This window comes from Phycodurus eques, chromosome 5, assembly GCF_024500275.1.
Source record: "Phycodurus eques isolate BA_2022a chromosome 5, UOR_Pequ_1.1, whole genome shotgun sequence".
Taxonomy (NCBI): domain Eukaryota; kingdom Metazoa; phylum Chordata; class Actinopteri; order Syngnathiformes; family Syngnathidae; genus Phycodurus; species Phycodurus eques.
The window spans coordinates 11,859,498-11,931,586 of NC_084529.1; the positions used below are offsets into that span (position 1 = coordinate 11,859,498).

Genomic DNA, 72,089 nt, shown 5'->3' on the forward strand with positions numbered 1-72,089 from the left:
AGAACAAGATTCCGGATACAAGCGGCCGAAATGAGTTTCCTCCTCAGGGTGTCCGGGCTCTCCCTTAGAGATAGGGTGAGAAGCTCGGTCATCCGGGAGGATCTCAGAGTAGAGCCGTTGCTCCTTCACATCGAGAGGAGCCAGATGAGGTGGCTGGGGCATCTGATTCGGATGCTTCCCAGACGCCTCCCTGGTGAGGTGTTCCGGGGACGTCCCACCGGGAGGAGACCCCGGGGACGACCCAGGACACGCTGGAGAGACTACATCGTTTGGCTGGCCTGGGAACGCCTCGGGATCCCCCCGGAAGAGATGGATGAAGTGGCTGGGGAAAGGGAAGTCTGGGCTCCCCTGCTAAAGCTACTGCCCCCGCGACCCGACCTCGGAAAAGCGGTAGAAGATGAGATGAAAAGTTAAAGTTAAGTCTTATATGATGTACTGACTGAAATGTTTCACATTTCATATCCCTGTTGAGTTCCATATGATTCCTAGACTGTGTCATAAATGGCTTTATGCTGTGTGCCTCGGAATTGGGAAGGTGGCAGCAACATCTGGGACTCTGAGACCACTTTGACATTCAAATACTGCATCATTAAAAGCAAAAAGTCAAAAGGACAAATACGACGCATCAGATGGTTTTGAGAAAATTACCAAAGAATAACTTTGGACCCTTGAATGAAAACACAAGAGCCAAGAGACGAAAGTGGGGATAAATAGGATACATGCTTGGGAAACAACAAATAGCATGTCTGACATTAATCCAAGGAAAGAGAGCCAGAGGACCAAAGACAAGTCAGAGGACAACCCAACAAGTTTGGCAACTGAGTCTTTCCTGGAGCCAGGAGGTGATGGCCTAGAACCAAATTAAATTAATATACCTCATTCCAGACCGATTCAAAGACCCCTTATGATGACGACAAACGATGGACTTGGTTTTCCCTTGCCCGGACGCAGATCACCGGGGCCCCCCACTGGAGCCAGGCCTGATGGTGGGGCTCGAAGGCGAGCACTTGGTGGCCGGGCCTGCACCCAGGGGGCCCGGCCGGGCACAGCCCGAAAGGGTAACGTGGGTCCCCCTTCCCATGGGCTCACGACCTGTGGGAGGGGCCTTAGGGGTCGGATGCAGTGTGAGCTGTGGGGCGGGGACCTTGGCGATCCGATCCCCAGCTACAGAAGCTGGCTCTAGGGACGTGGAATGTCACCTCTCTGGCAGGGAAGGAGCCCGAGCTGGTGTGTGAGGTCGAGAAGTTCCGGCTAGACTCGTCGAGGTCGAGAAGTCGAGGTCGAGAAGTTCCGGCTAGAATCGCCTCCACGCACAGCTTGGGCTCTGGTACCAGTCCTCTCGAGAGGGGTTGGACTCTCTTCCACTGTGGAGTTGCCCACGGTGAGAGGCGCCGAGCAGGTGTGGGTATACTTATTGCCCCCCGGCTTGGCGCCTGTACGTTGGGGTTCACCCCGGTGGACAAGACGGTAGCCTCCCTCCGCCTTCGGGTAGGAGCACGGGTCCTGGCTGTTGTTTGTGCCTATGCACCAAACAGCAGTTCAGAGTACCCACCCTTTTTGGAGTCCTTGGAGGGGGTGCTGGAGAGCGCTCCCGCTGGGGACTACATCATTCTGCTGGGGGACTTCAATGCTCACACGTGATTGGGAGGAACGGCCCCCTCCCGATCAGAACCCGAGCGGTGTTCTGTTATTATCTCATCACGGATTGTCCATAACGAACACCATGTTCAAGCATGAGGGTGTCCACACGTGCACCAGGACACCCTAAGTCGCAGTTTGATGATTGACTTTGTGGTCGTGTCATCGGACTTGTGGCTGCATGTCTTGGACACACGGGTGAAGAGAGGGGCGGAGCTGTCAACTGATCACCACCTGGTGGTGAGTTGGGTCCGATGGTGGGGGAAGATGCCGGTCCGACGTGGCAGGCCCAAACGTATTGTGATGTTCTGCTGGGAACATCTGGCAGAATTCCCGGTCAGAAGGAGTTTCAACTCCCACCTCCGACAGAACTTTGCTCATGTTCCGGGGGAGGCGGGCGACATCGAGTCCGAGTGGACCATGCCTCCATTGCTGAGGTGGCCGACCGGAGCTGTGGCCATAAGGTGGTCTGTGCCTGCCTGTCGTGGCGGCAATCCCCGAACCCGTTGGTGGACACCAACGGTGAGGGATGCCGTCAAGCTGAAGAAGGAGTCCTATCGGGCTTTTTTGGCCGGTTGGACTCCTGAGGCAGCTGATGAGTACCGGTTGGCCAAGCAGAATACAGCTTTGGTGGACGCTGAAGCAAAAACTCGGGTATGGAAGGAGTTCAGTGATGCCATGGAGAAAGACTTCCGGATGGCTTCGAGGAAATTCTGGTCAAACATCCGGCGTCTCAGGAGAGGAAAGCAGTGCACCACCAAAAAAAAAAAAAAAAAAAAGGTGAAAATTAACAAAGATGAAGGCAAAAATACACTTGTGGAGTTACTGTCATGCTTCACATTCTAAGAGGAAGTTTTACAAGGTGTCTTGAATGATGACAGTGCGACCAAAGTTTGGGTGACTTTTAGGGCATATTTTTTCTCAAAAATAAATAAATTAAAAAATGTACTAAAAATGTCTAAATCGCACAACTTCAACTGTAGACGTTCAAATGTGTACAGGTGGAAGGGTGTTCAAATTATTGTGTGAACTATCCTCATTGCTGCCAATTAGTGGGACATAGGAGTTTACCACCTACATGTGTATAATGGATTCTGCAGAACCCGCCATCAGCACTATTCCAGTCCGGCACGCAGAGGAGGCGGAGGAGTGTGAGGAGAGCATGTGAAACACAATAAGGCTGAATGCACAGGAGGGAGACACAAAGATCAATTGAGAACAGACAAATATGAATGGACTTCACAGCAAGCCACATTCATGTATATTGAAATGGATGTAGGGTTTTCTTTTTTATGAGAGAGGAGTACACTTTTAATTTCAAGGAAAAATGTAATTTTTTCCACAACTGAAAAAAAAAAAAAAAAAAACTTTGCATGTGTCTTAACCGGTCTAGACATTTTTTAATCGAAATACATAAGGGATGAAGAATTCTAGCGCACTTCATATACACTGAAATCACAGTTTTGTGTTTGTATCAATTTTGTGTGTGTGTGTGTGGCTTCCATTGCCATGACATGAGATGTGGAATTAGGCCACGTAACAAAGGGGGTGGCTTCTCATTGGTGCCAACTTTGTCGCTATGGTTAGCAGCTTTTCCAACCCCTTTAGAGACTATTTTCCCCCGAAAAGACTACAGTAAGCACAACGGATCGAGTGACTTATTGTTGTGTTATTGAAGGCTTCAATAAGAGAGAGACCCTCTCTAGAGTAGATGTTCACTCCTCTGCATCAAGACTGCAAATGACCTAATTTAACCCTAAATATTTACTTTTTTTCTGAGACCAATTATTTGTATACAGTTAAAAGGGCGGCACGGTGAGCAATTGGTTAGCACTCACAGTTTTGAGTACCTGGGTTCAAATCCGGCCTCCCCTGTGTGGAGTTGGCATGTTCTCCCTGTGCCTGCATGGGTTTTCTCCTGGTACTCCGGTTTCCTCCCACATCCCAAAAACATACATGGTAGGTTAATTGAAGACTCTAAATTCCCCGTAAGTATGAATAGTTGTTTATCTGTGCATGTGTATGAATAGTTGTTTATCTGTGCCCTGCAATTGGCTGGCAACCAGTTCAGGGTGTACCCCACCTCTCACAACCAGAATCAGCTGAGGTAGGCACCAACACACCCGAGACCCCAGTGAGGATAAGCGGTATGGAAAATGGATGAAAATGGAATCCACTCTAAATTCTTTACTCTTCACTCTAGATTATTTGTTCAGTGTGCACTATGCTTCTCATAGACGTTTGCACCTTTACATTGTAGCATATGCACTATTTCATTTCAATTCAATTTTATTTACATAGCGCCAAATACAAAAGTTGTCTCAAGGGCACTTCACGCATTGAGCAGGTGAAAAACAACACTCTTCATCGATTAAAAGACCAACTGAACTCCACATGAAGAAGCACTAGGTAACAAAGGCAATTTAACCTCACACTCACTATTGCAGTGATATACTGTCTAACCACTGCAATAAACATCCGTGCTGGAGCCTATCCCAGCTGTCATTGGGCAGGAGGCGGGGTACACCTTGAACTGGTTTGCCAGCCAATCGCAGGGCACACAAACAACCATTCGCACACACATTCACACCTACGGGCAAATACGCTCTAACAAGTCGTCCACCGTGCCGCCCTGCAATAAACAGTGTAAATATAATGTGAAAAACCAAACAAGTAATCTTAAGCTTTTATCTGATTTGGTACCACTTTTACTGTATTCTTTACTGTGACTTCAGTCCCACCTCATATTTAAGAAATTCTATGAAGACAAAATCTGAAATAGTGTCCTTCTCATAACACAATAGTAGGAGATAATGGAACAATTAATTTAAACAGTTTTGCACTCATCTTTTTGCTATCCCTAAAGGTCTTAAAAGGGAACCTTCTGCTGTTTTTTATCCAGCTGGCTAACCTGCCTGCTGCTGCATTCAGTGGGCAAATGTGAGTAGTGTTATGTGACATGGTCATGTGGCATTTAGGCACCTTTAAAAAGGACATGATTAACCAACAGTAACAGACAAGAACCAATACAATAAGACAAAAGAACACAAGAATGCAGGAGAAAAAACAAGTCGGCATTTATTTGTAAATCACTTTCCATAAAATGCACTATAAACAAAGTAGATTAATATTAAACAAATGTTTTCTAAAAAATAAATAAATAAAATACCTACAGTCCAAAACAAGTTAGTTTGCCCATCAGATTATCAACATGGCTGCGGGGGTTCTACTTTAAAAAAAAAAAGTAAGAAAAAACAACAATAAAATAACCTTGCATCCACCAACACACCCTATGGCAACAATTGTTGACCATCATAAGGACGAATGTAAACCATAATTTTGTTGTTTCCCAAAAAGGTGAGAAAGGGGTTGACTCTAGCGATGAAACTAAAAATTTTTGTTTAAAAAAAATAAAATGTTGAGGACAAGGCAAACTATGAGTCCATAATTATCAAAATTATTTGTATTTGCTAAACGCCAGAACAACAGAAGTATTTCTTTTAGACAAATATATATGATAGATAATACAGTCATGGCATAAAACATTGGGGTGCCAATGTTTTTGAGCATGACTGTATGTATTATTAACATATCTCCTTACAATACTTTAGTAAGACAGATTCAATGGTGTAATGGTCACATTGCTTAAATGAGTGCAAAGTAGCAAAGTCCAACACTACTAAATTTACTCCTTTAATTGGCTCACAGACCTCGGGTTGTATATAATTAAGCGGAGTCACAAACAAGCAACTGAAAGGTTTACTCACTACCCATAGCTGGATAAACAAACATTATTAAACAGAAGACCGATACAAGAAATTAAATTTGGTTTCAGATGTTTTGTTTGTCCATGTTCCTGTCAATATTTTCACTTGTCTCACGGTCCTAAACACTAAAGGTTTTCATGAGCTGAGATAAAAAGAAAGAAAAAAAAATTACAACAAAAAGAATAAAGACAATCCTAAGTGCACATAGTTAGTGACTAATGGCAATCAACAGAGTAGCAGGCAAATGTTGAACAGTTAAGTACAGCACTTCAGACTCCTGCGTGATGTGGTGTTCATCACTTCTTGGCATCACTTTACAAAGTGAGTGTGTGTGTGTGTGTGTGTGTGTGTGTGTGTCATCATGAGAGAAGGTAGTGAGTGAGAGAAATCATCAGGGCTCAACATTGATCAGCAATGATGTCAGCGCTCAGAGGCCCCTGTTGGACCACGTGACTCCTAAGGTACCACCTGCATTGCTTTCTGGCAAAATGCTGTGGTTGAGACTGTAAAACACACAAATGCAACACTAAAATAAAGTTTTTATGCAATGGCAAGTAGAAGAAGTGACAGCTACTCACAGATTCCATTCAGAAGCCACTTGGGTTTGTTCTTCCACGTCACACCTAAGAAGTAGACAGGTAGTCCAGTGGCAATGATGCCAAAACCAATTGCACACTCCTCTGGAGTCTTCCAGAAGGATACGATGATGAGGAAGAGGCAGGCGAGCACAAACGTCACCGGAAGAAGGATATTTACCTGCAAGAGAGGACAGGAGCATATCACAAGGAATTCATGAGCAAAAATACAGCAACATCTGAATGTGAATCATTTCAAGCAGGCACGTGCACAGACATTTTTTGGGGCAGGTTTAAAAAAATAAATAAATAAAAAGGGCCATCCATTGCCAAAAGTATTTATAGAATTAAAAATAAACAGTATATAATGACCTAGTGTATTTATTTCTGTTAGCACAATCAACACAGTCAATAATAACGCTAAAAACAAAGGAGGTGACTCGTAACAAATGTCAGGGTTTTTTGATAAACAAAAACGAGACCAAGATAAATCATTAGGGTTGGTTAATTGAAGGCTCCAGCAGCCCGCAACCCACGTGAGGATTAGCTGAACGGAAGATGAATGAATGTCTGTTTGTGTATATAGTATACAATTGTAGATCTACAGTGTGTACGGAAAGTATTCAGACCCCCTTAAATGTTTCACTCTTTGTTAGATTGCAGCCATTTGTTAAAATCATTTGTTTGTTTTTTTTCCTCATTAATGTACACAAAGCGCCCCATAGACAGAAAAAAACTAAATTGTTGACATTTTTGCTGATTTATTAGAAAAGAAAAACTGAAATATCACACAGCCATAAGTATTCAGACCCTTTGCTGTGACACTCATATTTAACTCGGGCGCTGTCCATTTCTTCTGATCATCCTTGAGATGGTTCTACACCTTCATTGGAGTCCAGCTGTGTTTGATTATACTGATTGGACTTGATTAGAAAAACCACACACCTGTCTATATAAGATCTTACAGCTCACAGTGCATGTCAGAGCAAATGAGAATCATGAGGTCAAAGGAACTGCCTGAAGAGCTCAGACAGAATTGTGGCAAGGCACAGATCTGGCCAAGGTTAGAAAAAGAATTCTGCTGCACTTAAGGTTCCTAAGAGCACAGTGGCCTGCATAATCCTGAAATGGAAGACGTTTGGAATGATCAGAACCCTTCCAATAGTTGGCCATCCGGCCAAACTGAGCAATCGGGGGAGAAGAGGTAAAGAAGGACCCAAAGATCACTGTGGCTGAGCTCCAGAGATGCAGTTGGGAGATGGGAGAAAGTTCTACAAAGTCAACCATCACTGCAGCCCTCCACCAGTCGGACCTTTATGGCAGAGTGGCCCGACGGAACCCTCTCCTCAGAGCAAGACACATGAAAGCCCGCATGGAGTTTGCTAAAAAAAACACCTGAAGGTCTCCAAGATGGTGAGAAATAAGATTCTCTCATCTGATGAGACCGAGATAGAACTTTTTGGCCTTAATTCTAAGCGGTTCGTGTGGAGAAAACCAGGCACTGCTTATCACCTGTCCAATACAGTCCCAACAGTGAAGCATGGTGGTGGCAGCATCATGCTGTGGGGTTGTTTTTCAGCTGCGGGGAGAGGGAGACTGGTTGCAATCGAAGGAAAGATGAATGTGGCCAAGTACAGGGATATCCTGAACGAATACCTTCTCCAGAGTGCTCAGGACCTCAGACTAGGCCGAATGTTCACCTTCCAACAATACAATGACCCTAAGAACACAGCTAAAATAATGGAGGAGTGGCTTCAGAACAACTCCGTGACTGTCCTTGAATGGGCCAGCCAGAGCCCTGACTTAAACCCAATTGAGCATCTCTGGAGAGACCTGAAAATGGCTGTCCACCAAGGTTCACCATCCCACCTGACAAAACTGGAGAGGATTTGCAAGGAGGAAAGGCAGAGGATCCCCAAATGTAAAAAAAAAACTTGTTGCATCATTTCCAAAAAGACTCATGGCTGCATTAGTGCAAAAGGGTGCTTCCATTAAATACTGAGCAAAAGGTCTGAATACTGTGTGATATACACCCTATGGCAAAAATTGTTGACCATCATAAGGACCAATGTAAACCATAATGTTGTTGTTTCCCAAAGAGGTGAGAAAGAGGTTGACTCTAGCGATGAAACTAAAATTTGTTGTTTAAAAAAAAATAAAATGTTGAGGACAAGGCAAACTATGAGTCCATAATTATCAAAATTATTTATATTTGCTAAACGCCAGAACAACAGAAGTATTTCTTTTAGACAAATATATATGATAGATAATACAGTCATGGTATAAAACATTGGGGTGCCAATGTTTTTGAGCATGACTGTATGTATTAACATATCTCCTTACAATACTTTAGTAAGACAGATTCAATGGTGTAATGGTCACGTTGCTGAAATGAGTGCAAAGTAGCAAAGTCCAACACTACTAAATTTACCCCTTTAATTGGCTCACAGACCTCGGGTTGTATATAATTAAGCAGGGTCACAAACAAGCAACTGAAAGGTTTACTCACTACCCATAGCTGGATAAACAAACATTATTAAACAGAAGACCGATACAAGAAATTAAATTTGGTTTCAGATGTTTTGTTTGTCCATGTTCCTGTCAATATTTTCACTTGCCTCAAGGCCTTTAAGACACCGTATGACTTGAGCACTATCGCTAGGGTACTAAAACAAAAATTAAAAAAATAAAAAAGATACCGTGCTATTTTTTACGTGAAAATGCCTCAGTACGGTACTGGTATCGGTACTTGGTGCAACACTACAGCAAGCACAAGTAAGACAAAACCACATTAAGATCTTCCCAGAAAGTGCACAAATAAATACCAGCAATTCAGTAAGAAGGAAGTTGACAATTAGATACGACAAAATAATGTATTTATTTATTTATATATATATATTTTTTTTTTTAAATATAAAATACAGGTGTAATAAATATTCCCACAGAGTGCTTAAAGGTCACAGGACAAAGATTTAAAATGTTTTCTTGATAACTCTAGAACCCCTTTACAAACCACATCTGCCATTTCAAAGTGATTATACGGCAGATATACAGCAGTTAAATCAATAAATATGATGCAGAATGCGCCTTCTGCTTTTTGCATCCCGCGCCTTCCGGTCTTCGTCTCTTTCCGGTGCTGTACCGTCACACAAGCCAAACATCCTGTTCATTCGGTGTTGTGTGCTATTGTTCCATGCTGTTGTTCCCCTCATTGTCGTATGATTTAAGTTGTCTGGGGCTTTATGCCCCTGCCAGGGTCACCCATGACAAACAGGTCCTAGGTGAGGGACCAGACAAAGCACGGCTCAAAGACCCCTTATGATGACGACAAACGATGGACTCAGTTTTTCCTTGCTTGGATGCGGGTCACCGGGGCCCCCCATCTGCAGCCAGGCCTGGAGGTGGGGCTCGAAGGCGAGCGCCTGGTGGACGGGCCTGCACCCATGGGGCACAGCCCGAAAGGGTAAAGGAGGTCCCCCTTCCCATGGCCTCACCACCTGTGGGAGGGGCCATAGGGGTCGGGTGCAGTGCGAGCTGGGCGGTGGTCGAAGGCAGCGACCTTGGCGATCCGATCCCCGGCTACAGAAGCTGGCTCAAGGGACGTGGAATGTCACCTCTCTGGCAGGGAAGGGGCCCGAGCTGGTGTGTGAGGTCGAGAAGTTCCGACTAAATATAGTCGGACTCGCCTCCACACACAGCTTGGGCTCTGGTACCATGGTACCAGTCCTCTTGAGAGGGGTTGGACTCTCTTCCACTCTGGAGTTGCCCACTGTGAGAGGCGCAGAGCAGGTGTGGGTATACTTATTGCCCCCTGGCTCAACGCCAGTACGTTGGGGTTCACCCTGGTGGACGAGAGGGTACCCTCCCCTCTGCCTTCAGGTGGGGTGACGGGTCCTGACTGTTGTTTGTGCCTATACACCAAACAGCAGTTCAGAGTACCCACCCTTTTTGGAGTCCTTGGAGACGGTGCTGGAGAGCGCTCCCGCTGGGGAATCGTTCTGCTGGGAGACTTCAATGCTCACGTGGGCAATGACAGTGAGACCTGGAAGGGCGTGATTGGGAGGAACGGTCCCCCGATCAGAACCCGAGCGGTGTTCTGTTATTGGACTTCTGTGCTCATCATGAATTGACCATAACGAACACCATGTTCAAGCATAAGGGTGTCCAGATGTGCACTTGGCACCAGGACACCCTAGGTCGCAGTTCGATGATCGACTCTGTGGTCCTGTCATCGGATTTGTGGCCGGATGTCTTGGACACTCGGGTGAAGAGCGGGGCGAAGCTGTCAACTGATCACCACCTGGTGGTGAGTTTGCTCCAATAGTGAGGGAAGATGCCGATCCGACGTGGCAGGCCCAAGCGTATTGTGAGGGTCTGCTGGGAACGTCTTGCAGAATCCCCTGTCAGAAGGAGTTTCAGCTCCCACCGCCGACAGAACTTAGCTCATGTTCCAGGGGAGGCGGGGGACATTGAGTCAGAGTGGACCATGTTCCGCGCCTCCATTGCTGAGGCGGCCGACCGGAGCTGCGGCCGTAAGGTGGTCAGTGCCTGTCGTGGCGGGAGTCCCCAAACCCGTTGGTGGACACCAACGGTGAGGGATGCAGTCAAACTGAAGAAGGAGTCCTATCGGGCCCTTTTGGCCAGTGCGACTCCAGAGGCAGGCTGGCCAAGCGGAATGCAGCTTTGGTGGTCAGTGAAGCAAAAACTCGGGTATGGGAGGAGTTCGGTGAGGTCATGGAGCAAGACTTCCGGACGGCTTCGAGGAAATTCTGGTCCACCATCCGGCGTCTCAGGAGGGGGAAGCAGTGCACCATCAACACTGTGTATAGTGGGGATGGGGCGCTGCTGATCTCGACTCGGGACATTGTGAGTCGGTGGGGAGATTACTTCAAAGACCTCTTCAATTCCACTGACACGCCTTCCCATGAGGAAGAAGAGTCTGGGTTCTCTGAGGCGGGCTCTCCTATCTCTGGGATTGAGGTCACTGAGGTGGTTAAAAAGCTCCTCGGTGGCAAGGAACCGGGGGTAGATGAGATTCGCCCGTAGTTCTTAAAGGCTCTGGATGTTGCGGGGCTGTCCTCGTTGACACGCCTCTGCAACATCGCATGGACATCGGGGACAGTGCCTCTAGTGGTCCCCCTTTTTAAGAAGGGGGACTGGAGGGTGTGTTCCAACTACAGGGGCATCACACACACTCCTCTGCCTCCCTGGTAAGATCTATTCAGGGGTGCTGGAGAGGAGGGTCCGTCGGGAAGTCGAATCTCAGATCCAGGAGTAGCAGTGTGGTTTTCGTCCTGGCCGTGGTACAGTGGACCAGCTCTACCGAACTTCCTGATACAGGCTATTCGGTCCCTGTACGACCGGAGTCAGAGTTTGTTCCACGTATCCGGCAGTAAGTCGGACTTGTTCCCAGTGAGGGTTAGACTCCGCCAAGGCTGCCCTTTGTCACCGATTCTGTTCATAATTTTTTTTGACAGAATTTCAAGGCGCAGCCGAGGCGTAGAGGGGGTCCGGTTTGGTGGTCAGGAGAGCTGCTGCTCCTCCACATCGAGAGGAGCCAGATGAAGTGGCTGGGACATCTGATTCGGATGCCTCCTGGACTCCTCCCCGGTGAGGTGTTCCGGGCACGTCCCACCGGGAGGAGACCCCGGAGACGACCCACGACATGCTGCCGAGACTATGTCTTTCAGCTGGTCTGGGAAGACCAGCTGAAAGGATTCCCCCCAGAAGAGCTGGATGAAGTGGCTGGGGAGAGGGAAGTCTGGGCGTCCCTGCTAAAGTTACTGCTCCCGCGACCCGACCTCTGATAAGCGGTAGAAAATGGATAGATCGATGGGTGATTTAACGATGGTTTATTGTGTGGCATTTGGTTGTTCAAATGGTTCAGGCAGCGGCAAGTATTTATTTATTTTTGGCTTTCCAAGTGAAAAAGGAATACGTGACCAGTGGATAGTCAAAGTCAATCGACAGGGGAAGGAATGTGCTCAGCTATGTGTGCCGAGCAACCATGACTGTATAAAAAGACATGCTTTTGACATAGTGTCACATGGAGCCAGTGGCCACTCTTGTTTTTCCTGTTGTACACCTGCTACTTGGCTGCTTGTCGTCGTCATTATCTGATCGGCTCAAACATGTACGCTTTGATGATGCCAAGTTCAGTTGGGTGCTCCTGTAAGTCGAAATCGTCCTCCACATATTCCAACACGTTGCTCGCCATGTGCGCTGTTTGTCAATTGCAACGTCACTTCTGGTAGCCCTTGCGGTGGATAGAGTAACCACACCCCGGTGTCTTGAGTTTCTGGTATGTTCGGGGAGGACTCAATATACGTCATAAAAACCACATTTTTAGCTAAACTATGGTTGAAAAAAAACTTACATGCATGTATTACATAACATAAAAACAATGCAAATATTAATTTTAACGGACCCCATCACATCTTTGTCATCTAACCTTTAAAAACCCAACAGGTGAGAGTTAAACTGAGATAGGGTTGATTACCACCTATCAGCCTTAACAGTGGTCAGTCTGAGTCAACAAAATGGAATGTGTAATGTTATCATTATTATCGATTGTTTCTTACTCCCATGTTGTCGCTACCCAAGTTTGTGTTGTAATAACATAAAAATATCGGCAGCAATATTGGCACTTGAACCTGCAGTCTCTGGTTCTCGCTTCAAAAAACTAATTTCCAAAACAATTCTATGGACTGACTGATTCCAGGATGTTTCTCAAGTTTTCTCCTTCATTCATACGGAGCACTTATCCTAACCAAGTAAAGATTATGAACAGCCTCTTGACCAAACATCACAGCAGCACTATAAAGCATCTTCTTGATCATGATGTTCTTCAAAGGACAAGAGACTGTAGCATATATTAGTCGAATAAAAATGTAATTAATTTAGGAGGAAAGAATAAGATATAAGCGATCCCTGCGTTACTTACGGTTTAGCGTAATTTTAAATTACAGCGTTATAAATCAAGCTATTTTATCTAGGAAGGGGGCACCACGTCACTTTTTAGAATTTTAAAACTTCAGGACAAAGTAACAACCTTTTTATCCTCAGTCTCGTAATTTGAAGGTTGCTACATGAATTAGATAAGAGTTCTAGACGACCAGAGGTTTTTGTTTCTCGAACCCAAACACACACCACAATGCACATAGTGAATTTTATGAAAGATTTAATGAGATCTAACAGGAGAAATCTACAGGAAAACAACATTGAAAAAAAAGAAAAAAGACACAAAACAAACAAGGATAGACAAACAGTGGCAAAGTAAACTGACTTGTGTTGTGATGTTGGTAGTGAGCATGCGATGACAAGGCGTCTTGCTGGAAGTCCTGTTCTCGTTAGTTTAAAACCCAAATATGCACTAATCTGTACTTTAGTAGACCACAATGTGGGAATTACGTGTGTTGACCAACTCAGGCAGACGGGTCGACCTTCGGGGCTAGGCAAGAGCGCGCACGAAGAATGGTTTGAAGAAAAAGGAAGGAAAGACGCACTTCAAGTGTAGGTTGGCCGGCGCGCTGGTAGGGGCAATGCTTGCCACGCGGTCAGGGAAAGCTCGCACCGCAATAGCTTCCCAACGGAGCATCTCCGTAAACTGCCCCACACCGAAAAGGGTAGCGATGGGGAGTTGGCTGGTGCCTTCTGCGGTCCACGCGTGGAAGTTCGGCGTCTCCGGGCTTCCGCCACCTCGTGGTGAGAGGTTGGGGGGGGTCCCCGGGCTAGGCCAGGCCAGCAGGTGGAACAACGAGAGAGTGAGAGAGCGAGCGAAACAGAGCCAGACACAAAGGAGCTTCAGCCTTTTTATCAGCCTCAGAGAGCGGGCCCTTTTGACCAAATGGAAGGCAGACCACGCCTCTAGAATTGAATTTCATCTTAGGATAATTTGTGGTTTGAAACCAGTGGAATAAAATGTTAATTATTTTATTTAAGATAACGAGACCATTATTCAGAGTTGCATTGTCACACGCCCATCCTCTAATACCTGTAACAAATGTTTCAAATGTTATGTGATTGTTGAGAACACTAATATTTGCAATGTGGTGTGGAGTGAAAACATTTCATCTGGTTCAATTGAAAACAGATTCAACATCAGAAATACAGTCACTAGTGGCGTTCATGTAAAAGTTCTTAAAATATTAAATCCCAGTCGAGTCCATTAAAGACTGTGGTTAATGAACCCACGTCTGCAGTGGCGTTCCGTCGCCTGTGGGTGTCGCGGGGAACCCGTCCATTGTCCCGGCTTGTCCCGCAGCGGGGAGGAGACGCCTTCGTTGGTGTGGGTCTGTGGGCAGGCTGGTGGTGGAGGTTAATTAGTTTAGCGTTCTGGTGCAAACTAGATATCTTTTGTTTCCGCTTCCATGCTCCGGGTGCTGGTAATTCACTTAGCGTCGGCGTGCAACAGCAAATGTCTGTGTCTTGATTTTGATGATCCCGGCTTGTGATTCACTTAGTGTCTGTATGCGAAGTTGAGTCTCGCCACTCTGTGGTTGTCTATCCCGGCGGGGAGAGCGGGGGTCGCCGGAGACTAGGGTGCTGGGTGTCATCTTTTCATGACTGAACAGACATCATCTTCACCAGTCACATGAGTGTTATACCATTCTCTTAGCTGTGTAGTGAATATCCAAAAACTGCATCAATCGCAAGTGAACTGGGAGAGTCCTTGATCAATTGCTCTAAGTGGTTCGCTAAGCAACACAAATGTAACTGATGAGCAACAGGAATGTGACAGGCAAATAAAGGAGACAGGGAGGGAGAGGGACTGTAAAGGAGACCACAGTCTCCAGTCCCACTATATTCACACAGTTTATGCCTGTCTCGTTTGAGGGTACAAGCCTTGCCTCCCAGGGTTGTTATTTGTATAGTGTCATCCACCCTCATAGATCTTCATTGCTGCTACACAAGGCATTTCAAAGTGCTTTACAGCTACATAAAATTACAACACGAAAAAAATGCAAGGAGTGAAGATAAAATACTTTCAGGTATTATATGTGCAGCTACATAGAACTATTTTCAGCCTGAATCGAAACATTGTCAGGGTTGAGTCCCGTCTCACATCTTCTGCCAGACTGTTACAGATTTAAGCAGCAAAAAAACGATACTGTACTACGTTGCATGTGAGCTTTCACATGCTCGCCTGCAAACAAAGTGCAGCGATGGCACAATGGTCCTGTGTGTTTGGAGAGCACTGCAGCAAGTGGACCAGCCATCATACCAGCAGCTGACAAGCATTCAACTTCTCTTCTGTCCTTTACTCTCACATCAGTGTTCATTCATTCATCTCAGCTAATGAATGCATCTTCGTTGGTGGCGTGAGACAAAGAAGAAATATCAATGACTGCCAAAATAGGGACAAAGTTCAACTTTGAAGTGTCAGGTCGTATTCGACTGAGTAGGTCTGTTCAAGTGTGTCAATAATTCTCTTCAAACTTCTCGTCTCATTATGGTACAAATTACTTGACATCCATAATTATATTTGAGGGGAAAGAGATTTATATTCTAGATTGAGCAAATCCACACCCTTGAAGATGTATATTACTAACGAAAAAGCAGCAGAAAATGGGCCTGATTTACTAAGATCCCAAATAGTGGGCACTAAATTGTGTGTTTACTACAAGACCGACTGCACACCGAAGGGACATGACCGAAGCCAACTGAACTGTCACGCAGTGTGCGGGGTTCGATACCTGTTTTTTCTTAAACCACCGGCCACTGGTTTTGCTGCGATTCCAAATTTGAATTGCCGGTGAACAGTGTCACAACGTCGAAGATGTAACAGCAAATCAAAAATGTTTTCATGCACACAAAAAAGGTTTGCAGGTTTTAAGCTAAGGCAAGACAGCCGGCTGCCACATGGCCGCTAAGCTGCACTGATACAGTATATACAGTATATATATATTGCATTTTTCACATATTAGACAATGTTTAACCCAAAATTGGGTTAAACATAACCCATCCTCCTTGAAAGCAGACTGATTATCTTTGTGTTGAATCAACATTTGCAAACATCTGCTTTGACTTTGGAAAACAATGATCAATATTTTTGCTGATATTCTAGCATGGATGGATAGTTGCAGCCCTACTATATTCATTATTTCACATGTAACTGTGGCAAGAGAGAGAGCGAGAGAGAGAGCGAGTGATAGAGAGAGCGAGAAACTGTCTTCAAAATGTATGGATGCAGTCATTGAAACAGGCAATCAATCATTTACAAAAGCCTCTCAAAATATCTACACACACTTATTTATCATGGCCCGTTTCCTCTCTTTGTGGTAATCTGCTTCTTCCTTGATAATCAATCGTACCATGTTTTGGTGGTTCATTAAACAAAATAATACACTACTGTATGTGGAGCCTCAAACCCCGATACAGGGTCACAGTTTTTCAATTGCAGTGCATGGGTAGGTCGATGCGTGGTGCTCAATCGCTTGGTCTGCAGCTATGATTCGCTAACTGCAGTTTTTCTGTGGCGTTAACTTCATTGCCTTTGGCAACATTGCTCAGTGTCAGTGGTTTTAACAGACTGCACGGATTGCACGATCTACTAAGATTGCAATATTTTACTAAGATACCAAATAGTGGGCGCTAAAATGCATGTTTACACACTGCAAACAGATCGCGCGCTGTTAGCAACAGATGTAAAAGTGGTGGAGACAGACCTATTTAAAAGAGGGTTTTGCACTTTAGATCGTGCCATAGTCTTTACCATGGCACATTTGGGAAAGCACCGTAAGCACCAAATTAAGTTTGAAGTGATGGAATTGGAATTGTTAGTGGAAGAGGCATACAAACATATTGCTGAGATACCGAAGGAAAAAAAAAATCAATCACGTCAATAATTTTGGGGATGGCAGTAACCACAAAAAAAGTCATCTTTTGTTTGCTGTGCTGCCCATCCTTTTATTGCATTACAAACAAAACTTGCGGCAGCACACCGCAAACAACACTCTGGGATGGGACAGCACCAATTGTCACCCTCCGCTGAAATGAGGGGTCGTTTAGTCACAGGTGATATGGCAAAACTTCTTGTGACTGGCTCCATTAAAAAGCTCCAAATTACATATCTGAATAGACGATATGTCGTGAAAATTTTTGTTGATGGCATTTAAAAAATGTTTACACAAGTAAAAATTTTCTCCTCTCCACCGCTCGTTTTGCCAGCGTTACTCTGCCACTGCCACTGCCGTGCGTGCTGGTTTGTACCTGACTTTTAAACACGGTATTTAAAGGCACAAAATCAGTCATTGCCATTTGGCTGAGATTTGATAAATCACATTACACTTGCTAAATTAATATATTTGCATATAAAACATCCCAGAACGCGCAGCAATGTTGCCCGTTTGGCAGACACAGTCCTGAGTGAGCCCGGTTTGTAGATCAGCTTCTACATCTGCTTGGCCTTTGTATGCGCAACCCTTTCGTAAATCTGACCCAATACCATTCATTTCTGTATTCTGATTGGCTAATCACATGGGCTCACCTTAATTGGTCTTTCGAGCTCAGGCTTCTTGTAACGGAGCCACATCATCCCAACAATCGCCATGGCGATGCAGAGCCAGTTGAAGAAACTGAAGAAGTTGATGACGGAGAAGATGTCATTGGAGAAGGCGTAAAACAGTGTCATTACACACTGGCGAGAAGGAAAGAACAAAAAACATTATTTAAAAAAAGGCAAGTGGTTTTAAAACTATTGAACGATCCATGTTTAAAAATATTACTAAAGGTAATTCAGGTGTCTCCAACAACTAACCCTGGTTTGGAGTAGCTCCCTAAAGTGTCCAAAAATATGTGCCCTTTTTATCGCTCTTCCTTTCAGACAACAGGTCTCTTTTCTTTTTTTTGCTTTCAGTGTTTCAGCGCAGGCACAGTGGTCGACTGGTTAGCACATCTGCCTCACAGTTCTGAGGACCGGGGTTCAAATCCCGGCCCCACCTGTGCGGAGCTTGCATGTTCTCCCCGTGCCTGCGTAGGTTTTCTCCGGGTTTCCTCCCACATCCCCAAAACATGCGTGGTAGGTTGATTGATGGCTCTAAATTGCCCGTAGGTGTGAATTTGAGTATGAATGGTTGTTTGTTTATCCATGCAATTGGCTGGCGACCAATTCAGGCTGTACCCCGCCTCTCGGCCGAAGATAGCTGGGATAGGCTCCAGCATGCCCGCGACCCTCATGAGAATAAGCGGTACAGAATATGGATGGATGGATGTATGGATGTTTCAGCGCAGAGCATTTATGTCAATACCCTGCGAGAGAATGTTAACAGTCAAGAAAACACAAGTAGCTCTCTCGGTAGTTCTCTTCACTTACCCTTACCATTAATACTATTGTCATTCTGTATTCGTCCCGTATCCAATTAAAATCATAAAACAATTGTTTTATGTCCTCATGCATATTTTTCAAAGCGCCTTCATCCTTTTGTAAAATAGAAATATACAATTGTCAATTTAGACTATGTAAATGATTATGAAAAATATCTATTAGAATTTTAAAGAAGACTATATGTATTTTTATTTTTTTTTACAATTCAAAACAGTTCCCATCTGTCTTAATAAATACCTATCTAACATTCATGAGTCATAATACAAAATGGACAAAGAATTGAATCACACACCCATTTTTTGTCATGTTGAAATTAGCCTGTTATGAGGAGCTAGGAAAGTTCCAATAAGATGAGCCCAGTGTTTCAGACAATATCGTCAAGTCCCAGCTTGAAAACAGCAGATCTTCCCCCAGCCTAGCTGGTTATGTCATGGGCAGAGAAACTTGGGCCAGGGGTGATTATTATTTAAACTGGGCCCCATACACATTTTCACCAAATAGAGAAAAAATATTTACTTGGTTGTTGAAAAAGTCAGTTTTGTATAATATGTCCCACATTATATTGTGCTTGTGTAGTAAATGAGATAATTAAACTATACTCACAGTGAATATTAGCGATGGAAGTGGCGTTAGCAGGGTTGGGTGGATCATTGACAGCAGACAGGGCAGGTGACCTTCTCGGGAACCCACAAAGAATAACCTGCGATGTCAATTGGCCAGTATTAACCAACAATTTATGAAGTCAGTGCATGACTATAGAATATAAGGTCACTCTGAATTTCATACATCTGCAAGAAAAGGTGTATTGTGGAGGTGTGTTACCTTGATGATGTGAAGAGAGAACCATTGACAGAGCCAAAGCAGGACAACCCCACAAACACTGGGATGATCCAAGCCATCACACCCAGGTGCCTATTGCCAAAATCCTACAGGACATTAAGACAGTGGGTTATGTCTCTCAAATTCCCATAGAATGTTATTTTTCAGACCACAAACTGGTTCCAACTGAATCAACATTGCCACAATTAATTAACCTTGATTTCATTGGTTGGTAGTGTGTTGTAAGCATAAAGAAAAGTCAGTAGGGGATAAGACGCTGTTGTTGTTTCATCTTCATTTTAGTTTAGTTAGTCTAGTCTCAGCAACTTCACTCGGCAACCATTACAACAAGCTGGAAATTTTTTTACTTGAGTTCGTTGTCACATTTCTGTGGGGCCAATTATGTATTACTCGTGCACTCACTGTAGTTGTCTCGCCATGCTGCACTATTTGCATATACTGGCCACTCATGCCAGAGTAGCATCTGCTCCATTTGCACACTGATTGAGGAGTATCTGTCACATTTGCACAACCAACATTGTCCCAGATGATCGCACTACTCGTCACTTTAAACCGCATACACTCCTTAAAGTCTCAGCGCCCTTTGCACTATGGTCATTGCACCGGACTATTGCAATATTAGTCATTCGAACTGCTCTAAGTGGTAGAGGACTCTGCATCTTTTTGCACAATTGTTTTTTGTCAATGTCTTTATGTCCCCAAAGTGTTCTGTAAATTGAGTGTCTGTTGTACGAGAGCGGCTCCAACTACCGGAGACAAATTCCTTGTGTGTTTTGGACATACTTGGCAAATAAAGATGATTCTGATTCTGATAAACGCACAACCACAAACCTACTGTATTATGTCGTCACATCCTAAAATGCTACAGTTGCTGCTCAAGTGAAGTTGCACAACAGGCTCCTTATGCCTTGTGTTTTTTTATAATTTCTAGAAATGCTACAAATGCTAAGAAGAAAAAAATACTAAGTTTAAACTGAAGGGTATTTGTTTTCATGCCTCACTGAAAATATTTCTAGACAACAAAATAGTTTGCTGCTCATTGTGAATTTAACAAACAAAACTGATTAAAAAAGAAAAACAATTAGTTGTTCATCTTTAACTTTTTTTTTTTTGTATTCATATTTGGTCTTTAACCAAGCAAAGATATAGTTTATCCGAACACTCGATTATTTGCTAAAATGTTTAGTAGGATACAAGAATACTAAAATATTTGATGGCTGCAGCCCTAACTGTGTTCAATACTGTGACGGGTTAAACTCAATGGGAAAATGTCACCCATGCATGAAAAAATGTCCAGTGCTGGATGTATGCTGCACTAACTTGGTGATTATTTTTGGATGCTCTTGGTACACATTTTTAAAAGAAGTGTTGCTATTTATACAGGAGACAAAACCTAGTTGTTGTGTCTCCTGTGTGAATAGCGACACCCCTGTTTCTTAACACAACAACTGTAGAGGTTTTATTTTTTTTTCAAAGCAACTGCTAAAAGCCATTACCACAGCCACAGCCTCAGAGTTGAGCATCTGGTCGGTTGAGAGGGTGGTAAAGTACGCCAGGTTAGTGAGAACGTACACTGCTGTCACGATTGGCATAGAGATGATGATGGCTCGTGGCAGGTTTCTGAAGTTGAAAGAAACAATGAGAATGAATATAAAATACCTAATTTTTGATTCACGAGATAGCTTACATGACAGTGTAACAAACCATTAGTGACTTACTTGTTAGGCTCGATCATCTCCTCAGTAACAAAATTCAGGTAATTCCTGGATACAGGAGAGGGTGAAAGCTTAGTCACAATATTTTTAAGTGTGAAGGTAATTAGAAAAGAAGCTGGGTTGATCATCCATATTTGTCATTCATTCCTCAGTGTGAGTGTAGGGATGTGTGTGTGTGTGTGTGTATGTGTGTGTATGTGCATTTTGTCTTATTATTTATAAATGATAGAACGGTAACATGCTACGATGTGATAAACAAGGTATGGATGCAGTGCAGTGGCTCACAATTTGATCAAACTTACCAGCCACCGTAGGCAAACAGGCCACTGTACAGCGCCAGGCCGATGTTCCCTAACCCATACTGGGAGCCCTCGAAGGAATTTTCAGGGAGAAGTGCATCGGTGCCACCTAGTAAGGATGAACAAAAGGAACAATAATAGGTCATGACGACAGATCAGAATCATATTTATTCACAAAGGATGCTAAGGAGCACAAGAAATGTCTTGTAGTTGGTGTAAATGTATTTATGTATTTATTTAACCTTTGAGTTATTTAACCTTTACTTAACCAAGTAAGGCAAATGACAACAGATTCTCAATTGCAATATCGACCTGGCAGAAGGCAGAAGAGTAAAACAAAGCAAAATAAAAGCAAACACAGACAACATAGATAAACTGTATAGTGATACAAAATTTGAATATTTAGTCACTGCACAGTGCACATTGAATTTTGGAAATTGAAAAACAGAGTTACGTACTATAGTTACAAATCCAAATACATAGAGAGCACTCGAGAGCGCGGTGCTGAGGTCTGCATTTTTCCCCAAAAGTCCCAAAATGTGGATGATTTAAGGATTACGACATTTAGAGGTGGTTCTAGTTAACTGAGATGTACAATTAATTAGTGACCCAGAGAATGGATCAAACTTAGGCAGGGACACAGTGCAGGAATCAAACTCCAGAAAGTGAGTGACAACGCACCGCCTTGCTCAAAGGCAGCTCAACAATTCTGAGGAGGGAAAGTTAGGAAAGAACTTCAGTTTAGTCTTGAATATGAAGAACATTATGGTCACACCCCCTCCTGTGGCCCTCCAGATTTCTGATGGTTTCAGGGTATCCGAGCCACATTCCTGTTGAAGCTGATCCCCGCAACATGCACACACATTCTCAGACACAGTGTCGGTTACTAACTCAACAGCCCCCGGGCAAGTTGCTATTAGAAGGGCTAGCCTTAAATCTACACACTATGTGTGAGAAACCCCTGATGACCAAATTGCCATACATTATGACAGCACACCCACTGGAACCTAATAATAAGAAGAAAGAAATTGTGACCCACCTGACTTGTGATGCTTTAAATATGGATTTATGACTCCAAGCTCCTTTCTATTAATCTAGTCTATTAATATCAGAATCATCTTTATTTGCCAAGTATGTCCAAAAACACACAAGGAATTTGTCTCCGGAAGTTGGAGCCGCTCTAGTACGACAACAGACAGTCAATTTACAGAACACTTTGGAGACAGAAAGACATTGACAAAAAAAAAAAACAGTCACTGAGCAGTAAAGAGTTGCTAGTTATCTGGTAATGCCGGTACATTATTATTTTTTTTTTTGACAATCGTGCAAAAAGATGCAGAGTCTTCTAGCACTTAGAGGAGTTCGAATGACTAATATTGCAATAGTCCGGTGCAACGACCATTGTGCAAAGGGCGCCGAGACTTCAAGGAGTGTACGCGGTTTAAAGTGACGAGTAGTGCGATAGTCTGGGACAATGTTGGTTGTGCAAATGTTGCAGATACTCCTCAATCAGTGTGCAAATGGAGCAGATGCTACTCTGGCATGAGTGGCCAGTATATGCAAAGAGTGCAGCATGGCGAGACAACTACAGTGAGTGCACGAGTAATACATAATTGGCCTAACAGAAATGTGACAAACTCCAGTCAAAAATTTGCCAGCATGTCCGAGAGGATTTTGCACGCTCTTGTCTTAGTTCTGGCAGGGTGCAAGTCCTCAATGGTGGGTAGGGGGGTACCGACAATCCTTTCAGCAGTTTTGATTGTCCGTTCCAGTCGGAGTTTGTCCTTTTTTGTAGCAGCACCAAACCAGACTGTGATGGAAGAACACAAGACTGATTCGATGACCGCCTTGTAGAACTGTCTCAGCAGCTCTGGTGGCAGGCCGTGCTTTCTCAGAAGCCGCAGGAAGTACATCCTCTGCTGGGCCTTTTTGAGGACGGAGTTGATGTTGGTCGCCCACTTCAGGTCCTGAGCAACTGTAATTCCCAGGAACTTGAAGGTCTCGACGGTTGACACAAGGTAGCTGGACAGCGTGAGGGGCAGCTGTGGCGAAGGATGCCTCCTGAAGTCCACGATCATCTCTACAGTCTCTCTACAGGCCGCACCACAGCTCCAGCCGCTCCGCTTCCTGTCGATATGCAGACTCGTCACCGTCCATGATGAGGCCAATGACAGTGGTGTCATCTGCAAACTTCAGCAGGAGTTTGACAGTCGGGTGCGCTGAGGTGCAGTCGTTCGTGTAGAGTGAGAAGAACAACGGAGAGAGGACACAACCTTGGGGTGCCCCAGTGCTGATGCTGCGTGTGGATGAGGTGGCCTCCCCCAGCCTCACCTGCTGTCTCCTGCCCGTCAGAAAGCTGTAAATCCACTGGCAGGTGGCAGATGAGACGCTGAGCTGGAGGATGAAAGGAGTTCAGGGATGATGGTGTTGAACGCTGAAGTCCACGAACAGGATCCTCGCGTAGGTCCCTGCACTGCGAGGTGTTCTAGGATGAAGTGCAGTCCCATGTTGACTGCATCATCCGCAGACCTGTTCGGTTGGTAGGCAAACTGCAGGAGGTCCAGCAGGCGACCTGTGACACTCTTGAGGTGGTCCAGCACGAGACGTTCAAAGGACTTCATGACCACAGATGTCAAAGCGACAGGCCTGTAGTCATTTAGACCCGAGATTGCAGGTTTCTTGGGGACTGGAATGATGGTGGAGCATTTGAAACAGCATGGTACTTCACACAGTTCCAGAGATCTATTGAAGATCTGAGTGAAGACTGGCGCGAGCTGGTCCGCGCAGACTTTGAGGCAGGACGGGGACACATGGTCTGGGCCTGCCGCTTTGTTAATCTTTTATTGTTTGAAGATACGTCTCACATCCTGTTCATGGATGGTTAACGCAGAAGTCAGAGGTGTGATTGTGGTGCGGCCGGGTGGGTGTGGGGTGTGAAACTGTCCTTTTCAAATCTGCAGTAGAAGGTATTCAAGTCGTTGGCTTGTGTGCTATTGTTCTCAGCTTGGGGGGATCGTCACTTGTAACTAGTCAGCGATTGGAATTCATGCCAGTCTTTAGCGCTAAACTGTTTTTCCAACTTTGCTGGATAGTTCCTCTTTGCAATGTTAATTTCTTTCTCTTTGCAATGTTAATTTCTTTAGTCAGCTGGTTTCTAGCTCGATTATACAGGGCCCTGTCCCCGCTCTGATATGCATCCTTCTTACCTTGGCGAAGCTGCTTAAGTTTAGCAGTGAACCACGGCTTGTTGTTGTTGAATGTGCGAAAGGATTTTGTTGGTACACACACACATCTTCACAGAAACTGTATTGTTAATTCCTGTATTGTCAACACATACAATGCAATAATGATGGGGAAATGTGATTTATCTTGCTCCATTGTTTAGTTTCATGGGAAATGCTATGAATACATAACTACATGTGATTTCTTAAGTTTTTTATTTTTAAAAAATTTGAGGGGCGGAACAGTGGAACGCATCTTCCTCACTGTTCTGAAGCCCAGGTTCAACTCCAGCCTAGCCTGTGTGGCGTTTGCATGTTCTCCCCGTGCCCGCATGAATTTTCTCCGGGTACTCCGGTTGGTAGGTGTCAGCAAATGGTTGTTTGTCTATAGGTGCCCTGCAATTGACTGGTGACCAGTTCAGGCTGTACCCTACCTCTCGCCCAAGTTGGCTGGGATATGCTCCAGCATGCCCCCCGACCCTAGTGAGAATAAGCGGTACGGAAAATGGAAAACTCTGAATACTTTCTGGATGCAATGCATATTTGTTATGTGTGAAAATGTACCACTGAAGGTACTGCACATCCTCACTCAATCATCCATACATCCATTTTCACTAGGGTCGCGGGGCCTAGGGTGAGAGACACCGAGCAGGTGTGGGTATATTTATTTCCCCCCCGGCTCGGTGCCTGTACATTGGGGTTCACCCCAGTGGATGAGAGAGTAGCCTCCCTCCACCTTCGCGTGGGGGGGTATGGGTCCCGACTGTTGTTTGTAACTATGCACCCAACAGCACTTCAGAGTACCCACCCTTTTTGGAGTCCTTGGGAGGGGTGCTGGAGAGCGCTCATCGTTCTGCTGGGGGACTTCAATGCTCACGTGGGCAATGACAATGAGACCTGGAAGGGTGTGGCTGGGAGGAACGGCCCCTCCGATGAGAAACTGAGCGGTGTTCTGTTACTTGACTTCTGTGCTCATCACAGATTGTCCATAGGGAACACCATGTTCAAGCTCTCCCATCTCTGGGGTTGAGCTCACCGAGGTGGTTAAAAAGCTCCTAGGTGGCAAGGCCCCGGGTGTAGATGAGATTTGCCCGGAATTCCGAAAGGCTCTGGATGTTGTGGGGCTGTCCTGGTTGACACACCTCTGCACCTCTGGGGGTGCTTTGGGAGTATTGGGTACCGAACCCCCTGATACGGGTTGTTTGGTCCCTGTACGACCAGTCTCAGAGTTTGGTCAGCATTTCTGGCAGTAAATCAGACTCATTTCCGGTGAAGGCTGGACTCCGCCAAGGCTGCCCTTTGTCACCGATTCTGTTCATTACTTTTATGGTCAGAATTGCTTGGCGCAGCCTGGGCGTAGAGGGGGTCCGGTTCGGTGGCCTCAGTATTGCATCTCTACTTTTTGAAGATAATGTGGTTCTGTTGGGTTCATCAAGCCATGATCTCCAACTCTCACTGGAGCGGTTCACAGCTGAGTGTGAAGCGGCTGGGATGAAAATCAGCACCTCCAAATCTAAGACCATGGTCCTCAGTGGGAAAAGGGTGGGGTGCCCTCTCCAAGTCGGGGATGAGATCCTGCCCCAAGTGAAGGAGTTCAAGTTTCTTGGGGTCTTGTTCACGAGAGAGGGAAGAATGGAACGGGAAATCGACAGGCGGATCGGTGCAGCGTCTGCAGTGATGCGGACTTTGTATAGGTCCATTGTGGTAAAGAAGGAGCTAAGCTGAAAGGGGGTAGATCTACGTTCCTACCCTCACCTATGGTCACAAGCTGTGAGTCGTGACCAAAAGATGGCGCCTACCCGTGTGGATGCCCCTGTTGCGGGCTCTCTAGTATCGTTTTTTCTTTCGTTCGTCTTTGGAGACATTACGCGACTCACTTACTCAAGGGGAGACTTGCTAAACATCAAGGACTCTAATCCGGACTTTCACAAATCCGCTGAGTTTCCCCCCTATCAGGGAAAATACAATTTTGGACCACTGCTATACAACGCTAAAAACACATACCATGACAAACCTCGTGCAGCACTGTGCTGCTTCATTCACTTAATACCGACATACAGACAAGAACTTAAATGCGCAAAGCCTACAGTGAAAACAGTGAAAAAGTGGAGCAATTAAGCAAAAATTTAACTTCAAAGCTGTTCAGACTGCACAGACTGGAGTGTCTTTGAAAATTCAGCTGGCAGCCTGGATGAATATCCGGACACTGTCACATCCTATATCAGTTTCTGTGAAGAGGTTTGTGTACCAACAAAGTCATTTCGCACATTCAACAACAACAAGCCGTGGTTCACTGCCAAACTTAAGCAGCTTCGTCAAGCTAAGGAGGACGCATATCAAAGCGGGGGCAGGGCCCTGTATAATCGAGCTAGAAACCAGCTGACTAAAGAAAGTAACATTGCAAAGAGGAACTATGCAGCAAAGTTGGAAAAACAGTTTAGCCCTCACGACTCTAAATCAGTCTGCATGCATTCCAATCGCTGACTAATTACAAGCGACGATCACCCCAAGCTGAGAATAATCGTACACTAGCCAACGACTTGAATACCTTCTACTGCAGATTTGAAAAGGACGCTTTCACACCCCATACCCAGCCAGCCACAACGCCGACCACAATCACACCTCTGACTTCTGTGTTGACCATCCACGAAAAAAATGTGAGACATTTGTGCGAACCAGCTCGCTCCAGTCTTCACACAGATCTTCAATAGATCTCAGCTCGCTCCAGTTTTCACACAGATCTTCAATAGATCTCTGGAACTGTGCAAAGTACCACACTGTTTCAAACGCTCCACTGCAGTTTGCCTACCAAGCAAACAAGTCTGCAGATGATGCAGTCAACATTGGACGGCACTTCATCCTAGAACACCGCCAACAGTGCAGGCACCTACGCGACAATCCTGTTCGTGGACTTCAGCTCAGCGTTCAACACCATCATCCTTGAACTCCTTTCCTCAAAGCTTTTCCAACTCAGCGTCTCGCCTTCCATTTGTCAGTGGATTTACAGCTTTCGGAAGGGCAGGACAAAGCAGGTGAGGCCACTTCATCCACACGCAGCATCAGCACTGGGGCGCTCCAAGGTTGTGTCCTCTCTCCGCTGCTCTTCTCTCGCTACACGAACCACTGCACCTTAATGCAGCCGGCTGTCAAACTCCTGAAGTTTGCAGATGACACCACTGTCATCGGCCTCATCAAAGACTGTGATGAGTCTGCATATTGACAGGAAGTGGAGCGGCTGGAGCTGTGGTGCGGCTGACACAACCTGGAGCTGAACACGCTCAAGACTGTAGAGATGATCATTGACTTCAGGAGGCATCCTTCGCCACAGCTGCCCCTCACGCTGTCCAGCTGCCTTGTGTCAACAATCAAGACCTTCAAGTTCCTTGGAATTACAGGCTCTGATGTGGGCGATCAACATCAACTCCGTCCTCAAAAAGGCCCGGCAGAGGATGTACTTCCTGCGGCTTCTGAGGAAGCACGGCCTGCCACAGGAGCTGCTGAGGCAGTTCTACACAGCAGTCATCGAATCAGTCCTGTGTTCTTCCATCACAGTCTGGTTTGGTGCTGCTACAAAAAAGGACAAACTCCGACTGCAACGGACAATCAAAACTGCTGAAAGGATTGTCGGTACCCCCCTACCCACCCTTGAGGACTTGCACGCTGCCAGAACTAAGACAAGAGCGTGTAAAATCCTCTCGGACCCTCCACATCCTGGTCACCAGCTCTTCCAGCTCCTTCCCTCAGGTTGCCGCTACCGATCAATGCAAACTAGAACGGGCAGACATTCCAATAGCTTCTTCCGTCTTGCCATCAACTTCTTAAAGAGCTAACCTACAATTCCATTGCAACATGCTGCCATTTTTTTTTGTCTTGATTTTGATGTCACATTTCTGTCGGGCCAGTTATACAACCCCAATTCCAAGAAGGTGGGACATTGTGTTAAACATAAATAAAAACAGAATACAATGATTTGTAAATCATGTTTTTGACCTATATTTAATTGAATACACGACAAAGACAATATATTTACTGTTCAAACTGATAAACTATTGTTTTTAGCAATTAATGATTAACTTACAATTTTATAGCTGCAACACGTTCCAAAAAAGCTCGGACAGGGTCATGTCACTGTGTTACATCACCTTTTCTTTTAACAACATTCAATAGACGTTTGGGAACTGAGGACACTAATTGTTGAAGCTTTGTAGGTGGAATACTTTCCCATTCCTGCTTGATATACAGCTTCAGCTGTTCCAACAGTCCGGAGTCGCCGTTGCCGTATTTTACGCTTCATAATGCGCCACACATTTTCAATAGGAGACAGGTCTGGACTGCAGGCAGGCCAGTCTAGTCCCCGCACTCTTTTACTTTGAAGCCACGCTGTTGTAACACGTGCAGATTGTGGTTTGGCATTGTCTTTCTGAAATAAGCAGGGGCGTCCATGAAAAAGACATTGCTTGGATGGCAGCATATGTTTCTCCAAAACCTGTATGTACCTTTCAGCATTAATGGTGCCTTCACAGATGTGTAAGTTACCCATGCCATTGGCACTAACACAGCCCCATACCATCACCGATGCTGGCTTTTGAACTTTGCGTCCATAACAGTCTGGATGGTTCTTTTCCTCTTTGGCCCGGAGGACACAACATCCACAATTTTCAAAAACAATTTGAAATGTGGACTCATCGGACCATAGAACACTTTTCCACTTTGCATCAGTCCATCTTAGATGAGCTCAGGCCCAGAGAAGCCGACGGCGTTTCTGGGTGTTGTTGATAAATGGCTTTTGCTTTGCAGAGTAGAGTTTCAAGTTGCACTTACGGATATAGCGCCGAACTGTATTTACTGACATTGGTTTTCTGAAGTGTTCCTGAGCCCATGTGGCGATATCCTTTACACATTGATGTCGGTTTTTGATGCAGTGCCGCCTGGGGGCTCGAAGGTCACTGGCATTCAATGTTGCTTTTCGGCCTTGCCGCTTACATGCAGTGATTTCTCCAGATTCTCTGAACCTTTTGATGAGGAGATTGTGGGACGTAGATAATGAAATCCCTAAATTTCTTGCAGTTGTACGTTGAGGAACTGTGAAAGAATTCATTACTATTATAATTATGATGTTTAAAGCATATTCACATTTTGTAGAAATTCGTCCACACAGATTTGTGGACGAGACAATGAAGCTGTCTGTTTCACACTTAACTCAAGCTGTTAGTTTCACACTTGCTCAAGCAGAGGTATAACTATGCTGTCTGTTAAAAACTGTTAAAATAACAGGAAACGATCTAAGCATTTTCCGGTGCAGCTGCGCATTTCGGTAAAAGTTCCATTGTGTTGTTTCCTGCTTTGCTTCAAATAAATAGCGGACAAGGGCAGCAAGTTGCACTGCTGTCCCTCGCGAGCAGAAAAGGACAATCTTGGTTGGTGTGAGTTCACTTCGATACAGTCCTCAGGGTTGTCTCAGTTGTTTTGAAGAAACTTCTCTGACATTCTAAAACTTGGTCCTTCGAGCCGGATGACAACGTCTTCTCTTCGGTGGATGATCGACGACAACGGAAAACGGTGCACTGTCCGAGTCTCCAGGAGACCCGGAAAGTCCTCCTTTTCCACGAGGCCAGTCCTCGGACATCTTCCGCCGGGAAAACACAAACGTCATCCTACGAATTGGATGTGTCTCAACCAACGGAGAGATTGTCACAGGTCAGTGTTTGTATAACACAGGGAAAATAGCACAGAATAACAATTGTCGAACGACTAGTATATTTCCTATTTTCAAAAGAATTAGATAGTAGGAAGATCGCTACTTCCGAAGAGAAACTCTTAGTTTCAGGACACAGAAACTGATCAGTCTGTGAGAGTGAATGTGTACAAGAGTGAATGTCCAAAGTTTGGGAAATCTAAAACTGACCAAGGGTTGTGAGTAAAAACACCCAGGAATACCCGCTCCGAATTGGGAGTAGAAGCTTGGTAGAAGTCAGGCACCTTGAATTTTTCCCGAAACTGAGGAACCATATCTAGACACCTATAAGAAATAAGACCGTCAGAAATGGCGGCAAAGTTAACCAAAAAATCCAATTGTCCATTTTCCGAGGCTGAAGTAAAGGAAAAGTGCAGTTTTGGTTGAAATTGATTACAAGGGTACAACACAATTCACCGGAAAATGGCAGAAAAAGTACGGATTTTCTGGAAATGTAGACAACTGTGAAGAATTGGACAAACTTCTCAGTAAATTATCTCTCAAAGACAGACAGAAGAGAAAAGACAACACCCACGGTAAACAGTGGTTTTGTTGCCCTTCTTGATAGGGCCAGACAAATTCGAAGTCGTAAGACTGCAGAAAAGGAAATTTTGAAGCTATTGGCATTAACAACAGGGTCAAAATACGACTCTTTCTTTAGTCGTGACACAAAAAGGGGGACCACGTGACGGGAACAACAAAAAACCTCCATTTGACTTGTCCAAATTATCGCCCAAAAAGCAACAGTGGTTCAGAGAAGGCAAGTGTTTCAACTGCGGCAAAGAAGGTCATCGCGCTCGCCAATGTAAGCCAAGGCCAAGCCTAGTCGACGCCGTGTTGACGATTCATCTGATGATGAATGACTAGGCTGGGACTCCAGAGGGGCCGCGGACCGCAGATTGGTGTCCAACCCTCTGAATTCCTCCTCCGATAGTGACAATGATGAAGATGTTGAAGAAAACATTAAACACATGTTCGACCTCGAGAATTACTTAATGCATCATCAAACTGAACCCATGATGAAACCAGAACTGACTTTACTAGTCCAACCGTTTTCCTGGTAGACACAGGCGCTGATGTGACCGTTTTAGGAAAATGGGACCCCGCGACAGTTAAACCAACCAGAAAAAAGGTTTACATGCGCGGAACTCACGGTTTAGTTCAACCCATACCATACCATTGAGTTGCGGAGCACCGATGACCCAAATAAAAAGGCGTGTGTAGAAGCAGTTCTACAGCCACGGTGCTCGTTCAATTTATTAGGCCGCGATGCATAGACACAATTGGACATTAGCATCACAGTCAACAAACAGGGGCAAATGGAAGCAAGCATCAAAATTCGAGAAAATGGGGCACATTATTATTGGTCGCTGGATTTGCCCGAGGAAGAACGTGGTCATTGAGAACTTACTAGAAGTACCTCACAAGGGGTCCGGCCTGGAGGCGACATGCAACACCGAAACAATTTGCATGTCACCATTAGGTACAAAGAATCCCCGGGCCCTGGTCCAGATTACACCAAATTGTTTTTGGGATTGGCTGAACAACAAGTGCAGGTCAATTACGATTATTGGAAAGGAAAGTGGTGCTTTGCCACTGTTAGACTCACTGCGGAAGTAAAAACGCTGCTTCCTCCTGGGCAACATCCACACATTTCACTCGCAAAGCCGGAGCAACGAGAATGGAGAGACACGAACGATTTGGCCGGAACGATTCCACACGAAATTTGGGTTTCGTCACAGAAATTCACCGACATTGAAGAAACAGAATCAGGATGGTTCCGATTGCATGTTCGATGGAATTTTGATACGTTTGCACGAGTCCACTACAGCTGATTAGCCGAAGTTTATGTGGTCGCCCCTGTTGAGGAAGATGCCATTTGTCATCTCCCATCCGGGCTGTGGAGCATTGGACCCGCTGACGTTGGACTCATGACAAACACACCGCCAGTAATTATACAGGGAAAAACGGAATATCGACCAATAGTTCGACAATACCCGCTGAAAAAAGACGCTGAAATAGGCATCCAACCCATAGTTGACGAACTAAAAAAGGCAGGAATTTTACGCGCGTGCCCAGACTCACCGTGTAATACGCCTATATTCCCAGTCCGAAAAGCACAAACAAACAAATGGAGATTTATCCAGGATTTGCGTGCAATAAACCAATCAGTGCAATCGCGTGCGCCAAATGTTTCTAATCCACACACTCTTGTGAGCTCATTACAACCCGGAACCAGGTGGTTCTCGGTGGTGGACCTAAGTAATGCCTTTTGGAGCATTTCTGTCCACCCCGACAGCCAATACTGGTTTACGTTCAAAGGCGGAAAATTAACATTCACAAGGTTATCCCAAGGATTTTCTCAGAAGCAATCATAAGGTGTTTGGCCTCCTTTAATTTTTTTGCAAACAATGTGTTATCTGTTTGAAGAACAACGCACAAGGGTATTTACGACCATGAAGAGGAACATTTCCTTTACCTCCAGAACCGTTTCAAACATCCATATGGATTACATTGAGTTAAACAAAGCATTGGGGATGCAATATTGCTTGGTGATAATTGATGTGTTCTCCAAATGGGTTGAGTTGTTTCCAACAGCGCATGCTGATGCAAAGACAGTCGTAAAAGCACTGTGTAATCGCATTATTCCAACGTTCGGCATTCTAAGTGTGATTCGAAGTGACAATGGCACACATTTTGTGAATGACGCTGTGACAAAAGTTGGACAGCTGCTGAAAATCGACTTAAAGCGTCATTGCGTGTACCATCCACAGTCTGCAGGGCTTGTGGAACGTACCAACGGAACTATCAAAGCTAGACTCGTAAAGACAATGAGGGAAACAAAAAGACAATGGCCTGACTGTGTTCCAATCGTCGCCACGGCAATGAGGATAGTGCCAGCCGAAGGAAAAACACTATCCCCATTTGAAATTCTATATGGCCGCCCATATAGACTTCCAGACCTCGACTTGTCAGAATCACCGGCAACTGGCACATCGGTCCCAGCCCATATGAAAAACATGTTCGACCGGAGAGAGATGCATAAACACAATGACTTGCCAGTGTGTTCTGATCCACAGACAAACCACGTCCGCGTGGGAGACCAAGTCTTCCTCAAAGTGTTGAGACGACCTCGCTGGGACAGGGAACGCTGGGACGGCCCCCACCAGGTGATTGCAGCAACTCCTACGGCTGTAAAGGTCGTGGGGCGTGACGGCTGGATCCACCAGACGCAGTGCAAGCTCCTCCGATTCCCTGCTGACGGGCCTAGCGACGCCAGTCCCTCGGGGTAGGATCTCCACCACGTACACCTCAGTGTACCGACGAAAGACCACAGTTGGAGAGAGGGTTTTCCGTGCCAAACACACCCCTCTCGGGAAGAGACCACCGGACAAAGGCTGACCGCAGTCCTGTCGGCCAAATATACTGTTTGATGTTTCCGGGTTTACCTTGTATATACATATATTGGACCAAAAACAGCTTTAGTCCTTGCCCTCACCTTTGTGCTTGGCTCTTGCTTGGGAAGGGTTTCTACCTTTTTCCCCACTGGGTTTTTGAGTAGTTTTCTTCCCACTCAAGCAATAGCTTTTGATAATGTTTGATGTTTTGTTTTATTTTAATCATGATAAACAGGGTGGAAATGTGAAAGAATTCATTACTATTATAGTTATCATGTTTAAAGCATATTCACATTTTGTAGAAATTCACCCACACAGATTTGTGGACGAGACAAGGAAGCTGTCTGTTTCACACTTAACTCAAGCTTAAGAGAGCTTAACTCAACTCACTTGCTCAAGCAGAGGTATAACTATGCTGTCTGTTAAAAACTGTTAAAATAACAGGAAACGATCTAAGCATTTTCCGGTGCAGCTGCGCATTTCGGTAAAAGTTCAATTGTGTTGCATCCTGCTTTACTTCAAATAAATAGCGGACGAGGGCAGCATTCCTTTGACAGACTTGGTGAGCACTCTTCCAGTGAGTTGCTCTGCTGTCCCTCGCGAGCAGAAAAGGACAATCTTGGTTGGTGTGAGTTCACTTCGATGCAGTCCTCAGGCTTGTCTCAGTTGTTTTGACGAAACTTCTCTGACAGGAACATTGTCTTTAAATTGTTTTACTATTTTCTCACGCACTTGTTCACAAAGAGGTGAACCCCGCCCCATCTTTGCTTGTGAATGACTGAGCAATTCAGGGAAGCTTATTTTATACCCAATCATGGCACCCACCTGTTCCCAATTAGCCCGCTCACCTGTGGGATGTTCCAAACAGGTGTTTGATGAGCATTCCTCAACTTTCTCAGTCTTTTTTGCCACCTGTCCCATCTTTTTTGGAACGTGTTGCAGCCATAAAATTCTAAGTTAATGATTATTTGCTAAAAACAATAAAACTTATCAGTTTGAACATTAAATATCTTGTGGCGCATTATGAAGTGTAAAATACGACAACGGAGACCCCGGACTGTTGAACAATTGAAGCTGTACATCAGCCAAGAATGGGAAAGAATTCCACCAACAAAGCTTCAACAATTAGTGTCCTTAGTTCCCAAACGTTTATTGAATGTTGTTAAAAGAAAAGGTGATGTAACACAGTGGTAAACATGACCCTGTCCTAGCTTTTTTCGAACGTGTTGCAGCAATAAAATTCTAAGTTAATGATTATTTGCTAAAAAAAAACCAATAAATTTTATCAGTTTGAACATTAAATATCTTGTCTTTGTAGTGTATTCAATTAAATATAGGTCAAACGTGATTTGCAAATCATTGTATTCTGTTTTTATTTGTTTAACACAACGTCCCAACTTCATTGGAATTGGGGTTGTATATGAGTGTCACAGCAAAGGGTCTGAATACTTATGGCTGTGATATTTCAGTTTTTTAATAAATCTGAAAAAAGTTCAACAATTCCGTTTTTTTCTGTCAATATGGGATCCTGTGTGTACATTAAATGAGGGGAAAAAATTAAAAATTATTTTAGCAAATGGCTATATAATAATTTAGCAAATGGCTATAATATAACTAAGAGTGAAGATTTTAAGGTAGTCTGAATACTTTCCGTACCCACTATAAAGTTGATATCTAAAATTTATGAAAAGTAGTTCTTAAAAATGAAAAAGTAGTTCTTAACGTTTGTAGAAGAAACGAAGACGAAACTGGTTTGCTTTAGACATGTTACAAACTGTAACCTCGCAAGTTTAAAATTTAATGGGCCTGTTGTAGGGTGAACTTTATTTGTATTTCAATGAGCGAAGGCCTGGATATGGTGTGAAACCATGAGAAAACACTTCCTGTGAAGTTTCAGATCGATCGGACATATTTAAGAGGTGCTCCAAAGCCAATTTGCCGCAATAGTATAAAAATTACCAAGCATACATTTGTTTGGAAATTTTTGAAAAAAGTGTACTTGAAAGTTGGGTTCAAAAGACTCGTTAGGGTGTAAAACGTTGATAAAAAAACATTTTGTGTGGTCAATTGTATTTCAGTTACCATATTTTATTATTTACTAATTTTGTTCTCCCTCAGTTTCAAGTGTTATTTGTGTTGTGGCAAGTATTCGAGTGACAAGCATGGCGACCGCGAAAGCAACGAGGAAGGCGACGGAGGTCTGGCTCATCGGCCAGCCGAACCCCCAACTGATGATGGGTAAGCAGCTGTCCTCCTTGAAGGAAGTGCTGAGTCGTTTCTTCCACTTCCACAATCAAGAAAAGAAGACGGTTAAGGAGGCGGCGAACCTGGTGGTGGAGGAGGTGTTCTTGTTCTGGGAGAAGGCCAAGCTCTCCACAAAGGAAAAACACCACGCAGATAACAAATGAGTATGATCATCTGTGGCGTGTGCTGGGGAAACACAAGCGCCGCAATTCCCCAACAGAGACAAAAAAGCGTGAAGAAATCATGACCCGCCTCGACCTCCTCTTCGACGTTGCCATGAAGGACGTCGAGTTGACTCTCAACATGGAAGATCGGAGATTCCTCGCCATGCAGCGCGACAAGGACGGCCGCAAGGGGGTAAATATGGGCATCGACGGCTCTTGAAAGGCGTCGTATGAAACGATCCAGGAAGCGCACCGCCACCCCGGAAGAGGGCACAGTCGAACTGGCAAGTTCTTCCTCGAGCAGTGCCACAGAAACAGCTGATGAAGACTATGGCAATGATGATGCCGCCGGGCCCTCTTTTGCTCCCTCCCCCCCAAAGCGCAGTAGAGCTCGAGCCTCGGCGGTGACCCCGCAGATTGCAGCTGCGCTCGATCGAACAAGGACAGCTGACCGGAGTGCTGTCCACATCCTCCACGCTGCTGCTGAGGCGTACAGCCCAATCCCCTCGAACCTTGCAGTCAACCGGCAATTGCTTCAACGACACCGGAGGCGCGTCAGGGAGGATGTGGCGATGGAGATCCGGGAGGCGTACGTTCCGGGCGTCCCCCTCGTTGTCCACTGGGACGGAAAGATCATCGCCGATATCACCGACACAACAGCAGACGAGCGCCTTCCCATCCTCGTTTCCGGGGATGGCGTTAACAAGCTCCTCGGCGTCCCACGCTTGCCCAGCGGGAAGGGTGACGATGTTGCCACCGCGGTTATCAGCTGCCTGGAGGATTTGGGCATCGCCGAACGCGTTGTGGGGATGTCTTTCGACACTACTGCCTCCAACACTGCCGCGCGCGGCGGAGCCTGTACCTACATCCAGCAGCGACTCGATCTCCAGCACCTGGCCTGCCAGCACCACATTCTTGAGATCGTGGCCGACAAATCATTCGGCGCCTATTTTGCACCGTCGACTCATCCAACTCTTCAAACGCTTCAAGGCCGGATGCGAGTCCATCGACCAGACAGCCCACCAGTAACGAAGTCATCATGTTCTGGAAGGGGAAGCTCCAAGATAGCCCGCGATGACTATCGGGAACTCCTCAACTTGACGATCGTCGCTCTGGGCGGCGTTCCCCCTCGAGGAATCAGTATGTCCAAGCCTGGAGCCTACCACTGCGCTCACTGGATGGGCAAACTGATATATGCATTGAAGATCATCTTATTCCGCATACAGTTCAAGCTCACCAAGATGGTGGAGAAGAACTTGGCCTGCTTCGTCCTCTTCACTGTGACGCTGTACGTACCGGCGTGGTACGAAGCCTCGCTGGCAACCCGTGCTCCGGCCCAGGACCTGGCCTTCTACCGCTCACTCGTGTCCTACAAGGACAAGGAAATCGCAAGGGCGGCCTCTCTGGTACATCTAAAAGGAGCTGGTGTCGCTCGCTCTGTTCGGCCTGAGGACCACGTTGGCGGAGAAGATGCTGATCGTGGCTGCCTTTTACCGAAACGGCGCGGAAGCCTAAGCGGATTTCATTGGAGCCTGACCTGACTGTCTTGACGAGAAAGACGCTGCCGGGCTTCGCTTCGTCAAGCTCCAAGTTTCTTCTGGCCGCCCTTGGCCCGTCGGACTTCCTTGAGGTGAACCCAGCCGAGTGGCCGGCCCGCCAGGACTACCAGCTCGCCCGCCGCCGAGCCAAGTCCTTCAAGGTTGTCAACGACTTTGCAGGACGGGGCGTGGCTCTGATTCAGAGCTACAGCGCCATCCTCACGAAGGACGAGGAAGAAAGACACTTCCTTCTCCAGGTCGTCGATCATCGACGTCGCTTCCCTCAGCGTGGGTGACCCAGGTGTGCCTTTTGTGCATAACTTTTACCGATTTTGGGGGGAATTTTTTCTCTCCACGTTTTACACCCCTAACGAGTCTTTTGAACCCAACTTTTATGTGCAGTTTTCAAAAAAATCTAACAAAAGCAAACTTTCCATCTTTTTTTAGACTACTGCGCCAAATTGGCTTTGGGGCACCTCTTAAATATGTCCGATCGATGTGAAACGTCACAGGAGGTGTTTTCTCATGGTTTCACACCGTATCCAGGCCTTCGCTGATGGAAAAATCAAAAGTTTGAAAATAAGGACCACCCAAGAGGGCCGCCCTGTTGACTGTTGCAAGTGTGAAACCTGAATTTGTGGAGGATTTTTGGTAACAAAAAAACTAATAGAAACAACAAAAAGAAAAAGTATGTCAATGCTCCAATTTCAAATGATTGTAGTAGGTAAATGTGTAAGAATCTTCATGTTGGGCTTTATTTGGAAAATTCAGTAATTTGGGGAATTTGATGAGCTTTTTACTTTTTTTAAATAAACAAAATAGTACTTCTCAATAAACAAAATAGTACTTGTCAATGTAAACAAAACAACCAGACTCCTGGTGGACCTTCGGTACATCTGTTCAAAGACGTGAACTATCCAAAGCTGCCTTGCGTGTAAGTACTCTCGCCAAATTACTTTATTTTTTTCCTTTTTTCTCTTTTTTTTTTTTTAAAATCTGTCGTGTTCAGCTGCATGGCCATGTAGAATGGTGGATCTGTATGCCTTTTGTGCTGGAACAGTTTTGCAGTGCAACAGGGGAGTTTGAAATACTCCTGCTATTTATTTTTTAATTATTCTGATGTTTACTGAAACAGCCAGACAGAAAAGGGTTTCATCTCCCCGCGGCCTGACAACCGAAAGGGAGTAGGGGGGGCAGGCCCCAGGAGTCAAGCCAAGAGAAATGTGAACACCATTGTGAGACCTCAAACAGGATGTTCTCAGAGGGGAATTGGCCACTGAGCTTAGATTGTCATCAGCAGGTTGCAACAGTGATACAGAGAGACTGGAAGAGTCACAGAAAGCCATATACTGTAAGTCAAGTCCAACTACCTTTCTTTTTTATGTAAATCTTTTTTCAAAGGCCAACAACAAAACAGCCCAAAAAAATAAGGATGTCCTTCAATAAAAATCCAAACTTCAAACTATTAACAGTCCCTGCCTAGGAGTTGATAAAGGGCATTAAAAAAACATTAATTCAATTATGTTATATTCTTTGTTACAGCCACGTTGTTCCGCACACGACAAACAGGTCTGTCTTTTACTTTTAATGAACAGACAATCTGCCTCCCGCCTGTCTTTGAAGTTAACCGTTTTCCATCTTTCGTTTGGCCATTTTTGGGAAGGAGAAGTATAAATTTGCTCGAGGAGACTGGTAGCATAGTTGCTAACGACCGCAACAGAAAGGGGAAGGGGCACTCGCCGGTCGAGACTGATGGGCCAACACACTAGCAAAGCATTCTGGGATTTGTAATATTAGTGGGGCATGTGCTATATACTGGCAGGCCAGATCTAACGGACTCTGGTCTTGCGGGCCAAATATAATTACAACGAGGGCCAAATTTGGCCCCCGGGCCTGAGTTTGGCATACCTGCTGTAGGTGGACATTTTTGGAAATTTACATGGCTCACACACCTGTTATGAGTTTAGCCTTTCAGCCTTTCAACTCTTTGTTAAAGGACAACCAGTTGGGCTGAAACATTGACTAGTTCAGCATATGCATTCAAAACTTTAGAGAAGGTAAATGTTGTGGTACCTTGGCCAATCTTGACAAAGCCAATGATGATGATCAGGCCAAGAGCCAGCAGCTTGGCTGCAGCGAAGAAGTCCTGAACTCTCGTAGCTGCCTTCACGCTGTAGCAGTTCACAAAGGTCAACAAGACTACAAAGAGACAAAAGAGAAAATAGTTGGTCTCAAAGAGTGAGAGAAAAGGCACCTTTATGTAAGCCTTCTAAGCCCTTCCCACCGTGAGACTTTGTTCTCTTCCCCACACATGTACAGTGCTGGCACCCATCATCTACCACCAGACACTGCACCCCATTAATGAAAAGTGATTAACCGAAGCAGCAGCTCCCTTCACAGTTCTTAAATCAGGTCGGAGCCACAACACAAAGATGAGACTGGGCACAATGAAGCTCTGTGTTCAGGAGAAGGGCAGTCTACTTGCTACGGTACAGTGGATGGCACGCATGCATAATGGTAAGCAGGTTCATCCAAGCAAACAGTGCATATATACCTGACAAGAACTTGCATGTACGCAAACAGACTCATGCATTTCTAAACAGGCTGATCTTTTGATGTTGGGGTGAAATTCCTTGTGTGTTTTGGACATACTTGGCAAATAAAGATGATTCTAATTCTGATTCTGAACATGTATCGCAGGCATGCACACACCTTATGTACACACACAATGAATTAAGCCAGCCAGAAGAGAAAAAATGTAAAACTGGAAACTAATTGTTGGGGAGAAGCTGGTCTGCTTTTTTAAACTAAGCCATTGTTATTATTTATAGTTAAAAAAGAGAAGTATTTTATAATTATAGATCAGAACTGGTGTGTTTACACCAAAGTATTGTCTGTGATGAATTTGAAGAGTACCGGTAATTGCCAAGGTGGGAATAGTTTATATTTTCATACATTTACACACCGCAAAAAATAAGGGATTTGTCAAACCAAGCCTCACCGTCGTAATATCTGAGCAATTATAATCAAAAAGTATGGTATTTTAAAAAGACATTGGAAATATTGATACAACAAATGAACTGAAGTGAAATATTGAAAAATGTTAATTTTGTGTCTCCACATGAAATGACGTAATATTTCGTGCGACCAGTTTCCTGCTATGGCTCGTTCCTTCACCAGCATGCGCTTTTTAGATCGCTTCTTTGCGGGCCTCTCTTGCAATTAAATTGCCAAATCTGCTTGATGAAGGTCGCCCGGCTCTCAACCTCTCATCCACGGGATGGATTGTAAAAAAAAAAAAAAAAAGGAAGCGTAATCGGCAGGGGAAAGAGGGGACAAATTCGAATTTGACGACAGGTTGCATCATCCGGACAAGACACAGCCGAGGTCGGATACTCACGGATGCAAAGGCAGGCTACTAGCTTAGCCCCGTTCTCCGGTACCGGGCACACGGGGAAAATGGGCTTGAGGAGATATGTGGCGAAAACGTAGGCAACGATGTACTGAGATGACGGCCGGATGATGAGCAGCTCGATCCAGAGTTTGAGGAAAGCTGGAAGGGAGCCGTACACCTCAAGGATGTAGGCATAGTCCCCTCCGGACTTGGTGATCGTGGTGCCCAGCTCCGCGTAACACAACGCGCCCACCATGGAGAAGACCCCGCACATCGCCCACACCACCAGGGACAAACCCACGGAGCCGCACTCTTTCGCCACGCCGGTCGGCGCCACGAAGATGCCCGAGCCGATGATGGTGCCAACGATGATGGCCACGCCGTTAACCAAGGTGATGTTTTGCTGGAGGACGACGGTTCCCTCGCCTTGCTCTCCCGCCGCGTCGCTCCCCAGCATCTTCTCCGTCACTTGCGGGTCCTCATCCTTGCTGAACGAGGAATTCGAGTTTCTCTTTTTTACCCCCGACATGCTTTCGTTTAGGTTCCCCTTTCTGCTCCCTTGACACAACGGAGGTTACACACTTGTTTTCCTCTGTCTGATACCGGGGACTCAACCACGAGGCTTCCTCTGAGTGTGGGTCGGCGGGACTGAGAGCAGCGTGTTTTCTATGACGTTGTGTCAGTCAGTGTCCTGAGAGCACGTCCGAATTGCAACGACGTCCCTCCTCCCGAGGCCAGCCCACGTTAGCTCGACGAGTCCCTTACCATGCCCCGATCACGTTTGCCCATTTTCCGCCCCTCCCCCCAGAGGCGTAAAGTGGCACTACACCAAGGCAACCACGACGTGTTAGTTCACGTTGACTGCCGTATCAATCCAAGGGCCAAGGCATAATTACATAAAATATATGTCCTAATTGGGGGTCAGAAGGGCACAGTTTTGCGTGCACGCACACACACACAATATTGAGTACAAGTACACTGGTAATACCCCTTTTTTAGAAATATTTCATCCCGCATGTCAATGATTGGATTGGGGGCAAACAAAACTTCGATTCCCCCCGTCATGTGCCAAGTGTGTAGTTAGTGCGGATGAACTGCTGATGTTGCTGTCTTACTACAGTACTCCATAATAACTGTATGGAGGAGGGGTCAGGCACAGTGTCTCCCCAGAACTGCCACTGCCATGAAACAAAACTCACAAAAAGTGGATGCACAAGCTAATTATGTACCTTCGGTCATCTAGTAGAAGGTCATTATATCTTTCTGGCTGTCACAATACATTGCTAGTGCAGATAACTGAACAAAGTTACATTATTTGCAGTAAAAAAAAAACTATTTTTGGACTTATTACCAGTAAGTGAAATTGGATAATTGCACATGGCACACCTTTGTATTTGCTGCTCTTCATTCTGGGTGGATGGTAGTGTATCAACAGTTAATTTATGTTTATGTTCTTTTACGTTATGTTTGCTATTATGTTTACATTGTATTGCTATTGTTTTTTTTTTCATTTATTTGGATGTGACAATTAACTTTAATAAAACAAATTAACTGAAGTACATGATTAAATGATATGACTTGTGCTCCCTCTTCTTTGGCCAGATCAGCCTTCAAAAAGAGACCTCTGTCTCAATAAATTTTATTTTCTGGTTAAAAAAAGGTTTTGATATACACCTGGTTGGGAATCACTGCAGTAAAGGGAAGAAAATGCTAAATAACCAAATTTTTTGTGTAAACAGGGAAAGCTTTAAAGACGTAAAATGAAACATTAACATATCATATTTTCTTTTTAAGACCGCAATGTCAATATTGGTCTTTGGAGAAAAATTAGGGATGCGGACGAGTGCAGTTGTGTAAACAGGGAAAGCTTTAAAGGCGTATAATGAAACATTAACATCTCATGTTTTCTTTTTAAGACAGCGCGATGTCAATACTGGTCTTTGGAGAAAAATAGGGATGCAGACAAGTGCAACAGTAACAGTTTGAATTACACTTTCGCAGGTCGTTTTTTTTAATGGGTATTGACAGTACTGTATAAGGTGAACTACATGTTTGTGGTTGGGCATTCACATATTCACCTATTCACAAACTTGTTTTGGGAACCTATCATCCGTTATTTGCCCAAAACTCCCCTATTTGCCGTTTTTGTGCTCAGGCAAAGCCATGTCTCATTAAAATATTGCTATGGCGCCATTTAGTAGCATCTTGGGCTTTACATCTACAGTATGTTGAACTAAGGAGAGGCGCTTCATTTAGTCAGGCCATGGGCTTGTCTACTGTAATTGTACCAAAAGGACTTTGCTGCCATTTGGTGGTATCCCATGCAATTACAAGCCTTTTTGTGCAGGTGTGAGTTACTTGCAGATTTTAGCTATTTCAATGTACATTCAAATCCAAATTTAGAGTTGTGCACCGTCAATGTAGTACCACTTTGTGCCATAGCATGCAGGGCAGAACTGCGCTTTACTGCAAGAGATGCAGCGTAATTAATGCCTGGATCAGACTACAAGACAAATTTGGTCTTTCCCGATTGCACTATGTCAGACTACTTGTCACTGGTGCAGGAAGCGGGAACGTGAGGAGGTGGAAGAGCTTAACGGCGTGGTTGGAGTGGGCAGCGAAGCGGTAGGCACGGAAGGAGCACTGAAAGCGGAAGAGAACACAACAGGGTGAGTACAGTTGCGGGTCGTCGGATAGGAACTTGCTTACAAGAATGCGAGAGTCGGCCTGTGTACCACAATCGAGTGTTAATACTCTGGCAATGGATTCCTGGATCTGGCAGGCTTATATCAGAATCAGAATCCTCTTTATTTGCCAAGTATGTCCAAAAAACACACAAGGAATTTGTCTCCGGTAATTGGAGCCGCTCTAGTACGACAACAGGCAGTCAATTGACAGAGAACATTTTTGAGACATATACATTGAGAAAAAAAAAAAACAGTCACTGAGTATTAAATGGTTGCGATTTATCTGGTAGCGGCATGGTGACCGACTGGTTAGAGCATCTGCCTCACAGTTCTGAGGACTGGGTTCAATCCCCGGCCCCGCCTGTTTGGAGTTTGCATGTTCTCCCCGTGCCTGCGTGGGTTTTCGCCAGGTACTCCGGTTTCCTCCCACATCCCAAAAACATTCATGGTAGGTTAATTGAAGACTCTAAATTGCCCGTAGGTGTGAATGTGAGTGTGAATGGTTGTTTGTTTATATGTGCCCTGCGATTGACAACCAGTTCAGGGTGTACCCCGCCTCCTGCCCGTTGAAAGCTTGGATAGGGTCCAGCACTGGATGGATGGATGGATAGTTATCTGGTAATGCCGGTACATTATTATTATTATATTTATTTTGTGCAAAAAGATGCAGAGTCCTCTAGCACTTAGAGCAGTTCAAATGACTAATACTGCAATAGTCCGGTGCAATGACTATTGTAAAAAAAGGGCGCAAAGACTTCAAGTGAGTAATCCGATAATCTGGGACAATGTTGATTGTGCAAATGATGCAGATGCTACTCTGGCATGAATGGCCAGTATTGGTCAACAACAGATATGCAAATAGTGCAGCATGGCGAGACTACTACAGTGAGTGCACGAGTAATATATAATTGGCCCGATAGAAATGTGACAACAAACTCAAGACAAAAAAATGTCCAGCATGTTGCAATGGAATTGTAGGTTAGGTGTTTAAGAAGTTGATTGCAAGAGGGAAGAAGCTGTTGGAATGTCTGCTAGTTCTAGTTTGCATTGATCGGTAGCGCCTGCCTGAGGGAAGGAGTTGGAAGAGCTGGTGACCGGGATCTGGAGGGTCCGAGAAGATTTTGCACGCTCTTGTCTTAGTTCTGGCAGCGTGCAAGTCCTCAAGGGTGGGTACAGGGGTACCGACAACCTTTTCAGCAGTTTTGATTTGCAGTCGGATGTCCTTTTTTGTAGCAGCACCAAACCAGACTGTGATGGAAGAACACAGGACTGATTCAATGACCGCTGTGTAGAACTGCCTCAGCAGCTCCTGTGGCAGGCCGTGCTTTCTCAGAAGCCGCATGAAGTACATCCTCTGCTGGGTATTTTTGAGGACGGAGTTGATGTTGATTGCCCACTTCAGGACCTGAGAGACTGTAATTCCCAGGAACTTGAAGGTCTCGACAGTTGACACAAGGCAGCTGGACAGAGTGAGGAGGAGCTGTGGCGAAGGATGCCTCCTGAAGTCCACAATCATCTCTACAGTCTTGAGCGTGTTCAGCTCCAGGTTGTGCCGGCCGCACCACAGCTCCAGCCGCTCCACTTCCTGTCGATATGCAGACTCGTCACCGTCCTTGATGAGGCTGATGACAGTGGTGTCATCTGCAAACTTCAGGAGTTTGACAGCCGGGTGCGCTGAGGTGCAGTCGTTCGTGTAGAGAGAGAAGAGCAGCGTAGAGAGGACACAACTTTGGGGCTCCCCAGTGATGCTACGTGTGGATGAGGTGGCCTCCCCCAGCCTCACCTGCTGTATCATGCCCATCAGGAAGCTGTAAATCCACTGGCAGATGGCAGGTGAGACGCTGAGCTGGAGAGTGTAATATTGTTCTCAGCTTGGGGGGGGATCGTCACTTTTAATTTGTCAGCGATTGGAATGCATACCAGACTGATTTAAAGTCGTTAGCGCGAAACTGTTTTTCCAACTTTGCTGCTTAGTTCTTTTCAATGGTAATTTATTTAGTCAGCTGGTTTCTAGCTCGATTATACAGGGCCCTGTGCCCGTTTTGATATGCGTCCTCCTTAGCTTGACGAACCGGTAGGCCGGTAAAGAAGTCCAGGAAAATGTGGGACCAAGGGCGGCTCGGAATGGGTAAGGGGCACAGCAGACCAGCTGGGGGTTGATGTGAGACTTTATTCCAGGCACAGACACAGCAGGCTGAAACAAAGTCACGGGTGTCTTGAGCCGGACTGGGCCACCAGAATTGTTGTTGAATGAAATTATTGGTTCGGGTGATTCTGGGATGACAGCCTGTTTTGTAGTTATGGGCCCACTATAGTACTTCTGAGCGGTCTAAATTGGGTACGAAGAGAGCGTCAAGGGGTCCGGTCTTGGGATCGGGTTTGGTTCTCTGAGCTTTCTTAAGAACTTGTTTGATTTCTCACGTGGCAGCCCCAACGAAGCAGGAAGAAGGAAGGATGGGCTCCAGTTCCACCGGGTTGGAGGGGGGTGAATAAAGGCAGGAGAGGGCGTCAGGCTTGCCGTTACGGGAACCAGGGCGGAAGGACATGCTAAAATTTAACCGACTGAGAAACAACGCCCAATGCGCTTGCCGAGGTTTCAGGCGCTTGGCGGATAAGCGAGATTCTTGTGGTAAGTAAATATAAGAAGTGGAGAGACTTTCCCCTCCAGTCAGTGCCTCACTCCGCTAGGGCCCAGACGATGGCTCGTCATTCACGATTCCCCATGTCGTAATTCCGTTCCGATGTAGAATGGCGACGAGAAAAAAGCAGAGAGGTGTAGTTTTTGGGATACCGGGTCCCGCTAGGAGAGGACGGCTCCCGCCCCAGTGTCGGCAGCGTCAACTTTCACAATGAACTCGAGGGAAGGGTCGGGGTGTGTCAGTTTGGCGGCACTGGTGAATAGTTCCTTAAGGTGTTCGAATGCTTGTGATGTGGCTGGGGTCCAATGGAATGGGGCGCTGGTGGACGTGAGACTGGTGAGAGGAATGGCAACATTGCTTGTTGAAGGCAGTTTTCCATTCGTCCCCCTCTCTAATGCAGGTGAGATGATACAGTGTGCAGGTCCAGCTTGGAGAATATTTCAGCGTCACAGAGGGGCTTGAAGGAGGGTTCAATGAGGGGCAGTGGAGCTTTATTTTTCACTGTAATATCGTTGAGACCACAGAAGTCAATGCAGGGGTGGAGAGTGGCATCTTTCTTTTTGACAAAAAAGAATCCTGCCCCCAGTGGGGAAGAGGAGGGCCGGATGAGTCCGGAGGCAAGGGAGTCGCAGATACAATTCTCCATAGCTTCCTTCTCAGGACAGGTCAGGTTAAGCAGGCGGCTGGAAGGAAGAGAGGTACCAGGCAGGAGGTCGATGGCGCAGTCATAGGGGGGGTGGGGGAGAGAGAGGGCAAGATCCTTACAGAACACCGGTGAGAGGTCGTGATATTCTTCAGGGACCCAGGAGAGATCGATGGGAGTTATTGGTGGCTGAGGTTTGTTGGAGGTCGGAATGGCTGAGGGAAGACAGTGAGAGTGACAGGATGGACTCCATCAGTGACGGACAGGTGAGTCCAGTCGATGACAGGGTTGTGTTTCTGGAGCCAGGGGATACCAAGGACTAACAGAGTTTTTCAGGGGAAGGAATTACAAACAGCTGCAGGGTTTCACGGTGGTTACCTGAAATGAGCAGGTTGAATGGTGCAGTTTGGTGGTTGGCAGGGGAGATGACAGCTGGAGCTGACAAGCCAAGCCCTCATTAATAAAACTCATTGCGCCAGAGTCAATGAGGTCTGTGATTGGTAAGTGCATTGATTTAGTACATGAAATGAATGTATAAACCTTTTGAGAGATTTATTTTACTTTGCGGGAGAAGCTTCATTATTTGTTTGACAAACTCCGGCAGTTCGAAGGTGCTCTGGAGTGTTGGTATTCTTTTTTTTTTTTTATTGCTGCTTTTAATTTATTGTATTGAAGAAAGTTTCCGGCTGTTATTTGGAATTCTTGGCACAGTTCATCACATGTCCTAAAAACATTATTGTTAAATAGTTGTTGTAGGTGGTTAATTCCATGTTGTTCCCATGTACTAAAATGAAGGGCTATATTATTAATTTCAAAATGTGGATTATGACAGATTGGGGAGAGCATACTGGAAGCTAATTGAGATCATGTCAATTCTAAACTTTGCCACCAAGACGTTAAGGTGGATGCGATTATTGGATTCTTGAAACATTTATGGCGTTTAAGACTAGTAGAAATAAATGGGAGTTTTGGTAGTTTGATGTTGTTGCAGTCTGTTTGTTCCAATTCTAGCCAAGAATCACACTCCTCACTGTGGTACAACCATTTGCTGAGGTATTGTAATTGGTTAGCTCAATAATAGTGTTTAAAGTTGGGAGCATTTAGGCCTCCCTCCTGTTTACTTTTCTGAAGAGTAGATAGACTGATTCTATTTTTCTTATTTTTTGAATAAAAATTTATTATAGCAGAATATAAGGTTTGAAACCATTTAAATGTGGTCTTAAATGGAATCATTGAAAATAAATAATTTATTTGAGGTAAAGTTTGAATTTTTACTGTAGCTATTCTTCCCAGTAATGATATAGGCAAGTTATTCCAGTGTCTTAAATCAGTGGAGATATTTTCCAGAAGTGGTGTGTAATTTAGATTGATTAGCTTTGTGAGTTTTGACGAAATATTGATACCTAAATACTTAATGTTTCCTATAGGAATAGGGTACTCTGGGATTTGATCTGCAGGAGTCCATGAGTTTGCTGTTATTGGGTGTATTGTTGATTTTGTCCAGTTAATAGAGTAGTCTGATATTTATGAAAATGTTTTAATGAGATTGAAAACTGCCTGAAGAGAATACTTGGGTTCCTGTAAGTAAAGAAGAATATCATCAGCATATAGATTGATTTTGTGTTCTGTCACTCGTGAGCAGATACCTTTAATATTAGCATTTTGACGTATAGCGGCAGCAAGAGGTTCGATAAACATCCTTGTCTGGTTCCTCTTTGTAATGTAAAACTTTGTGAAGTGATCCTATTTGTGGTGACTGTTGCTTTCGGCGAATTGTATAATGTTGCTATCCAATGTATAAATGACTCTCCAAAGCCAAATTTGCGATGTACTGCAAACAGGAAAACCCAGTTAACTTTATCGAAAGATTTCTCTGCATCAAGTGACGCGATTATTGCGTTTAGATTTTTACGCTGTGACATGCTTATTAAATTCAACAGACGTCTGACATTATTTGTGGAACTTCTACCTTTAATGAAGCCTGTCTGGTCATAGTGGATTGTCGATGGAAGTACATCTTCAAGTCTCGCTGCGAGGGCTTTCGAGATAATCTTGATATCTACATTAATCAGTGATAAGGGCCGATAATTCGCCGGGAAAGTGGTGTCTTTACCTGGCTTTAGTAATAACTTAATTGAAGCTGTGTTCATATGGCTACTAATTCTACCTTTATCCTTTATCTCATTGACTGTTCTGAAAAATAAAGGTGCTAGTATTGGCCAAAAATGTTTAATGAATTCAACAGGGATTCCGTCCGGGCCAGGCGCCCGTCCCGGTTGCATATTTTTTAATGCGTTATGTAATTATGTGATGGTTAAAGGAACATCAAAGCTGTCTTTAATTTGTGTATTTAATTGAAGGATGTTTAGATCAGGGGTGCTCAATGCGTTGATCGCAATCGACCAGTCAACCGCAAAGGTAGTATTGGTAGATCGCATGACATCGCGTGACATAAAATTAAAAAAAAAAAAAAAAAAGACATTGGCCTCTCATCCATCCCATTCCTTGATTGATATACATATATACATACATATACATATAATCGATTATATCAGAATTTTTCTGACACTTAGGTCACATACATGCGCAAACAACACTGCTAAAAGGTAATTGCAGATGCGCAAACAGTGGTGCCAAGTGTGTCAAAAAAACAAGCTAGTCAGGGAGTTACCTCCAATTTTTATCTCTCGGTGTTTTCTCTTAAACTTAAGAAGGGGTATAAAAATGGGTGGGGGAGCTGGACCAAGTAAGAAGACAAAAACTTTCATACGGAATGGGACGAGGAGTATTTTTTCACGATGACATTTTCGAAATACGTATGCCTAATCTGCCATCGCAACCAAAGAACGGAAATGTGTAGCGGCATTTTAGGACTGTGCATGGAAAATACGACACTGACTACACATCCCTGGCTGATTCACTTCAGTGCAAGTCATCGGCGTAAACTCAGGTAAAGACAAAAACAATTACATTGTTAATTATGATGTGTTGTGCAAGATGGGCTCATGCGGTGATGCAAGGTACATCAACATACATTGGCGCTGAGCTGTGTCGGCGGCCCAGAATTTTAGCTCACTGGTAGCGGTCTGCGCTCTCAAACCGGTGACATGGTCGCGGCCCCCACCCCCCAAGAAAAAGGTAGATCGCAGGAGGTTGGCTGCTTGAAAAGTAGATCTTGGGGCAAAAAGGTTTGGGCACCCCTGGTTTAGATCCTTAATAAAAGATTCAATTTCTTTTACATCTGGGCTATTCGAAGATGCGTATAAGCTGCTATAAAAAATGTTTTAAATTTCATTCATTTCTAACGGTGACTGTGTACAGTTGCCGTTTGAATCTTGAATTGCTGTAATTAATGATTTTTCTTTATTGCGCTGAAGATGGTTCGCAAGGAATTTTCCCAATTTATTATTGTACTCAAAGTTAGCGTATCTTAACTGTTGTTGTAGAAAGTATGTTCTTTTTGATAAGATAACGTCTAACTGATGTTTTGCGTTTTGAAGTTGGTTTCTAACCGTATGTATCGGATTAATTGCATATTAATTGCATTTTTCCTCAATTCCATTTTCCAATGTTTGTTCTTGTTTTTTCTTATGACTCAGCCTTTCACACGCACTATATAGTAGTTAGACAGTGATTTTGGACATGCCAGAGACTTCCAGCAAAATATTTCTGACACCGCAAGCACTTCCGGGACCCACAGTCGCTATGTTGTCAAAGTTAGCTTGTTGTAAACACTATCTGCCAGTCAATGCTACAGCATATTCCCGAACCAAAATTAAATGGTTCAAGTTTCAGCGAACAAACAGCACTGATGTTGAGCGATGATGTGTGCCATTGTGTGAGGCTTATCTAGTATTCGTCCGTAAGAACGGCAACCACACAGCGCACGACACCGCTGAGCGAAGCATTGGGCAAAATGAAAAGCAACCAGGATAACTTTTCCGATCGTGTAACCATCCACCCATCCATCCATTTTCTGAGCCGCTTCTCCTCACTAGGGTTGTGGGCGTGCTGGAGCCTATCCCAGCTGTCATCTGGCAGAAGGCGGGGTACACCCTGAAGTGGTTGCCAGCCAATTGCAGGGCACATACAAACAAACAACCATTCGGGGGTACGGCCGGAGGGCTTAGGGAGAAGGTGGAGACAGGCTTGAGCAACGACACGTGGAATGTGGGATGAATCTTTAGGGACTGTTGCAGTTTTGGATGGAAGTGGGATTAATGATTTTGGTGATGGGAAAAGGACCAATGAAGTGTGGAGTGAGTTTACGGGACTCTGTTTAGGGGAAGGTCGTGGGAAGAGAGCCAGACGGATTGACCCACCTTGTATTCGGGTGTCGGGGAGCGATGACGAGAGCCGCTTGCTGCGTGCTGCGGACCGGTTCGGCGCTGCCCGGACATCTTCCAAACCGCCTGGGCTCTCTGGAGGTGATCTTGTACAGAGGGGACTGCCACTGCCTTCTCCTGTAGGTCAAACAGTGGAGGAAACCCTAGCAAGCCATGAATGGGGACATACAGGTAGTGGAGCTGGTGAGGGAATTATGAGCATATTCAATCCATGAGAGGAAGGAACTCCATCAGGAGTGGTTGCGGGCGGCCACACAGCGGAGTGCCGATTCCAGGGTTTAGTTGGCCCACTGCGCCCGGCCGTTGGTCTGCGGGTGATACCCTAAGGATAAGGTGGCTGCTGCGTCCACCGCTTTGCAGAATTCCTTCCGGAGCCGAGAGGAAAACTGGAGACCTCGATCGGAGACTATGTCGATGGGGATACCATGGAGTTTGAAGACATGTAAGACAAGGAGATTAGCAGTTTCTAGGGCAGACAGGAGTTTGGGGAGGGGCACATAATGCACACCCTTGGAAAAATGATCAATGATTGTGAGAATAACAGTGTTACCTTCAGAGGGGGGCAGGCCGGTGACGAAGTCCACACCGATGTGACACCAAGGGTGGCTGGGAATTGGCAGGGGTGCAGCAAGCCAGCTGGAGGTCGGTGAGGAGACTTCACTCGGGCGCAGACGGAGCAGGCTTGAACGAACTCTTGGGTGTCTTTGATGAGGCTGGACCACCAGAAGTGCTGTTGAATGAACTGGGTAGTACGGGTGATGCCAGGGTGATAAGTTAATTTAGAGTTGTGGGCCCACTGCAATACTTCTGAATGTGCTGAATCCAGCACGAACAGGTGGTCAGGAGGCCCGGTCTTGGGAACAGGTTAGGTCTTTTGGGCCTCCTTGACCACCTGCTCAATCTCCCACATGGCCGCTCCAACGAAACAGGAGGCCGGAAGGATGGATTCGGGATCTGCTGTGCTCAGAGGTGAGTGTATACGGGAGAGGGCATCTGCCTTGGTGTTACGGGAACCGGGACAGAAGAAGAGACTGCAATTGAATCTGCTGAGGAATAGTGCCCAGCGTGCTTGTCGGGGGTTGAGACGTTTAGCGGTATGGAGGTAAGCGAGGTTTTTGTGGTCAGTCAAAATGAGAAATGGTTGTTTAGATCCCTCCAGCCAGTGCCTCCATTCTTCCAGGGCCCATATAATGGCCAGCAGCTTGCGGTTTCCGACGTCATAATTTCTTTCTGCTGAAGATAGGCGACGGGGAAAAAAAGCACAGAGGTGAAGTTTATGGGTCGTGGGATCTCGCTGTGAGAGGACTGCTCCAGCTCCGGCATCCGAGGCGTCAACCTCCACCACAAACTGGAGGGAAGGGTCAGGGTGGCGCAGAATGGGACCAGTGGTGAACAGGGATTTGAGTTTATTGAATGCTTGTGAGGCTACTGGTGTCCACTGAAAGAGGGAGCTGGTGGATGTGAGACTGGTGAGGGGAATAGCGACATTCCTGTAATTACGGATGAATTGGCGGTAGAAATTGGCAAATCCAAGGAAACGTTGCAGTTCTTTGCGGGGATTGGCCAGTCCATGATGGCTTGGATTTTGGTGGGGTCCGGTTGTAGTTGTCCTTTTGCAATGATGTAGCCGAGGAAATGTACTGAGGATAGGTGGAATTCACATTTTTCCATTTTTGACATACAGATGGTTCTTGTGGAGGTGCTAGAGGACTTGCCGTACATGGATGCGGTGTTCTTCGGGGGAGCAGGAGAAACTGAGGATGTCATCGAGGTACACAAACACGAACCGGTTGAGCATGTCATGGAGGACATCAGGGCTCAGGGAAATTACTCGGCCATCCAGGGCTGTGACTTTTTTCGAGGATGGAAGTGGTTGGAGAGGGATTTGGAGCTGGTGAATTATTTTTTTATTATTAAAAAAGGCAAAGTGTCATGTACTGAGATGACACTTACAACGTGAAAAAAATTATGTGACGTAAGTGCAGCAGGATTAACATGTTTCCCACTAACCCTAAACCACCCTAATCGTAACCTTAACCCATCCTAAACCGCCTTACCCTCAACCCTAGCCCTAAACCTAACCCTAACAAACTTTGTTTTTATTTCGTACAAATGTAGTACATGTTTGGGATGGTCATCTTCTTACATCTGCGTAGCTTCCCCTTCCCGGGACGGAGGAGCCAATCATGTTTGCAGGGGGTCGTGTCCTGTCTGGAAACTATGTGGGAATCCTAATAACAGAGTGGTGAATCTAAAATCCGATTGATTAAACAATTTAAACAGTGTGTACGTATGTGTGTGTATGTGTGTGTGTGTGTGTGTGTGTGTGTCTTTGGCCTGTTGACACTAGCACTTGGGATTCTGGAGGCCTTGGGCAGATTACATTTACATGGCAACACAAGAAGCTGAAAACTGATTGGCCAAAAAAAAGATTTTACATATACAGCACTGCGCGTGACTGGAAGCTGAGCAAAGCACATGCACACATGCAAATGAAATGAAGATAAGAGACTTGGAAATAAATTAATATATATTATTATATACCTATTTTTTTATATATATATAATAAATATTGTAAAACATTATAATAACATTAAGTTGTAATTGTAGGTCAGTGCTTTTGATAGTGTTTAAGCCAGCAGAGAAGGCTGAAGGATGTCACGGCAAACCATTGCCATGACAGCTAATTTATTTAGCCCTTTTATGGAATTTTGCATTATATGTTAGCATTTAACTGGCAGACTTTAGTGAGATGAAATTATATTGTTTGGTCTTACATTTTGGCGTTTAAACATACTATATTTAATTATCTTGTTTTAAATGTCAGATTTACAGTAAACTTCAACAGAGTGACAAATAAACAGCTTGAAGCAGGAACGGTTTGACTGGAGAATTGTGTGAACAAGAACGTGAGAATAGGACCGAAGGAATACTTAAAAATGTCTGTTTTAATTAGTATAAAACGTATTTGAATGTTTAAATTTGTTCAAAGCATCTCTCAGCCGGGATAGGCTTCAGCTCATCTGCAACCCAATGAAGACAAGCACTTTAGAAAATGAATGACTAGCCATGACACCTCCAATCTACAGTAAAAGTAGAGCTGCTCTGCATTTCCAGACTGTGTGTGTGGCTCCATAGAGATGCTTTTTCTGTCATCTTTTTTGTCCCTTATCTAATATGTGCTTTGTACCCAAATAATCACCATCAATCATCATATTGCTATTATTAGAATTGCTCCTGCATTTGGTTATTATCGTTTTCATGGCGAGTTTTAAACAGAAGTCAACGAAAACTTGTACCAGCGTTCACAGACCACATAAAATGACATGGCGCGCCAGATCTGGTCTGTGGTCCTTGAGTTTGACACCTATGCATTAAAGGTCAGAGGACAAAGATTTAAAAAAAATCTTGATAACTCTAGAACCCCTTTACAAACCACATCTTCCATTTTGAAGTGATTATATGGCAGTTATCCAGCAGATAAATATGATGCAGAATGCGCCTTCTGCTTTTTGCATCCAGCGACTTCCGGTTTTCGTCGCTTTCCGGTGCTGTGACGTCACACATGCCAAACATCCTGTTAATTCGGTGTTGTGTGCTATTGTTCCATGCTGTTGTTCCCGTCCTTGTATATTTGTTGTCGTATGATTTAACAATGTCACGATGGTTTATTGTGTGGCATTTGGTTGTACAAATGGTTAAGGCAGCAGCAAGAGGTTTTTAGGGCGGGGGGGCTTTCCAAGTGAAATAGAAATACGTGACCAGTGGTAGGCAAAGTCAATCGACATGAGAAGAAACGTGCTCAGCTATGTTTGCCTAGCATGTCATGGGTGTGTGTTCCGGTTTTTGTCTTCCCCCTGTTTCACACACACCTGCTCCTGAGAGCATCTTCACCACCTGTGCCTCGTTCACCCTAATTACCCCTTGCATTTAACCCTGTGTCTCATTCTCTCTCGTCGCCAGTTCGTTGTACTTTGTCGTCGCGTTCCAGCATTCCTTGTTTCCACGTCACAGGCTCACAGTAAGACTAGATCCTGTTCTGATTATCGACCTCGCCTTTTTGCCTCATGTTTTTGGATACTGTTGCCCTTCTTGGATTGCCTGCCTGTGTACCGACCTATGCCCGTATATTAAACCTCTCTTTTTTTAAATTGTCCATTTGTTTTGGAGTCGTGCATTTTTGGGTCCTATCCTCTGTTCCGTTCATGACACAACAAACTGGCCATAACATGGACCCAGCAGACTCAGACCCGGTGTGCAAAGCTCTTCAAGCCCAGGGTCAACGCCTCTCGAAGCAGGATGAGCAGCTTGCTGCCCTCCACCTTCATCTAGAGGGACTGTCAAGGCATCAGGACAATATGATGAGACAGGTGGCCTCGCAGTTTGAACTTCTTATGAAAATGATTCAAGAGGAGGAACCAGTTGGCACAACACCTGATACCGCCACGGTACCAACATTTCCATGTGAAGCAGTCACCATGTAGCCACCTGCCACCTCCGCTGCTGTCTGCCCACAGCTCTCTCGACCGGAGAGGTTCTCTGGAGATTCTGGGAACATTAAGCCGTTCATCACTCAGTGCGAACTCCACTTTGAGCTGCAGCCAGCTGCCTTCCCCACCGAGCGGGCAAAAATCGCTTTTGTCATTTCCCACTTGACTGGTCGTGTGGAGGTGTGGGCTACTGCTGAATGGAGCCGCAATTCCGCCGCGTGTCATTTGTGGGCTTTTTTCGTAAAGACTATGGAGTGGAATAATCGGGCGCTACTCGATGCCTTTTTTCAAGGACTATCCCCTGCCATCAAGGATCATTTAGTCCCGCTAGACCTGCCGACCGACTTGGACACTCTCATCGCTCTCGCGGTAAAAATCGACAAGAGGCCCAACTGTTACCATGACATCAAAAAAGTTTTTTCCAAATCCAAAGCTAAATCCCTTCCACCCCACAGACCTTATGACTTTGCAGTTGACTTGCTGCCTGGAACCACACCTCCACGGGGGAGGTTGTTCTCTCTTTCAGGGCCGGAACACAAGGCCATGAAGGAGTACTTGGAAGAATCACTGGCAGCCGCGATCATTCGCCCATCTTCATCCCCTGCAGGAGCGGGATTTTTCTTTGTGGACAAAAAGGACAAGACCCTGCGACCCTGTATTGATTTTGGGTCAACGAGATAACTGTAAAAAACAGGTACCCTCTTCCTCTCATCTCCACCACCTTTGAGTTCCTGGAGGGAGCCAAGATTTTCACCAAACTAGACTTAAGAAATGCGTATCATCTAGTCAGGATAAGGGAGGGGGATGAATGGAAAACAGCATTCAACATACCAACGGGACATTATGAGTATTTGGTAATGCCTTTTGGACTTACTAATGCTCCAGCTGTTTTCCAAAACCTTGTCAATGATGTCCTGCGTGACATGTTGAATGTGTATGTTTTTGTCTATTTGGATGACATTTTGATATTCTCCCCGGATGAGGAGACTCACATTATTCATGTCCGCTCTGTATTGCAGCGGTTACTGCAGAATCAACTATATGTCAAAGCTGAAAAATGTGAGTTCCACAAGGCGTCCGTTTCTTTTCTGGGTTTCGTCCTGGCTCAAGGTGAAGTCAAAATGGACCCTTGCAAAGTCGATGCCGTTATTAATTGGCCTACTCCCACATCACGCAAAGATGTACAAAGGTTCTTAGGGTTCGTAAACTTCTACAGAAAATTCATCAGAAATTTCAGTTCTATAGCCTAGCCTCTCCTTTGCATGATCTTACCTCGCCACACAGACCTTTTGTATGGAACCCGCTTTGTCAGGCAGCTTTTCAGAAACTTAAATCGAGCTTTACCTCCGCTCCCATCCTTACTTTGCCATATCTCAAACAGCAGTTTGTGGTAGAAGTCGATGCTTCTGATGCCGAAATAGGAGCAGTGCTCTCCCAGAAATCTCTCAAGGATGGTAAATTACATCCTTGTGCTTTTCTCTCCAAAAAACTGACCCCAGCCGAGAGAAATTATGACATTGGTGACCGTGAACTGCTGGCAGTCAAGGTGGCTTTGATGGAGTGGAGGCACTGGCTAGAGGGGGCACAGACTCCGTTTTTAGTATGGACAGATCACAAGAACCTTGAGTATATTAAATCTGCTAAAAGATTAAATGCGAGGCAGGCTAGATGGGATTTAATTTCATGTTATCCTACCGACCTGGTTCTAAAAATGGTAAGCCAGATGCTTTGTCACGTATTTTCTGCGAAGAAAATTCTTTGTCCGACCCTAAGACTATTTTGCCCAAGTCATGTTTCATTTATGCTTTTGTTTCGGACGTTGAAACTGTGTTTGAAGAGGCTCTGAAAAACACTCTTAGCCCGGAAGATTGCCCTGAAAACAGGCTTTATGTGGTTCCGACCTTAAGGGGAAGAGTCATCCACTGGGCTCACACGAACAGTACTGTATGTTACCCAGGCATTGCCAAAACGCAATCAGTGGTCGAACAGCGCTTTTGGTGGCCTAATGTTAGGAGGGATGTTATCGATTACGTCAATGCTTGCCAGGTATGTGCTGCTAAAAAGCCCTCTCGTCAACGTCCTTCTGAGGAGTTGCAACCCCTGCCAATACCACAACGTCCTTGGTCAGACATTTTCGTAGACTTTGTGACAGGATTACCGGCCTCTAAAGGTAATACCACCATTCTCACAGGTTCTCTAAGATGGCACACTTCATTGCACTTCCGAAACTCCCTCAGGTCAAGACACTGCCAAGTTGATGATTAATCAGGTATTCAAGTTCCATGGTTTCCCCAAGAATGTGGTGTCTGATAGGGGTCCCCAATACATTTTGGAAGGAGTTTTGTAATCTCATAGGTGCTACCGTCAGTCTGTCATCTGGGTTTCACCCTGAAACCAACGGCCAAACCGAGAGGCTGAACCAGGACCTGGAGACTGGGGTCCGATGTCTCACTTCACAGGAGCCACGATCCTGGTCTCAGAAACTGGTTTGAGTCGAATTCTCCCACAATTCCCTCCCCTCTGCATCCACTGGTCTATCGCCTTTTCACGTTGTGCATGGTTACCAACCACCTCTGTTTCCTGCCATAGCCCCAGAGTCCACAGTTCCAGTGGCATTGACCTTGGTGAGACGCTGCAGGAGGACCTGGGAGCGAGCCCGCCAGAGGCTACTGTGGCAGGGACGGTCCTACAAAGCCGCTGCTGACCGTCGGAGGACACCGGCCCCAAACTACAAAGTGGTTCAGCGAGTTTGGCTCTCGACCAAACATATTCCACTCCGGGTGGAGTCCAAGAAGCTCGCTCCCAGGTTCGTTGGTCCCTTCCCCATCAAAAAGATCATCAACCCTGTCACCGTGAAGCTGAGGCTCCCAAGGTCGATGCGGGTCCACCCTGCTTTTCACGTCAGCCTACTCAAGCCAGCCTGGGAGTCCCCTCTGGTCCCACCTTCCAGGCCCCCTCCCCCCCCCCCCCGATTTGTGGAGGGGGGCCCTGTCTTCTCTGTGAAGCGGCTGTTGTCGTCTCGTCGGAGGGGGAGGGGGTTTCAATATCTGGTGGACTTGGAGGGCTACGGGCCCGAGGAACGTTCATGGGTGCCGTCTGCGTTTATCATGGATGACTCGCTCATTCGGGACTTCCACGTTGCGCTTCCAGGGGCCCCGGGGCCGTCTGGGGCAAATGACTGGCGACCAGTTCAGGGTGTAGTCCGCCTTTCGCCCAAAGTCAGCTGGGATGGACTCCAGCGCCCCACGACCCTAACTAGGATAAGCAGTGTTGAAAAAGGATGGGTGGACTTTACCATACTGGAAAGAAAGTAGAAAGAGTCGCATTGCAAGCTTAACATTGAAAATAAAAATGAAAGTGAATGGGTATTTTTCCATTGCAACATGAAATCCAGCATGTTTCTTTCAGTAAAAGGGCTCAAAACCAGCCAGACTGGTTTTGTGGCGCTGTAATCACACGGTGAGGATAAGCAGTGTTGAAAAAGGATGGGTGGACTTTACCATACTGGAAAGAAAGTAGAAAGAGTCGCATTGCAAGCTTAACATTGAAAATAAAAATGAAAGTGAATGGGTATTTTTCCATTGCAACATGAAATCCAGCATGTTTCTTTCAGTAAAAGGGCTCAAAACCAGCCAGACTGGTTTTGTGGCGCTGTAATCACACGGTGACTGACTAGTAGTTACTACATGGAAGTTGACGCCCCGTGTGAACTTTTCTATATTTGTTTTACTTAGAATGCAACATCAGTTATGTGTTGTTATTATTATAGATTCTGGATTTGGACCTTTGGATGACGTAAAGTTGTTTAACAGTTTCAAAAAGGGCTGTTATTTCTTTCAATCTAAATCTTAGCGAGTGAACATGTGAAGATAAAAAGATTACTCGTTGGATCATGTTAATTAAGTTTACATTGGCTCAAAGAATGTCCCAGATTGTATTTGTTGTAAAAATACAATCTGGGACATGCTGGTTGAGTGCAGTAAAATCTACCACTCCTTTCTCTGAGGCTGTGGCTGTGGCCTCAGAGAAAGGAGTGGTAGATTTTACTGCACTCAACCAGCAGCTTTTGCATTTGAGGGAGTTGTGCTGATCGTTTTCACGTGGAACCATCAAATGGGATAACTTTCAGGAGCCGTTTACTGTAATCAAAGACTGAGTGCATGCTGCAGCTGCTGCTCATACCATCCTTATATGCCACTAGACGGGCACCAACAGAAACAATGTGTTAGTCATAAGACCCACTGCGATTAAAACTGACAGTTAACACTAACCCTTGCGCACACTTCCTGCTCATTTGAATGGACTCACAAAGTCAGTGCGCTTCTTCTTTTTCACACACACATCAGGTGCCACACACACATATAGCTACGGACAAGCCATTTTCTGTGCCAGGACAAGACAAACGTAGTCCATATTCATGGGCAAGATGGGGCGTTGTCTGGCTTCCCAAAGCCTGAAGAATGTAGGGCGATCATATCAAGTGAAGCCTACAACCAGGAGACAGAAATACACTATGATTCATTCATTCATTGAATTTATTGCACCAATTGTCATCCCTCAAGCGGGATGCGGGAATTTACACTCAGCACAAATTTTCCAGTGTTTTAAATTAAAAACTCCAAATAAAGTTCAGAAGATCCTGTAGGATTTTTTTGTGTCCTATTTTTAAGGTTACACACAGTCACGCATGGTTTCCCTCACAGTCAAAAAGATCTAGGTTCAATTCTCAGCTCGAGCCATTCTGTACAGACTTTGCATGTACGCGTACCTTAGCTTCCTCACACATTCCAAAAACATGAATGCTAGGTTAATGGTAAACTCTAAAATGCCTTTGACTGCTGAGGAAAATGTGATTTATTGTTTTTCAATAGCAGGATAGTTGGGAGAAAACAGATTGCCTGATTATTTTCTCCATTTTACAGGTTAAGCCAAAGCCATTTATTTCTGGAAAGTACTGTTCTTGTTGTGTGCTACATTTAGGGATAAAAATGTATAATTCTTGTCTTACTATTGGGTCAAAAGCATTAGCAGAAAGGTATTAGGGTTAACCCTAACCCTAAGCCTGATGTTTAATTTTTGCCAATAATTTCAAAAGCTACAGTATGTTTGGCACATCAACAACCATGCACATCCCGAGTTGAATACCATACCAACTTCCATAGTGTGCTTCTTCGGGGTTGGGAAATATAGAATAAATGATAAATATTTCACCTGACAATTCTGGCACAACACCTTGAACGTGAGACTTTGTGAGCTAATATGGTAAAGATAAAGAGAAATGTCACCTTTTAGCATGACAAATACCCAAAACATCATTTTCACAAGAAACATTTTCTATGCGGGGTACATCCTTGGACTGATCAATTTGTGGGCACATAGGCCCCTGTAGACAAACAGTACTTAAGACTCACATTCACACCTATGGACAAATTCTCAAACAAACGTGCGTGTTTTTGGAATGTAGGAGGAAGTCGGACTATTTGGTGAGGACTCATGCAAGCACAGGGAGCTCGTGCAAACTCCACGCAAAAAGGTTGGAACCGAACCGTGCTGCCCTGATCCCAAACATATTAAGTTTTTTTAAATGGATGTGCTTTACCAAAAGACAGTTATAGAGTTTTGTAATAGCCCAGCCAGACCCCAGACCTAAATGTAATTGAAAATCAATGTGGGTGTTTGCATATGTCATGAAGGTTTCTATCAGTTTTAACAGTTTATATACTGTACGTGCATCCATCACATGACATCACATGTCTTGTTGACATTGACATCTTTTACTTTTAGTTCATGTAACATGGGATAATAATGACTGCGTCTTCTGTAAGAAGTTTTCCTTCAAGTTTATATCTGTCCAACTCAGTAGATACAAAAAGACTTCATGACTGCATGTTTTGAAAAGTTTCCCACCAACCCACTGTTACAGTATGTCTCTCATGTGATTTTAACAATGATTTTTTTAATTTATTTTTTTCATGTGAAAATGACCTTTGGATGCCTGAATAAATCAAACAACATGCCCACGTCCATTTAGAATTGCAGTTATGAGAGACATCTGTGGTTGGATGGGAAAATGTTCACCAAAGCCAAGTCACCCAAGTGTCACTGTGATGTGGGTGTGGGATACAGCTGCGTACAGTACGGCCCTCCTGCTTCGCTTCCAGAGAATCTGAATGGTCTGACCCATTAATAATATCTGGTGGGTAGCCACAATTTATGTCCACTCACACTAAATCAAAACTCAACGGTACTGCTGATGCCTTAGAAAAATAAATAAATGTTTTAATAAAATAAAAATTTAAATCTGGCAATAAAATATGACAAACTGTCAAATTTACTGATATTTTTAAAGGCCATTGTCATTTATCTCAGTGGGTCTAATATAATACAACTGAACTTAAGACAGTAACATGAGGTGAACACACCAATGCATCTCAGCAAAGCAGTGTAGTGTCTGCATTTAAAACAAAACTCAGAAAAGCTAAACAAACACCCCAAGCAGTTTGAGGAGCAGTAATGTTGTAAGAAGATGGTGAGAACGCTCCAAGAAGTTGGCCTCCTGTTGAGAGGGAGAAGTTCCTGTTTATGCATCTCACTAACGGGGGCTTGGTCCTTTCTAACAGAACACAGGAATGAGGGTGCTCAGTCATTCACAAGCAAAGATGGGCGAGGTTCACCTCTTTGTGAACAAGTGCGTGAGAAAATAGTCAAAACAGTTTAAGGACAATGTTCCTCAATGTACAATTGCAAGGAATTTAGGGATTTCATTATCTACGGTCCATAATATCATCAAAAGGTTCAGAGAATCTGGAGAAATCACTTCATGTAAGCGGCAAGGCCGAAAGCCAACATTGAATGCCTGTGACCTTCAATTCCCTCAGGTGGCACTGCATCAAAAACCAACATCAATGTGTAAAGGATATCGCCACATGGGCTCAGGAACACTTCAGAAAACCAATGTCAGTAAATACAGTTTGGCGCTTCATCCGTAAGTGCAACGTGAAACTCTTCTATGCAAAGCAAAAGCCATTGATCAACAACACCCAGAAACGCTGCCGGCTTCTCTGGGCCAGAGCTCATCTAAGATGGACCGGTGGTCCACATTTCAAATTGTTTTGGGAAATTGTGGACGTCGTGTCCTCCGGGCCAAAGAGGAAAAGAACCATCCGGACTGTTATGGAGGCAAAGTTCAATAGCCAGCATCTGTGATGGTATGAGGCTGTGTTAGTGCCAATGGCATGGGTAACTTACACATCTGTGAAGGGACCAGTAATGCTGAAAGGTACATACAGTTTTTGGAGAAACATGCTGCCATCCAAGCAATGTCTTTTTCATGGACGCCCCTGCTTATTTCAGCAAGACTGCCAAACCACATTGTGCATGTGTTACAACAGCGTGGCTTCATAGTAAAAGAGTGCGGGTACTAGACTGGCCTGCCTGCAGTCCAGACCTGTCTCCCATTGAAAATGTGTGGCGCATTATGAAGCGTTAAAATACGACAACGCAGACCCCGGACTGTTGAACAGCTGAAGCTGTACATCAAACAAGAATGAGAAAGAATTCCACCTACAATGCTTCAACAATTAGTGTCCTCAGTTCCCAAACGTTTATTGAATGTTGTTAAAAGAAAAAGTGATGTAACACAGTGGTAAACATGACCCCGTCCCAGCTTATTTGGAACGTGTTGCATCCATAAAATTCTAAGTTAATGATTATTTGCTAAAAACAATAAAGTTTATCAGTTTGAACATTAAATACCTTGTCTTTGTAGTGTATTGAATTAAATATAGGTTGAACATTATTTGCAAATCATTGTATTCTGTTTTTATTTATGTTTAACACAACGTCCCAATTTCATTGGAATTGAGGTTCTACATCCTGTTCAGGGTTGCAGGGAGCTAGATCCTATCCCATCAGACCAAAGACAGACATCACCCCGGACTGGTAACCAATCAATCACAGGGAGCATATCAAGACAGACAACCAATGACATAAACATTAACACCGTCACTGAATGGGAAATGAACCCACGCCAAGTTATGATGAGCCTGAAAAGTCACACACACACAAAAAAAAGCAACACAAGTTAAATGAACATTAACAACAAATTAAAACTGCATGTTTAATTTCTGTAAAGTTCACCAAAAGACATCAGAAAATTATGTATGTACAGTATGTTAACATCCTGTATCCCAGGCAGACATCAGAAAATTATGTATGTACAGTATGTTAACATCCTGTATCCCAGGCAGATGCAGAGCCTTAAGTTGTCAGGCTCCAGATGCAGTCCAGGAGGGGCGAACTTCTGTGATCAGATATTACGGTAAAGCTTATAGTTAAGGCTGGTTCAGGCTTAGTTATTCCGCCATAGGCCAAATATCTATCTGCATGATGGGTGTGACTGGAGGATGTAACGTGATGCAAAAAGGCTTCAAAGCAAATTTATGAAAGAGAGTGATGCAACAATCCAACAAATATTTATTCATATATATATATAAGCATCGGTGGGGTGGCCTTTGATAACAGTTTCTCAGTTGCAGATTTCCCATTCATGATGTATGTAAATAACATTCTTTCGCCATGTTCTGTATATTTAATGGTTACCGGGGCATCACTATCACATCATTATTTACTACTACAGTAGGCTACATTAAACACATTGTCCCCTTTCCTGCCTGTGCATTGTTCTGTGGACTACGATGGAGTAGGAAAGTCAGTTTCTTCACCTATGGTGAAGAAAACCTTCCTGACACTAGTCACAACCTTCCTGACACTAGTCACTAGTTTACCACCCCAAATAAATTCATCAAAGCTGAGGGTGACAGTTTCAGGGTGACAGGCAGGTGCATGCACACACACGCACAGTCAAAATGTATTTATTCTTGGTATTTATTCATTGTATTAATTACACTAATTGAAGTGTAATTCAGCGGCACAGTGATGAAGTTCTGCCTTCACAAGTGAAAATACAATACAATCTTAATGGGGGTTCCAATGTAAAATGAACCTCTGGTGGCTTTATGCAAGTACAGTATGATTTATTCAGTCTGGACATGGAGGGGAGAACATCTCCTGCTTCGGGAGGAGTTTCCATAAGTCTCCAATCCCACCACAAAAAGTCAGTAGATTCGTCATGAGAAAAAAAAGTTGCTTGAGGTCTAGGAAAAGTGGCAAAATATACCATCCAACAATGTCTGAGATCTTTTATTAAGACCGGAACTGTTGTAAGCTTAACTTTTTGGAATAATGCTTGTTCTTTAAAATAGTAAAATAATAATAATAATAATAATAATAATAATCATTGAGTTACTATACAGTTGTTGATGTCACATGAGCATACTACAAGTATCAACACACACAATCAGGCCTCATATTCATACAATCAAGGGAAACCCAGAGGAGACTGAATGCTGTCCCGGTAGGTCTCGGTAGACCACGAGTCTTCTCCCCCACAGCCAAACATAACAAACACCCACGAAGGTCAACTTCAACAGCCATTTCTTTAGTTTGAATCCAACGGAGAGCAGTATCACACCCAGCTGTGGTAACAGTGTAAAAGAGTCCATAAACAACCCACCCTTCAGTCCCTAGGTACCTGGGTGGGGGCCACTAAACATCCCTTTCTTTCTGTGTCAGGGGGCTTCAAAGGTTTCCGTGGGGATGGGATGGATGTTTTTTTTTTTCTTTCTTTTTCGACCAAAGTCTTGTATTTTCAAATTGGTTCCTGCTTTTATTGAGTCTAAAGGAGGCCTTTGCTTTGGTGAGTCACCTGGAGAACAATGGGCTTATATATATATATATATATATATATATATATATATATATATATATATATATATATATATATATATACACATATATATATATATATATTAGGCCCAAAACATATGATGTTTGTGTTTTGTCTGCGTAACACTGAATATAAAACAGCACTACCTTTGGACAGCTCCATATTTTTTTTTGTTGAAGTAAATGTATTTAATGAAAACAAATTTATGTATTCAACCAAATTTAACATAAAACTACACATCTACAACTTCCCAAGAGGTATTATGTAAACTGTAGTGGTGAACGGTCAGGGCTAGCAAGACTTCCTCTGTTGACCGAAACACTATCAGAAGCACTGATTCATATTGACAACCTAATTTCTAATATTGTTCTGTGAAAATGTATTCATTTATTCTTAACAGTATTACCTCTTCATTGTGTAGCATTTCCCATGGCTGTTGTGCTTCCTGTAGTGAATGTTAGATTTTTGTCCAATCAGATTTCATCTGCCTAGGATAAGAGGTGCAGAAAATGGATGGCTGTACTATCAAGTCACTCTAATCTGCCCAGGGCCTTTAGAATCAGTAGTACTGGCCAATGCAATTTAAAACTACTAGCAGTTTTAAGCAATCAGAATTTGAATTCACAGGGCCAGCTGGGGAGGCACGGTGGAAGACTGGTTAGCACATCCGCCTCACAGTTCAGAGGACCGGGGTTCAAATACCGGCCTCGCCTGTGTGGGTTTTCTCCGGGCACTCACCCAAATCCTCCCACATCCCAAAATCATGCAGGGTAGGTTGATTGAAGACCCTAAGTTGCCCTTAGGTGTGAATGTGTGCACAAATGATTGTTTGTTTATATGTGCCCTGCGATTGGCTGGCCCGAAGATTTGCTGGGATAGGCTCCAGCACACCCGCGACCCTTGTGAGGATGAAGCGGTATGGAAAATGGATGGATGGATGGAGGTCCAGCTGGGCCATCGATGATATCAGCATTTTTCCATCCTCTGATCAGTTTGCCAGGGCAAAACTTTAAAGGAAACTTCCACTCAGTGGCGGTTTTTGATGTGGACAACATGGGGAGCTGAGGCACCATAGAGACAATATTACATCCCAAATACTAGAAAAAGTTGGTTTGGCAAAATATGTCCCCTTTAATGAAATATATTTTGCATTGTGGTTGACATGGATATTATTCATATCCAGGGGAATTTTGAGGATTCTTTATTTTAGAAAAGCATTCTGATCAATTATACATTTATAATCTGCAAGAGAAAGGTTATGAATAATCTACAACACAGAACGTATGTATGAAGTATGAATGTGTGTGTGAGTGGGTTATTGTGAGGCTTTGTTAAGCGCTTTGAGCACGGTAATGGTGTAGATAAAGCGTTTTATAAGTGCAGTTCATTTACTGTTTCACCGAAGTGTAAAAACTATTTTAGAAAACAGCACTGTAGCCCCATGTACTGTTGAGCACAGAGGAGACTCCTCTGTTCGGCTCCGGAGCTTCTTTGCTGCATCTGCCACAAGCGATCCTGAATCTGTGGAGGGTATAATGTAAGGCAAGGATTATCGTTCCATTCTTTGGCAAAATGCACACCTCAGTGTCAGAAATCTTGGTTTTAGCTGAAGGTCATGGGTCCTCCATGACCTTAGAATGATGCTCCATGACCTCCATGATCTTAGAATGGCTAAGAATGAAACATTGGACTATTCTGGGCCCTGATCTAAATCCTATTGTACACTTGTGGAAGGATTAAACGTGCCATCTGGAGAGGACCTAAAATAACATTTAATTCAGTAGGTCTAAAAAATATCAACGAATATTCAGTATATGTACATGTATTAGTTTTATCAGTTTCAAGTTATTTCAGACTATTCTTTTTTTCCGTCTTTAAGATCGGCACTAAAACATTTGTCCATAAGTTTCAACATTGGTCACTCTATATACTTAAATAAGTAAAAAATAAATAAATCACATACACAGTTATTCTTACATTAAGCATCAGTGTATTGTTATGATATGAATTAATGTAAGTTTTCCATCATTCTCCATCTGGACAATCAACAATTAGTTTTGGGTATATTCCCTTGAAAGCAAGGGTATCGAGGAGCAATATAGCATAGGAGCATTTACAAAGTGTGCAACATACATCATTATGGACATCCCCATGATCCTCAGACTGAAAAACACAACACTTTGCAAAAGCTGCAGATGACAAAAGGCATCATGAAAACAATAATTATATCATAATGAAAGCAATTGATTTGTTTAAAAAAAAAATGCAGCATTTTATCTTGAAAACATCAGATTTGTCAATACAGCAATGTTTGTTTGTTTGGTTTTTTTTTGTTTTTTTTTTTTAAGTCTCACAAAGACACAAGCAGAGATGCTGATATGCTGAAGGCCCTCAGAGACAAAAATACATACATTGAAATGAATAAATTGAATAAATGTAAATAGTAACAAAGGAAGCCCTTTAAACCCCCATTTAGATGGAACTGAAATTGTACTGATCATGTTTATATTACTAGCATTCAGATAGGCATCAAATTAAGGTTCACATAATAAAATGCCAAGATACATGAAGGCAGATAACATGCAGCCCAATAAATGCATCTGTGAAACATAAGATGAGGAAGGCAGTGTCGTATTGCATTCGATGTAAAACCACAAACAATAAAATAGCCACCAAATGGTTTGATACACGTATTGAGAAATTCCATAAATATATGTCCAGCACTGCGATTGGCTGGCGACCAGCTCAGGCTGTACCCGGCCGGCCTCTCGCCCGAAGATAGCTGGGATAGGCTCCAGCACGCCCCCCGCGACCCTCGTGAGGATAAGCGGAATGGAAGATGAATGAATGAATGAAAACAGACCACCTTCACCCATGACCTGTTCATCTAGAGTAGGTTGGGTATGTATCCTTCACAACCTATTTCAATCACTTGCAAGTGCCTATTATGTCTTTTCACTACAAATCCAGTCCATTTGGGCCCCAACAAGGACCTACTGGGGAGATGGATCAGCGTCAGTATCTGTGCTCATGGGAGAAAAGGCTACTTCGAGGCGTTGAGGGTCTGTGTGTATGTGTGTGTGTTGGGGGAGGGGGGAGGGTCTGTTCGGAAATTGTTGCGTTGGGATTAGATTGGCAACCGTGAACTCTCAGCCTTTCTTCCTCCCAAGAGACTATGAATAGTGACCAACACTTATGATCATAGTCAGATACACTCTTCAAGTGGATATTTTTTTTCTATGAAGAGCACCAAAGGAACAGTTTTCTACACTGTCAATCTTCTTCCCCTGCATTTTATAATCTGCTTTCCTATGTTTGTGTATACTTTCCATCTCAAAAGCGGTCCCCCTTTTCCAAAATGTTGCATCGTAAGATTGACCCCTCCAGGCACAACTGTTGGATATGAATGAAAGTAGGTTGATTTCTTTCAAATGACTGGTCCAGCTTTAGGCAAATTGTGAAAAGACACCAAAGAACAATAAAATAACTACTCAAGGAAACAGAGTATATTTTTCTTTTGAACAACACTTGAGCAGGGCTTGAGTGCTGTAAACTAAGACAATGAAGGTGGCAGCAGAGGTGAACACAAAAGCTTGTGAACAACTAAAGGTCATTTTAAACCACTGAGGCGATCCCTTCTTTTCCATCACCCCACAATGAGATGGGCAATTTGAGTTCCTCTCAGGTGCTAAAGTGGGGAACTCCGTTTAACAGAATCCAAGGCACTATACAGGTAAATCTTTTCAGGATAAAAAATGTCCACATCAACACCTGGCATGTGTGAATGCATCAGAGCATTTTGATTAAGTGCTAATAAATGTTGCTTTAGAACTTTAGTTTGTGTGTGGTATGCTTGTCACAGACAGTATAAAATAAAAAGACTCACTATAAATACTGATGTAATGTATATCAGTGTACTGTATGTAAGTGTTGTTCAAAAAGGTGGTTTTTACTATTATACCGACTGTGGCCAGCACATGATGCTCTTGAGACTCCACCAGCAGCGACATTGTTCACCCACAGCCGCTGAGTGATAAAAACTCTTCAATATAAAAACAATAGTGTCAGTTTAAAATAAATACAATTTCCATGAATACAAATCTGTTAAATTACACAATTCCATTATTAACTGACCAGTTATTAGTTTGTAAAACCAATAGCCAAAATGTAAATGACATTTTTAAAATCACCCTAAAACAAAACTTTCCTCACACCCTCCTAGTTACTGTTTGCAAATGTCAAAAAAAAAAAAAAAAAAAAAACCTGAAAGAGAAAATTGTACTTTTAAATATATTTCTTTGAGAAAATATGTTTGTTTCGGCGCACAGACTGTAACAGGATGCAAATTCTGCACTTGGTGGCATCAGTGGGTGTGCTGGTCATCTTGCTCACACGGCGACTCCTTTAAGAAGGGACTGAAGGACGAGCGCACGGTGCGACCTCGCAGAGGCTGCTGCACACGGAAGTTGTTCACCATGCTCTTCTGGACCTCCTCCTCGGCCGAGGTGAACAGAAGACTCCGGAAGACAGCCAGCTTGGAGGGGACAGAATACAGAAATTTCACGTGATTACTTACACAAACACATCCGGGGCTAAACATGACATGGGGAGGTAGAGTGGCCATCAACCAAATAAAAAAACAACCACACTTTTAAGCAGAAAGACAATAGAAATACAGTACTCTCAAGTATGAATTACACAAATAAACAAACCATAAAGTTTTGTTTAGGAGCACCCTGACATGTTAAGGAAATGTTTGCTTTCTTAACATATTTTTGACTTTTCAGGTATCGTATTTCTGGCGGCACGGTGGCCGACTGGTTAGAGCGTCAGTTCTGAGGACCCGGGTTCAATCCCCGGCCCCGCCTGTGTGGAGTTTGCATGTTCTCCCCGTGCCTGCGTGGGTTTTCTCCGGGCGCTCCGGTTTCCTCCCACGTCCCAAAACCATGCATGGTAGTTTGATTGACAACTCTAGATTGCCCGTAGGTGTGAATGTGAGTGCGAATGGTTGTTTGTTTATGTGTGCCCTGCGATTGCCTGGCAACCAGTTCAGGGTGTACCCCGCCTCCTGCCCGATGATAGCTGGGATAGGCTCCAGCACGCCCGCGACCCTATTGAGGAGAAGCGGCTCAGAAAATGGATGGATGGATGAAAAATACAAAAATGAAAATTAAAAAAAACACGAAATATATATTTCCAAAATAGTGGAACACAGACGAACAACCGAGACATCAATTGTATTCAAAAATGGATAACTCTGAACAACTTGAGTCACAACAAGAAGCTTGACAAGCAGAGCACTTTCAAGAGGATCTGAACCAGCAACAGCAGAACCAGATGTCCAGTATGTAGAAGTCGACTTGGAAATTCTTACTGAACCACCAACTGAGAAAAAAATTGTCTCAGCCACTAAGTCCCTAAAAAAATGGAAAAGCCCCTGGCCAAGGTACACACAGACCTTTCCACCAACTACTTTTTTTTGGAGAAAAAAGAAATTTCAGATGACTGGTCGGAAGAAATGATCATAAAGACGATACCAAAGAAGGGCAACTTGAGCGATTGTTACATCTGACCTGGAATTAAACTTATTGACACAGAGCAAAATCATGACAACAATTATTGTGCAGTGTCTTACAGAGGTTGTTGATGCGAAGCTCAGCAATGAACAGGAAGAATTCTGGAAGGGAAGTGGATGCTTTGACCAGATATTCACTCTTTTGAAATTTCATAGTACAACGCACAGAACGGCAGAGGCAAGTATACATCAATTGTATCCACTTTGAAATGGCCTTTGATAGCATACGCTGAGACAGCCTTTGGAACATCTTAAGGATATATGGAATCACACGGCATGTCGTGGACCTCATCAGGACCTTTCTATGCCAATTTCAAATGCCGGATGGGAAACAATAAACTGGCATTCAAGGGAAAGATAGGAGTGAGAAAAGGATGTGCGATGTCAGCATTACTCTTCAACATCAACTGGGGATGTGCTGTACAACAGAAGACAAAACAAGAGGTATACAACTCTCTTCCCAGCATTAGAAAACCTTGATTTTGCTGATGACCGAGCACTCACACACTCGCCAACACGTGCAAGAGAAAATATCACATCTCAGCTACTTTGCACAGCAAGTGGGCCTGAAAATAAACACGCGCAAATATGAAGTAAAAACAATCCATGTGAATGGAGAACAACAGTTGACTGTACCTGTCTTGGGAGTACTGTAAGTCATGATGACTCACAATGACATTTCAAAACAATTAACAAAGAGAGGAATGTTTTCAGAGTGCTGAACAACGTGTGGAATTCTCAGAAATATTAACCAACCAACTGGCAGTCTTCCTCACAAGAAGACTGAGAAGAAGCCGTCAAATGTTTTGTCACAACAAAATAACTTTGCAACTCCAATGAAGTCACCAGGTATGCTACTACTACTACTACTACTCTTTCATCTGCTTTGTATCATCTGGAAGTCTGAATGCTCTATGGTGCTATGCTGCCTCACACAGGTCAGTCCTGGTACTGCAACAGACACCTGTTTTTTTTCTTCTTTACGCGTGTGTTGTGCATGTGTAGGTCATCTTGAATATAGCATACATTACAAGAGCAGTACATACATATTTTTCATTCTCATGTATAGA

At 44.4% G+C, this 72,089-nt stretch overlaps 2 protein-coding genes across 3 annotated transcripts in view; both read right to left on the reverse strand.

Annotated features, from left to right (window-relative positions):
• Positions 1 to 4,691: 4,691 nt before the first annotated feature.
• Positions 4,692 to 41,608, reverse strand: slc7a5 (solute carrier family 7 member 5). Its single transcript, XM_061677510.1, has 10 exons — positions 40,859 to 41,608; positions 39,532 to 39,657; positions 21,163 to 21,268; positions 20,864 to 20,908; positions 20,642 to 20,765; positions 19,128 to 19,231; positions 18,909 to 19,005; positions 17,469 to 17,618; positions 5,984 to 6,161; positions 4,692 to 5,908 (listed from the first exon to the last, which is right to left on the reverse strand). The coding sequence occupies exons 1-10, from the start codon at positions 41,379 to 41,381 to the stop codon at positions 5,862 to 5,864; spliced, it is 1,500 nt and encodes a 499-aa protein (XP_061533494.1). The 5' UTR covers positions 41,382 to 41,608; the 3' UTR covers positions 4,692 to 5,861.
• A 25,584-nt stretch (positions 41,609 to 67,192) lies between these two features.
• Positions 67,193 to 72,089, reverse strand: part of ca5a (carbonic anhydrase Va) — a 21,003-nt gene continuing 16,106 nt past the window's right edge. For both annotated transcript variants that reach the window (XM_061677512.1, XM_061677513.1), the window contains exon 7: positions 67,193 to 69,978. In XM_061677512.1, coding sequence (XP_061533496.1) covers positions 69,808 to 69,978 — 171 coding nt within the window. In that variant the 3' untranslated portion in view covers positions 67,193 to 69,807. The remainder of the gene's footprint in view (positions 69,979 to 72,089) is intronic.

What these genes read in the sequence shown, in the direction of transcription:
- slc7a5 (XM_061677510.1), bottom strand. Translation starts at nt 41,381, where the DNA reads ATGTCGGGGGTAAAAAAGAGAAACTCGAATTCCTCGTTCAGCAAGGAT. An exon ending in CTTTGTCAAGATTGGCCAAG is followed by an intron (nt 21,269 to 39,531) that starts GTACCACAACAT and finishes CATCCTTACTAG; the next exon opens with GTGGCACCGATGCACTTCTC. An exon ending in GTGGCTTCTGAATGGAATCT is followed by an intron (nt 5,909 to 5,983) that starts GTGAGTAGCTGT and finishes TGTGTTTTACAG; the next exon opens with TCTCAACCACAGCATTTTGC.